General features: G+C 47.7%; 3 protein-coding genes across 4 annotated transcripts; 1 reads left to right on the top strand and 2 right to left on the bottom strand.

The window, feature by feature from the left end:
• Nucleotides 1-4,780: 4,780 nt before the first annotated feature.
• Nucleotides 4,781-15,969, bottom strand: PLK5 (polo like kinase 5 (inactive)). The gene is made up of 15 exons (XM_051972213.1): nt 15,799-15,969; nt 15,085-15,192; nt 14,275-14,415; nt 12,025-12,154; nt 11,638-11,725; nt 11,296-11,391; nt 10,985-11,183; nt 10,028-10,160; nt 9,639-9,715; nt 8,082-8,211; nt 7,518-7,595; nt 7,119-7,275; nt 6,830-6,959; nt 6,631-6,744; nt 4,781-6,337 (listed from the first exon to the last, which is right to left on the bottom strand). Exons 1-15 carry the CDS (start codon nt 15,904-15,906, stop codon nt 6,152-6,154), a joined length of 1,875 nt encoding a protein of 624 aa, XP_051828173.1. The 5' UTR covers nt 15,907-15,969; the 3' UTR covers nt 4,781-6,151.
• A 5,615-nt stretch (nt 15,970-21,584) lies between these two features.
• Nucleotides 21,585-38,069, top strand: ADAMTSL5 (ADAMTS like 5). Its single transcript, XM_051972210.1, has 12 exons — nt 21,585-21,792; nt 28,733-28,802; nt 30,038-30,138; nt 30,563-30,623; nt 31,568-31,676; nt 32,044-32,171; nt 32,404-32,527; nt 33,254-33,340; nt 33,636-33,799; nt 34,894-35,104; nt 35,210-35,281; nt 35,861-38,069. Exons 1-12 carry the CDS (start codon nt 21,734-21,736, stop codon nt 36,175-36,177), a joined length of 1,503 nt encoding a protein of 500 aa, XP_051828170.1. The 5' UTR covers nt 21,585-21,733; the 3' UTR covers nt 36,178-38,069.
• A 1,452-nt stretch (nt 38,070-39,521) lies between these two features.
• REEP6 (receptor accessory protein 6) lies at nt 39,522-57,955 on the bottom strand. 2 transcript variants are annotated; one of them, XM_051972211.1, is made up of 6 exons: nt 57,690-57,955; nt 42,039-42,132; nt 41,206-41,344; nt 40,815-40,983; nt 40,610-40,682; nt 39,522-39,955 (listed from the first exon to the last, which is right to left on the bottom strand). In XM_051972211.1, exons 1-6 carry the CDS (start codon nt 57,802-57,804, stop codon nt 39,919-39,921), a joined length of 627 nt encoding a protein of 208 aa, XP_051828171.1. In that variant the 5' UTR covers nt 57,805-57,955; the 3' UTR covers nt 39,522-39,918. The 2 variants fall into 2 exon arrangements, with proteins under 2 accessions (XP_051828171.1, XP_051828172.1); XM_051972212.1 differs by lacking the exon at nt 40,610-40,682 and having other exon boundaries at nt 57,690-57,950.
• Nucleotides 57,956-58,252: the final 297 nt, after the last annotated feature.

The following is a 58,252-nucleotide window of genomic DNA, read 5'->3' as shown; positions in this document are numbered from 1 at the left end:
GGGCAGTTATCCAAGAGGTATCCCTAAGGTGGAAGGAACAGACCCTGGTAGCCGGTTGGACACTGGCGGGGGGGAGAAGCCGGGACAGGGAGAGTGATCCCCCGGGGAGTTAGTGATTTCCAGAATATTTGCCCGGCTGCGCTCCAGCCCTGGTCCTCCCCAGAGCCCAGTATCTGTAGAAAAGCCCAGCCTAGTTCCTTAAAATGTCTCCTGCCTCTTTCTCATGGAGAACCGAGTGGAGCTGTTGGCCTTGGTCCGGGCCCTGCTGTGGAGCTGGGTCGGGTCCTAAGGGAGTTGGGGGAAGGAGCAGGAACCATGAATATAACCTGGAGACTGGGACACGCGGGCTGCCGTGAAGGGGCCAGTCACGCTGTTCTCCGTCCCATCCAAAACGAGAAGCTGATGGGCGCTCGGGCTCCTCCCAGCTCCAACGGGCCGGCTCTGAGGCTCTTTTACTGCCTTATGAGGGCTTTTTGAGGGTCTCCTTGGTAAGTTGGGATACGTGCTTTAGTGAAAAATTCTGGACGAGTCAGGGTTCTCCTTATTATCTGTGGGCCTTGATGACCTGAGCGGTGTCTTCTACTAAATAAAAGGGTTGGACTTCGGTGGTTTCCTACGGTTACTCTCGGCCCTAACTTCAGTACCGGCCATCCCCAATGTCAGTACCTCGCCTCGCCTCCAGGTGGCAGCCATCGGCCACTTTGGCTTCTGTCTGGCTTCTCCAATTACTGGGGTCTTGGGAAACTTTCGGGGACATTCGGCTCCAGGAGTCAGGCCCGTCTGGCAGGCCATCCCCTGCCTCTGCTTCCACAGGGGCCCCTCGGATGCCTTTTCTCAAGAACTGCGGCTGGCCGGGGCCCAGAAATAACTGGGAACATGATTCCTAAACCTCCCAGATTCCCTAGACGTCCCCAGACTCCGGGGGGCCATGTGTGCCCACGGTCCCATATTAATACTCTGGCTATTCTGAGCCAGCCAGGACACCACCGTCTGCTGTCTCCCCTCCATTCCTTCCCTCAGCCCTCAAACACTCCAGACATGTACTATCGCCTCAGAAGCCAGTGCAGCCACATTCTTGGCACGGGTCAGATGTATTGTGTTCAGCCCATTTGGGATTTATTGGTCTCCATGAAGTCATCCCCGTGGCCCAAGTGCAGTCTCCTTCCCCACCTTTTCACCCTTAGGGAACAAGAGGAGAACAGGGTCTACTATTACTGCCTCCTGACCCACCTCCTCAAGGGCCAGCCTGTAACAGGAGAACCTAGAACTTCCCTGGGATTGGGGAGGAGGGCGGGGAGGAGAGAGACTAACCGTAACCCTTCTGGGGCTGAACTTTTCAGCTGAGAAAAGAGACCAAGAGCCCCTCTCTGGGAACCAAATTAAGTCCATTTTAGAAGAGGATTTCCTCCTTAGGATTCAAACTTTCCATTGCCTTTTTAATGGTAGATTGGGATTTTAAGAGCATCCCAAGGCATTTGGACTCAAATTGGATGAATAAGGTAGGGAAATGGGTCAGAATTCTGACTTGGACACTCACTAATTTTGTATCTATTAACCTTCCAAAGCCTCTATTTCTTAGTCTGTAAAATGAGAAATAACATTAGTGTCATTCCCTCAGTGAATGAGAAACGTACTTTGTAAGCCTTAAAACTACATAAAGATGCTATGGGTGAGTTGGGAATTCTCTATGATAAACATTTATTGTATGGAAATGATCAGAAACAAAACGTTTCTAATAATATCTGTCTTTAGGCAGTTTATGATCCGCTGGGAAATAGCCTGCTTGATGGACAAACACACTTGGACGCATAATTTGTTATTTACTGGTGTCAACATGCATCTCATTACTTTGCAGCCCTAGCATGCTTTTTACCAAGACCTTTATAAACACAGTCCCTTAACAGGATCTTTACAGCAATCCCAAGAGGTGTCCCTTCCCTCTGTACCTTGGTTTCCTCATCTGTAAAACGAAGGCGGTTGCAGCCAGTGATTAGAATAGTATATATTTACTTAGCCACCTAGCTTACAAAAGCTTCAGTATCTCCCTTCTCCTTTGATCATCACAGTACTCCCAGGGTCTACATTGAAGAAATTATTATACCTTGCCAGAAAGAAACTCAATGACCTCTCCAAGATCACTTGGTAAGTAGAAGAGTGAGATTGAAGCCAGATCTTATTCCCACTCAAAGCTTTTTATATAACACAACAGGGCCCTGCAATTCTAAAACTGTCTGATGAGATGATGCAAAGAGAAAATTCAAGATAGGATTCCTCAGACCCCAAAACTAAAAGTATGGAGAACCTTGAAATGAAAAAAAAACCGACAAAAACAAACAAACCTTGAGACCTATCACGGTTGCCCTATGAGGAAGCATAATAGCAATCTGGTTCCTCGATAAAATGACATGGCCCAAGAATAAACACTCTAGAAGAGTTTGGAGAAAGCTCTGGATCACTGGACTGAAGCTTCAAGTATTCATAATTTCAACTGGGTAGGCCCTGGGGATACTTACTCCTCCCTTCACCAAGTCAGATCACAATCCTCTCTAGCCTTGGTTTCTTGCTGGGATTGAAGCAATGCATGTCCTGAGCCCTAGATTCTCCAGGAGAACAGATGCTTTGTACTTAAGGTGCAGTGAATGGTCTCCTAACTAGTCATAAACACAAAACCTACGTTTAAAGCATTTCAAATGGTAGGAGCTCCCAAATCTTGGGCTTTTCTCATAAAAGCTTCAAGCTTCTGGGCTTCCCTCCTTTAGTTTTCATAAGCAAAGCAAGTATTTTGAATACTAGCAGGAATACTGTTCCTGCCATTTAGGCAAAAAGGTAATCCCCTCTAACTCTAAAGCTGGATCAACCTTCCCAATTTGCTTTTGCCATCTGATCACATCTAGTTTGTCAATAGGATTTAGATTTAGGAGCAGTATGCAATGGTCTTGAGACTTTGTCCTCTGCTATTGCAAGAATATGATCACCCTCTTCTGCTTCTGGATCAGACCATTCATTCATCTTATACTGAATTCTGGCTTGGGAAAGCACTAGAAGACTCTAGAATCATACCAGGATATCCACAAACACAAGTGGGCAACAACTCTGGAATTTAGAACCATTTCAGGATATTTACAAACACAAGGAGAACAACAATTCTGGAATCTAGAACCACCCCAGGATGTCCACAAACAAATGGGCAACGACTCTGGAATTTGAACCATCCCAAGATATTTACAAAAACAAAAGGACAACAACTCTGGAATCTAGAACCACCCCAGGATGTCCACAAACACAAACAGACAATGGCTCTGGAATTTAGAACTATCCCAGGATATCCACTGACACAACAAGAAAAACAACTCTGGAATCTAGAATCATCTCAGGATGTCCTCAGGCACAAAGTAAAAATAACTCTAGAATCTAGAACCATTGTGTTAACAAACACAAACAGGCAATAATTCTGAAATTTAGAAACATCCTGGGTTGTCTACAAACACAAGGAGAAAAACAACTCTGGAATCTAGAATCACGATGTCAACAAACACAAATGGGCAACAGCTTTGGAATCTAGAACCATCCCAGGATGTTTACAAACACAAGCGGAAAACCAGCTCTGGAATCTAGAACCATCCCAGGATGTTTACAAACACAAGCGGAAAACCAGCTCTGGAATCTAGAACCATCCCAGGATGTTTACAAACACAAGAGGAAAACCAGCTCTGGAATCTAGAACCATCCCAGGATGTTTACAAACACAAGAGGAAAACCAGCTCTGGAATCTAGAACCATCCCAGGATGTTTACAAACACAAGTGGACAACAACTCCCACATGCCTTTTTCGCAGGGCCATGGAGAGTCCAGGCTCTTTGCTATCTGACCAGCTCCTGACCCAAATGGGTCACCTTTGAGACCAGCCCTACCCTACCCTTGTCTATGTCTCAGACAGCTCGGGGCTGCCCAGCTAAGTCAGGAATTCAGGCCCTGGCTGTTTGGCTATTTCCATCCCAGACAGATATTAAAAGCTCTGACTTGGCGCAGACGGGACCAGGGCGGGGGAAAGAAAACCATTGGAGAAATCCCTGCAGAGCTCGGAGGCTAAGCTCAGAAGCCCTGGTTTGGCCCTGGCTCCCCTTCTCATGGAATGAGGCTGAAAAATCCAGCGTGGTCTCATTAATATTTCACATCCCCTGCCCTCCACAGTAGTTCCTCGACTATTGGTCTTACTCCCTGGCCAGCTCCGATTTCTGTGGGGAAAAACTCAGGGGGTTATGTACAGGTTGGGCTGCCAAGTGGAATTTCCTATTGTTTATTTTTTTTCTTCTCCCACCCATATTCCTCTTCTTAGGACCTTAGGGCTGGAAAGGAATTTGAAGCCTACAGATAGGGAAACTGAGGTTCAGGGACGGAAAGGGGCTTTCCCCTTTCCACACACAGTCACAAACAGGCAGCTGCGAAGAACCATCTTTAAACTCCAAATCCATTTCTCCTTCCCCTGCCTCATCTTCTTGCCCAGGCTACCAAACACTGTAAACCTTGACGAGACTGGGCTGATCACAAAGGCTGGGGTGATCCTGCCAGGCTCTGGGTTCCTTTGAACTCTGATCAATGAAGTCCAAATATAACAGACCCAAGGGTTCAAAAAGATCCCCACAACTCTTCCTTGTCACTGCCCCTGGGCTGAGTAGTGTGAGACTCTCAGCTTTGTGGGTGAGGAAGCCTGGCCTTCCTGGCAGGCAGTAAGACCCTTTGCCATCTTGCCCCCTCCTCCCAAACAGATAACAGGATCCGATCCCAGCTTTGTTCTTTAATGAAAAAGATCATTTAGGAGACACTCAGTCCAGCGCCTTGAGCCCATTGCAGCTCCCACCTGGGCCTCCTGGCCTGTGCCTGCCTGCCCCAGGCCAGATCCAGCAGGGGCAGGGCCCATCACCCCCTCTCCCACATTACAACCATAAGATCACAGAGTTGGGGGAAACTTCGGAGGACCCCTTCCTGTAAGATGAATCTGTGACAATATCCCCAACAAGAAGCACCCCCCCCCACCTCTGGAGCAATCCATCGGACAGATTCCTCCTAAATTTCCTTCCCAAAACTTCCATTCAACGCTCTTAGGTCTGCCCTCCAAGGGCAGGCAGAACGATTCTGAAATAAGGCAATCGCCCCTGCTCCACATAACAAGCCTTCAGATACTGGGGGGAAAGCCCCAAATAACTGTCATGCGCCTCATCCTCCACTGACCAACATCCCCGAGTTCCTTCAGCTGATCTGGCATGACAAAACTTTCAGGCCTTTCACTGCTGTCCATCCTTCGGACGAGCTCCCACTTACCAATGCCCTTCCTAAATCTGAACACTGTCTTCTAGATATCTGACCAAGGCAGGAAGCCGCATGTCTCCTGCCTTCTTCCTTCTCGATGCCCTTTCTCTCTTGGACAGCCCAAGACTGTCAAGCTTTGGGGGCTGCAATGTCTGTGTTGCTTCATATGAACTGTGTAGTCCATTGAAACCCCCAGATCCTCTCCACGTGATCTTTCTGGCTGCATCTCCCCCATCTTATTCTTGTGTAGTTCCTTTTTGAACCCAAGAGCAGAGCTTTACATTCTGCCTTTGAATTTCATTTTGGTTTGGGGGTGTTTTTTCAGCCCGGGCTGAATACCAGCCTGGAACTCAGTGGGTCAATGGTGGCCAAAGGAAACTCCAGCTCTCCTTGTTCCACTTGCCTTCGCTTTTGCCCTCATTTTTGGCTCTCATCTCACTCCACCCTCATTAACGGCTGGTTTTCCTGGAAGGGGCAGCCTGGAGTGAGTGAGGAGCCTGGGTTCTAGTCCTGGGTCTAGTCCTTCCTCTTGACTCTAAACTTTAGAGTTCTCCTTACACCTGTCACCCCCCCCAGCTTTTTGCCTTCATCTTCCTTTTCACCATCCAAAGCATCTCTCCTATTTTCCATTTCTCCCCAGATCCCTCATCCCAGCTGCACCTGCTAATGCCCCTCTGTACCTCCTCTGCTCTTTGCCCCCTTAGTCCACGGGTCACCGACTCTTCCCTACTTGCAGTTTTTCCTCGGCAGCCTTTCTGACTTCTTCTCATCATTGGGGTGGAGACAGCTGCCCCGCAGACCCCTGCCTCCTCCCCTTGGCATCCCGGAGGGTCAAGGAAAGGTGCTAGAGGGTCTGGAGCAGGTGGAGGGTGTAGTAGAGGCGCTGGCGCAGGGGCTCGCTGCAGCCCTGGCCCTGCAGGATGCCCAGTGGGTGCGAGGTGGCCCGCCGCTCCTGATCAATGTAGGTTAGCAGGGGCTCTTCTCCGGCCCAGTTCAGGAGCAGCTTGGTATGGTCGTGGTAGAAGTTGACCTGTCCAGGAAGGGCAACAAAATCCGGTAACTCTCCCCTGCGTTTCTTGCCCCTGCTCACCTCCCCCTCCATTCCATGCTGCAGCGAGGATCCCCATCACCTCCCGCAGCCAGTTCCTGGCTCCTTGCCCGGGGGCCTTCTCCCACTCCCCACCACATCCCAGTGGTTTGTGTGACCTCGGGGACCCGAGTCTAGAAGCTCCTTCCCAGAGCTGGGGCTGGGGCATCAGAGAGGGCCCCAGCCCCTTCAATGCCACCTGGGACCCTCCGCCACCTCCTTTCTCCTCTCCCTACCTGCATAGTCTGATCGCTGAAGAGCAGGAGCAGGGCCTGGTCCGACTTGAGGAAGTGGAGCAGGGAGAAGCCCGGGCCAGGATTGAGGCTGGGCTGCGTAGGGAGACTCCCACCCTGGAGGGAGGGCAAGGGTGAGGGAGCTGGGGCCGGAGAGCGGGAGGGCCCCCGAGCCCACCTGTGCCCGCCAGCCCGGCCTCACCTCTAACAGCCAACGCTGCATGTAGCGGGTGAAGAGCTGCAGCACGGCCACCTTGGTGGCCAGGGAGTCGGGAATCTCCCTCCAGGTAAAGGTCACCGCCTCGCCCTGAACCGGACAGTAGCTTATGCACCTGAGGGAGGGGCCCGGAAGTAGTGGGGATGAGGGCGGTCTCAGGACATAGGACCCGGGGAAGGGGCGGCAGAGGGGGGAGCCAGAGACTCACCCACGGACTTTCTTTTAAGGGACCAGGGACCCAGCTCAGGGGGCCCCCCTGGACCAAAGCACTCACCCCAAGGCCGGCTGGAGCGCGACGTGGGTGCCATCCCGCAGGAGGACCCCGGTGCTGCCGTCGGAAAGCTCGTAGCCAAAGCCGTACTTGTTAGAATAGTCCACCCACTTGGTGGCCCAGAGCACCGGCCGCTGCTGCCCGGGGGGATCCCGCTGCCCTGAGCACAGGGAGGACAAAGTGAGCAAGCGTCCGGCAGCCAGAGCTTCAGCAGAGAAAGGAAGGGGAGGGAGGAGGGTCTAGGGCTAAGCAGGAAGGCGGAAATCATCTCCCTAGGCTCCCTCGTCCCACAGTGGGGAGAGAGAGCCGCCCCCCCGCAGGTCACCCTGAGCATCAGCTGCAAAGCCGGAACCGGACACCCCGTCTTTAAAAGGGGGGCGAGGAGGGGTTTGCCAGGCTCACCTGCGGGCATCGAGTCCAGGCAATTCCGCAGGAGCCTCGTGGCCACCTCCACCCCATCCCCCGGGCTCCCCGGGCTCTCTGGAGAAACAGCAAAGATAGATAATGAGCTCCCTGTCGCTACAAGTATTCAAGGGAGAACTTTGCAGAGAGAGTTCTTGTCAGGGCACTTATTCATGGCAGGCTGAGCCGGCTCGGCAACCCCATGAAGACCGGAACCCAGAAGTGCCCACGATGTTGCTCGCCGCTGGCTGCTCCAGCCAACCAGGAGGCAGAGGCAGCTGTGGCCCCGGCCCGTCACACAAGCGAGCTAGAGCCGGGGGGACTCTGAGCTCCAGGTCTTATAGATGGAAAAATGAGGCTTTCGACAGGAGAGGAGGAGCCCAGAGCCCGAGCCACGCCCGCGGCAGAACCGGTTAGTACCAAGGGTGCCTTTCTCCCATAAGCCACATGTCCCTCCCCGACCCTCCCGGCTGCTGCAGAAGGCTCCCTTCCGCCTCCCTGCCTTCCATCTCTTCCAGGCTCAGGCAGGAGGAACGTGCGAGGGGGGAGGAGGTGCCAGCTTACCCTCTGTGCCCGGAGGGCGACCCCTGAGGCTCCTCCGGAGCAGGACGTGGATGGGGGGCTCCAGGTAGGGTGCCTGGGGATGAGCTTCTTCCTCAGGGGCTTCAGCCTTATGGGGAGGGTGGGAAAGGCCCTAAATAACGAAGAGGAAGGCAACAAATGAGCAATTATTAAGTGCCCACTGTGTGCCAGGCACTGTATTAAGTGCCTTACAATTATCTCATTTAGTCAACAACCTTGAGAGGAGGGTGCTGTTGTTATCCCCATTTTATAGTTGTGGAAACTGAGGCAGAGAGGTAAGTGACTAATCCAGGGTCACACAGTAGGTGTCTGGGATTGGGTTTGAACTTAGTCTTCCTGACTGCAACCTCGGCACTTCATTCACTGGGCCACCCAGCTGCTTAAGGTCAGTCCTGACAATTTACAAGCTTCTTTTCTCAGGGCAAGTTGTGAGGGAAAAAAAGTGGATGACCTCTGGTCAGACGTCGAATGATAACAGAGGAAGGAGTAGAACCAGGTCTCCTAGCACCTAGGTCTGGGCTCTTGGTGGAGCCCCATCCAGTCCTACTGCCTGTGAAAGTCTGCCCCAAACTCTCTTCTCCTCCACCACCCTAGGTAGTGATGGACTCTTACATGGAATGTTAGGACACTAAATGTCAGAGCTGGGAGGGCCCATAGAACCCAGGAGGTCAGAGCTGGGAGGGCCCTTAGAACCCGGGAGGTCAGAGCTGGGAGGGCCCTTAGAACCCGGGAGGTCAGAGCTGGGAGGGCCCTTAGAACCCGGGAGGTCAGAGCTGGGAGGGCCCTTAGAACCCGGGAGGTCAGAGCTGGAAAGGCCCTTAGAACCCAGGAGATCAGAGCTGGGAGGGCCCTTAGAACCCAGGAGGTCGGGGCTGGGAGGGCCCTTAGAACCCAGGAGGTCAGAGCTGGGAGGGCCCATAGAACCCAGGAGGTCAGGGCTGGGAGGGCCCTTAGAACCCAGGAGGTCAGGGTTGGGAGGGCTCTTAGAACCCAGGAGGTCAGGGCTGGGAGGGCTCTTAGAACCCAGGAGGTCGGAGCTGGGAGGGCCCTAAGAACCCAGGAGGTCGGAGCTGGGAGGGCCCTTAGAGCCCAGGAGGTCAGAGCTGGGAGGGCCCATAGAACCCAGGAGGTCAGGGCTGGGAGGGCCCTTAGAACCCAGGAGGTCAGGGCTGGGAGGGCTCTTAGAACCCAGGAGGTCAGGGCTGGGAGGGCTCTTAGAACCCAGGAGGTCGGAGCTGGGAGGGCCCTTAGAACCCAGGAGGTCGGAGCTGGGAGGGCCCTTAGAGCCCAGGAGGTCAGAGATGAAAGATATCTCAGAACATAGACTGTTGGAGGGAACAGAGACTCTTAAGGCAGGAAGGAAACTTAGGGGTCATCATCTACCCCCTCATCTTGCAACTGAGAAACCTGCAGCCTATTAATGGGAAGAGTCAGAAGAAAAGATGGGGACAGGAGCCCCCTTGGACCCTCTGGGACCAACACTGCCCCAGCCCTCCCCAAGTGCCTTTCCTTCTCTCCCAGGACTCCCGGGCCTCTCACCTCATTGCCTGCCTCCCTGGGAGTCTTCTGGGGGTCCTCAGGGGCTGGGACTGTTGGCATCTTTGGGACAAATGATCCTGAAAGGGATGGGGGTGGGGGGAGAGCAGAGGTGACCCCGGGCGGAGTTTCCGGCCTGCTCTGAGCAGCTGGGTGGAGCCGTTTCTCTGCCAGGGGCCATTGGGTATTGATAACATCATTGGGAGCCCCACAGAATTATCACTGCAGGGAAGGCCAGCAATGGGGGGCGGCTCCCCCAGCTTTGAGCCCCCCACTGCCGCTCGCCTTAGCCAGTGGTTTCCCGGCCTTCTCCGGCTGGGATGTCCCCGCCCTGGCACAGAGACTGGCCTTGCCAGTGTGGACCCTGGTCTCCTCACTCCCACACAACTCACGCGGGGTCCGGCGCTGGGCCACGGCTAGGAACAGTTGGGTGGCCTTCTGGAAGAGTTTGTCCAAGGGCTGGGGGATGGTGAAAATGGGCGCTGTGTGGCAAGAGCGCGGAGGCAGCTGGTCTGGGGTGAAGCCCTGAAGGGGAAAGGAGGAGGAGGAGCTCCTCAGGGAAGTGGCAGTGGCGGGGAAAGCCCTGCAGGAGCCCGAGGTGGCCCCGGGGAGACAGCCCTGGGCCTGGAGGCAGCAGAAGCTGAGTTCAAATCCTGCCTTCCTACGTAGGTGATCCTAGGCGAGGGGCCACTCACTGGCCTGGGGCCTCTCTTTGCTCATCTGTAAACTAGAAGTCTTCTTCAAGCCTTTCCAGCTCGAGATCTGTGAAGCTATGGCCCTTCTCTGAACCTCAGTCTCCTCATCTGTGAAATAAAGGGATTCCAGCCAACAGTCTCTAAGGTCCCTTCCAGAGCTAATCCTAGGAAACCATTAACTAGCCTGGGGACTGGCCGAGTGACTTCCCTTCCATTTCCTTCTCCATAAAATTTGCACTTTAATCTCTCTCTTCCCTTTCCCCCAGACCCAGAGAAATAATAATAATAATAACCAGAATAACAGCTGCCATTTATACAGTCTCTTCAGGTGGACAAAGCACTGACCACTATCACAGCTCTGCACAACTATTGGTATTCCCATTTTACAGATGAGGAAACTGAGGCTGAAAGGACGTGGCTCAACCACAAACAAATGGAAAGCAGAATTTGAACTTGGAGCCCCCTTAACTCCAACTCTGGTCGTCCTTCTTGAGCTTCTGGCCCACTTGATAAATGACCGATTGATACAGCATCATGCTGCCACTCCCAAAGGGGAGAGAAAGGGTTGGGGTCCCTCCAGGCCTCCGCCCCTCTCGGGGAAGACTTGAGCCCCCACTGCGGGTTAGTCCAGGCCACCTGGGATGGGGGCCAAACCTGAGTGAAGAAGTCATCTTCCAGGACCTGGTCGAGGCTGGGCCGGTCCGTGGGGTTGGGGGCCAGCAAGCGGGCAATGAGCCTCCGTGCATTGGGCGACAGGTGAGTGGGCACGGGATAACGGGCGTCGCGGATGTTCTGATACATTTCAGGCAGTGGGCTAGCCTTGAAGGGGGCGGAGCCCGTCAGCGCCGTGTACCTGGGCAGGAAGAGGGGCTGGTGGGATGGGACCGCGGGGACCCTGCCCCCAGCCCCGTGCACACGTGCACTCAGGCACAGACACTAGTCCGCCCCCACTGTTCGGCACTCACATGATACAGCCCAGAGCCCAGATGTCCGACTGGACGGAGTGACCCTTGCGGGAGACAACTTCTGGGGCCAGGTAGTTGGGTGTCCCACAGAGCCCCCTGGGAGAAAGGCAGAGGCAGTGAGAGCCCCCAGCCCAGACCAAAGGAAGCCCCCCCCCCCAGCCTCCACTGGAACATCCCACAGAGGGTAATCCCCACATGGGCACACACAGACACACACCCTGGCACACGTCCCCGGGCACACACAGATTAGTTCACACACACTCACAAGGAAACAGTCCCACCCAAAGCCGCAGTGGCAGCCCACACAGGAGCCCGGACATGCAACTCCCCCGGCACACTTACCCATGGCAGCGCCCCCCAGGCCCCACTTTGGTCGCCAGCCCCAAGTCACCAATCTTCACCTCCATGTTCTTGGTAAGGAAGAAGTTGCCTGCAGAAGGAAGGGATCGTGGGTGATTTGTGATGGCGTGTGTTTATATGATGGGACGTGTGTGTGCACATATGTGATGGCGTGTGCACCGGGTAATAGCGTGGGCAGGGGCATGTGAACACATGTGGGGTGTATGGTGGGGTGTCTGATGGGTTCAGGGTGGGGAGCCACAAGTGGCTCAGAATGTACCTGGAGGCTCTGCTGGGGTCTCCTGCCTCCCAGGCTCCTGGTCTCTCCTCCCATCCCCCTCTCCCCTCTGCCTCAGCCATGCCTGTCCCTGCCCCTTTGCCTCCACATACTGAGCTTGAGGTCTCTGTGGATGATGCCCTGCTGGTGGAGGTAGCGGAGGCCAGCTGCAATGCCCCGTAGGTAATAGCGGACCTCAGGCTCAGTCAGCGTCTTCCGGGCCTTCAGGACATGGGCCAAGGACTGGAAGTAAGGAAGGAAGAAACAAAGAAAGGGAAGGAAGGAAGGAAGAAACAAAGAAAGAAAAGAAGGAAGGAAGGAAGAAACAAAGAAAGAAAGGGAAGAAAGGAAGAAACAAAGAAAGAAAAGAAGGAAGGAAGAAAGAAACAAAGAAAGAAAGGGAAGGAAAGAAGAAACAAAGAAAGAAAAGAAGGAAGGAAGAAAGAAACAAAGAAAGAAAGGGAAGGAAGGAAGAAACAAAGAAAGAAAAGAAGGAAGGAAGAAAGAAACAAAGAAAGAAAGGGAAGGAAGGAAGAAACAAAGAAAGAAAAGAAGGAAAGAAGGAAGAAACAAAGAAAGAAAAGAAGGAAGGAAGGAAGAAACAAAGAAAGAAAGGGAAGGAAGGAAGAAACAAAGAAAGGGAAGGAAGGACGAAACAAAGAAAGAAAAGAAGGAAGAAAGAAACAAAGAAAGAAAGGGAAGGAAGGAAGAAACAAAGAAAGAAAAGAAGGAAGGAAGAAAGAAACAAAGAAAGAAAGGGAAGGAAGGAAGAAACAAAGAAAGAAAAGAAGGAAGGAAGAAACAAAGAAAGAAAAGAAGGAAGGAAAAAACAAAGAAAGAAAAGAAAAGAAAAGAAAAGAAAAGAAAAGAAGGAAGGAAGAAAGAAACAAAGAAAGAAAGGGAAGGAAGGAAGAAACAAAGAAAGAAAAGAAGGAAGGAAGAAAGAAACAAAGAAAGAAAGGGAAGGAAGGAAGAAACAAAGAAAGAAAAGAAAGGAAGAAGGAAGAAACAAAGAAAGAAAAGAAGGAAGAAAAGAAAAAAGAAAGAAAGGGAAGGAAGGAAGAAACAAAGAAAGAAAAGAAGGAAGGAAGAAACAAAGAAAGAAAGGAAGGAAGGAAGAAACAAAGAAAGGGAAGGAAGGAAGAAACAAAGAAAGAAAAGAAGGAAGAAAAGAAACAAAGAAAGAAAGGGAAGGAAGGAAGAAACAAAGAAAGAAAAGAAGGAAGGAAGGAAGGAAGAAACAAAGAAAGAAAGGGAAGGAAGGAACAAAAGAAAGAAAAGAAGGAAGGAAAAAAGAAACAAAGACAGAAAGGGAAGGAAGGAAAAAACAAAGAAAGAAAAGAAGGAAGAAAGAAACAAAGAAAGAAAGGGAAGGAAGGAAGAAACAAAGAAAGAAAAGAAAGGAAGGAAGGAAGAAACAAAGACAGAAAGAGAAGGAAAGAAGAAACAAAGAAAGAAAAGAAGGAAGGAAGGAAGAAACAAAGAAAGAAAGGGAAGGAAGGAAGAAACAAAGAAAGAAAAGAAGAAAGGAAGAAAGAAACAAAGAAAGGGAAGGAAAGAAGGAAGGAGGGAAGAAGAAACAAAAAGAAAAAAGAAAGGAAGGAGGGAAAATAAGGAAGAACAAAAGAAAGAAATGGGGGAGGGAAAAAGGAAAAAAGGAAAGAAGGAAGATGAAAGAAAGGAAGAGGCTGGGTATGGTGGGGTACTCTTCTGAGCCTTCTTAGTTACCCCATCACTCCATCCTAAGGACCTTTCTATCCACTCTTTTCTTACAACAGTCCAGGGACAAAGGGTATTATTGCTGTTTTATAGATGGGGAAACAAACACAGGGAATCAGTGGCTGAGCTGGAGGAGCACCCACAGCTGACTTGGGGAGGTCCACCCTAGCTTGGCCCTTAGGGAGGACCAGTGCTGGAGGTCAAGAGGCAGGAAGGGAATAAGCATTTATAAAACACCTACTGTGCAAAGCTTAAGCACTTTATAACTGTCTCATTTGATCTTCACAAGGTAGGTGCTGTTACCATCCCCGTTTTCCAGTTAAAGAAACTGAAGCAGACTGAGATTAGGCAACTTGCCCAGCTAGTAAGCTTCTGAGTCTGGATTGGACGTCAGGCCTTCCTGATTCCATGCCCAGTGCTCCACCACTGTACCATCTAGCTTCTTCAGCAGAAAGGAATTCAACTTGGGAGCTCAGAGATGGGAGAGATTAATGTTGGGGAAGAGGACGGAGAGATGGGATGGGGGCCAGGGAGGTGGGAGACCAATGACAGGGGTGAAGCTGTCAGTGGCGAGGAGGCAGGGTCAGAGGGAGATGAGGTGGACACGACATAGCCTGGGAGGTCAGGGGTGAGGAGGCCCTCACCTTGCGGCTGCAGTACTCTAGCACCAAATAGACATTGTCCTGGTCAGCAAAGTGCCCGTGGAAGCCAACCACGTTCCGGTGCCTGAGCTGGCTATGGAGCTCAATCTCCCGTTCCACCTGCCGGCGAGAAGGTAGTCCCCTCTGCAGGGCAGAAAGGGAAGCATGATGACTGAGGAGGAACGGAGGAGTCTGGGAGCCCGGGGGTCAGGAACAAGGAAGCTTCTGGTGTTGGGGGTGGAAAGGGAGGAATCAGGGATAGCAGTGGAGATCTGGGATGATGCTGGCATTGGGCTTCATGGATGGGGAGATTCAGTGATGAGGATGAAAGGAAATTGGGGGTGGGAACAGGACCAGATGAAGATGGAATCAGGGGATCCATGAAGAAGAGATGGAAGAATTAAAGATGGGCAAATCAGATGAAGGAGATTAGAAGGTGGGATGAATGTAGTCAGTGATTAGGGAGAGTGATGAGGAGGAAAGGCAGTGATGGGGAACATCAGAAATGCAGATTAGTAATGGGGATGGGGTATCAGGAATAGGAGAGAGAAGCAATGGGAATGGGGAGTGAGCAATGGAAGGGATCAGTGATGGGAACATGGGAAGTCAGGGGTGATGGAAATCAGTAAAATGCAGAACCGGGATTGGGATCAGTATATTGTGGATGGAAGTATCTCCAGTAAAGATGGGGATCAGGGATAGCGAACTAAGCATTTAGGATTATGGGAGGATAGGATAGGAATGGAGGATCAGGGATAGGAATGGGAGGAACGAGCGAGATTAGGAGTCTCTGAAAGAGGCAGGGAGCTTTACCTTCCCCCACTGGTCCAGCCCACCGAGTCTTCCCCGGGGCACCACCTTGAGGGCAAAGACTCTATTGGTCGACATGTCGGTCAGTTTGTAGCATCTGCCAAAAGCACCCTGTGGTGGAGAGGGGCAGTCACAAGGGACACAAAACGCATTACAAGCATCCCAGACTCTTCCTGGGACCCAGCCTCAATTGCTCTCCAGTCTCTAACCTCAAACAAGTGCACACTCGGGGAGGCAAGGGGAGGAAGGGGGCGTTCACACACGCAGGAACACATTTGCACAAGCACCAACCCATAAACTCCCCCCCCACTGCCCATTTACACCTGTACTGGTCTTCCCAGGGTCCCCTACCTTGACAGTTAGGGGATTGGGCCTTTCAGCTGACCACTTACATGTGTATCACCCCCCCCCCACTACCACACACACACACAATCTGCAGCCTGGCTAGGGGTGAAGGCAGACCCAGAAGGCGAAACCAGAGGAGTTAAGTAAGTGGGAAAGTGGGCCAGTCGGAATGTGAGGATTTAGAGCTGAAAGTCTTTAGAGATCGTCCCAGACTAGCCCCTCTCTGCATACTGGCTCCCTTCCCCTCACCCGGCTCTCCCTCCCTCCCCTCTCTGCCCCATTTATGCCTCATTGCCCCCAGCCTTCCCTCTCTAAACCCGCAGAGACCCAGGCATCCGGTGCCCCCAGAACTCCCCTCCCCTCAGCCCTTACCGTGCCCAGCAGTCGCCCCCGCCTGTAGATGCGCCCTGTGCTCGGGTCCCGGAGGAAGGAAGCTACAGGCTCCTGGGCCCCCCGCCTCCTGGGGACTCTCAGCTCCATCCCTACCCTCCTACACTCCCCCCTATCCCCTCTCCAGGCCCGGCTGGGCTCTCCCACCCACCTTCCCTCCCTCTCCCTCCCTCCTTCCTTCTCTCCCTCGCCAGCTACTTCTCCCTCTCCCTCCCAGTCTGTAACGGTGCCTGGGGGAGTCCCCGGGAAGCTTCATATACCCCCCGGGGCCAGGCCTCCGGGCCTCCCTCCCTCGGTGATTGGCTGTCGAGAAGACAAGAGGGAGGGGGAACCGGAGGAGGGTGAGAGCCCTGGGGGGGCAGCGTGGGAGGGGGAAGGAGGCAGGCGAGCCGGGCACGCACACGGCTGATGCCAGGAGATCGCGTGTGGGAGTTTGTGTGTGTCTGAGGGTCTGTAGGTAAATCTGTGTGTGCGCGCGCAATTGTGCGCGTCAGCGTATGTCCGGGATTGTGGCCGTGTGTCCAGTGAATATGGAAATGTGGCGCCGTCTGTATTGTGCGCGGATGGGACAGCTCCCGGCTGGAGGACGCGTTTGGGGGAATGGGGAGATTGTGCGGCTGCGACTGTCCTGGGGCCGTGGGTGAACAAAGCGATATGTGTCTGGGGCTGCGCGCGGGAGCTCGCGCTCTGAGCTACATGTGAACCTCTCTGGGCTTGTGCATGTATGCATGGATTGTGTTCACTGGGCATACGAGGGTGTGTCCTGAATGTGACAGGGTTATGTTGGGCGTCTCTTACTGTGGGTGGTTTGTATCTGTCCCCTGTAGGTATACGTGCTTGTAAATCCTCCTCCCCATCAACTGCCGGGCCCCAGTTTCCTCATCTGAGAAATGGGTATAGTTATCGGGCAAAGAGTACAGATGCTTTAGTATATTTCACCTTTTTCTTTTGTTTGTAGTTTTTTCTTTCTTTCTCATGCTTTTTTTTCCCTTTTGGTCTGATTTTTTTCTTGCACGACATAACAAATATGGAAATATATCTAAAAGAACTGAACATATTCAAGACCAATATCAGATTGTTTGCTCTCTTGGGGAGTGAGGAGGGAAGGAGAAAAATTTGGAACACAAAATCTTACAAAAATATAAGTTGAAAACTATCTTTACATGCATTTGGAAAAATAAAATATTATTGAAAAAATGTTTAAATAGTAGGAATGCTTGAGATAGAGGGGGTCCCTTTCTCTATCTTTCTTCTAGGGCTTTGAGGAATGACCCCTCTCCCTGGATGGGGAGAGGCGGGTAAGCCCTGAGCTAGCTAAGGGGAATCCATACTTTCCTGGCAGATGAGGATATTGGGAGTAGCTACTCATTCAGTCTCCAGATGACACTTAGACATATGCAGGGTCCCCTCCCCCCAACAATGAAATGCATTCGGTGAATCAAAGCTAAGTTTCATGGAGGGCCAGCTTCAGAGGCAGACAGTGAGGGATGTAAGTAGACTGCTCAGAAAGGCTTCCCCAGGTCTCGTGTTTATTTCTACCAGGAAGGAAGATAAGTCATTTCTTGTCTTTCCTCAGCTTCTTTATCTGTCAAATGGGGCTGATAATTGCATTGTAAATGTCACTGGGCTATTTGTAAGGAAAATAGACCCTAGAGTTCTCTAGAAGCGAAAGCTCATTATATTTCTGGAGGAGGTGACATTGCAAAGACCCATATGTATTTAGACAAATAGGCAGTGTGCTGCCCTCAAAAAGGGCATTGGTGTCTGGATTCTGAAGGTCATAGATTTAGAACTGGAAAGGATTTTGGGGGCCATTGATTCCAATTCTCTCATTTAGCAGATGAGGAAACTGAGACACAGAAAGGTTAAATAAATCAATTTTCTAGGGTAATACAGTTTGCAAGTGTTCCACTCAAGATTTGAACTTGGGGCTTCTTGACTCCTTCTAGCTTTCTGTCCATAAGCCATTCAGCAACCTCTAAAATGACAACTCTTATGGCCTCCAGCCTCCTCCCTGAGACTCAATTATTCTTAACTATTAAAAGAAGGGATTGTACCAGATGATCTGGAAGGTGCCCCTTAGCTCTAAATGTAAAAACAAACCTATGTCTAAAACTACCAATGAAGTCACAGGGAATTGGGGACCAATCAATGCACAGGGGAGAACTGATACTGACCAAGATCTTCTTCCTTTGGGGTGGAAACTGTATGTGTGAGGCAACTAGGTGGTCAGTAGATAAGAGAGCAGCACACTGGTCTTGGAGTCCGGAGAACTGAGTTAAAATTCAGCTTCAAACATTTACTAGGCAAGTCACTTAACCCCAACTGCCTCCAAAACCCCCATAATTGTGTGTGTCTCATCCATGGCTCCTTGAGGACAGCTTTTTGTCTTTGTATGAATATGGTGCCTGGTACATAGCAGATGCTTTATATATATCTATTGACCGACACTCAGAACCTGCCTCATTCCATAGGCTATTGACCACAGACCTAGCTCTTAGCCCATTCTCATTTTAGAGCTAAAAGAGGCCTTTGGGCTCAACTAATCCAGTCCACTTGTTTTAAAGATGATACTTGGTCAAGGTTACAAAGCAAGTGAATGGTAGAATCAAAATTTTCAGAGAAATTAAGTAAAAGCATGAAGCAATTAGGGGCTGAGTGGCTTGTCCTTTCCAGCTCTGAAGTGGTTCTAAGATTTCAGGAAAAGACCAATTTCCAATTTTATGTAAGTGTCTAGCTCCCAGGATGATCTCAGTGGGTATGCAGTGCCCTCTAATGGCTCATAGCCTACAATAGTTGAGGACCATAGACAGGGTTTCTCCCAACACAGTTTTATAGAGTGGATTGATTGGGAAGAGAGAGGAAAGGAAAGGAAAGGAAAGGAAAGGAGAGGAAAGGAGAGGAAAGGAGAGGAAAGGAGAGGAAAGGAGAGGAAAGGAGAGGAAAGGAGAGGAAAGGAGAGGAAAGGAGAGGAAAGAGGAAAGGAAAGGGAAGGGAAGGAAAGGAAAGGAAAGGAAAGGAAAGGAAAGGAAAGGAAAGAGGAAAGGAAAGAGGAAAGGAAAAGAAAAGAAAGGAAAGGAAGGGAAGGGAAGGAATACATAAGAATCACAGAGTCTGGGGGACAAGGGGAGGGAAGAGAGGCCAAAGAATCTGGGATTAGGGTCAAGGGTACTATCTGAGAACTCACAGCTCAATCCTTTTATTTAAAAATTTTTTTTTTTTTTACCCTTTTATGCCTATTGTTCTCATCAGCAATCCCCAGCCCACTGGAACAGTAACTAGGAGAGAGGGGGGGAATCTAGAAATCTGGGTCTTCATTTTCTGCCATTTATTTATTCTATGACTGTGGTAATGACTTAATAGTTTGTAAGATTCCAACATATGACCTTGTATAAGTCTTGTTATCTCTCTCAACTGGGTCCCCATCTGTAAAATGTGAAAGCTGGATTAGATAAAGATCTTTGTCTCTTGTTAGAGTGATAAGATTTTGTAATGTAATGAATGGAATTAGGAAGACCCTGTTCTGCTATTTGATTATCATGACAAATGCGTAAATCACAATTTCCCTGAGTCTCAGTGTTCTCATCTGTAAAAGGCGGGCAATAATAGGACCCACCACAGGATTGTTTTGAGGACTGATGAGGAAATAATATATATAAGGCAGGTGGTGTTTCATAAATGTAAATTGTTATTATTCTAAAGTTCCTGAATCCTAAGGGCATTTTGCACTTTCAACCATCAATATTGTAATAAGGTTCTCTCCAGTTCTAGCATTCTGAAATTCCAAAAGGAGCACTAGAACCCACATGTCCTGAGAGAGGGAGACTACAGATCCTCTCTCCCTTCATCATGGAGCCTCTCCTCAATCTCTATTTCTAGGGGTTTCTGCTCAATTTCCGACTCAGTCCACCTTTTCTTCTTTGAAAGCCTTTTTCTTGCTTTATGACTCTCTCTCCTTGTATTCTCATCCTCCCTAGCTGATCCCCCTCCCTAAGGAGTAGGAGAATGAGGGGCAGGGTTCAGGGTGGGATTGGGGGTCCAGAGACAGAAAAGGGGTTTGGAATACAGAAAGGGACCATCTCCAAACAAGGGAGAGATCCCAGAAAGCTCAGGGAAAGGATAGGGATCTCGAGATGCAGGCCCATGAGTAGGAGAGGGAAGCTTAAGGGATGATACGGGTGATCTAGGATTAGGGGAGGACTCCCCAATCTCTGAGCCTCTTCCTCATGCCCCCCCCAACCCCATGACGACAGCGCCCTGGAACGCGCCTGCGACATCCGATCTCCTTGTTTACCCAGCCCCGGGGGAGGGCAGGGCGCTGGGGCGTCCCTGCGTGGCTCCAGCCCCGATCCCCAGCTCTCTAGCAGCTGCACATCCCCCTCCTCTTCTCCTCTCCCCCCACCCCGCATACGTCCCCGTTAGCTCAGTGACCAGGGCCATGCCCGGCAGGGGTCGCTGTGTAGTGTTTCCCCTCAATTAACCCCTTTGTCTGCTGCTGGAAGCGGCATCCTGAGCTCCCGGGTCCCGCAGGGACACCCCTGAGTCGGGGTGTTGGGGAATCCTACTTGCTATGGCCTACCCGGTCCCTATATTCAGACTGGGAACTCAAGTGTCCGAGGCTGGAACAGGGGAGGTCTAGTAAGTAGCTGGTTGGGAATCAGGGGCTCAGCTCTGTAGAACCAGGTGTGCGGGTCAATCCTGGGGATGAGCTAAATGTCCCAAGAGGAAGACTAGTAGGATGGGAGACCTCTCGATAGCGCCCATCTGGATCGGACCCAAGGCCACCTGAGCTTCTTGCTCTGGACCTCAGTTTCCCAATCTGTAAAACAAAGCAGCCGTTCCATTCGAGGCCATTCTTGCAGACCCTGAGTGTTCCGAGCTCCGAGAGAGGAGCGGGGGCGTTTAGCCCCACCCTTCCTTTTCTCCTTCCTTCTTTCCCTCCTTCCCTCCTTCCCTCCTCCCCCTAGGGAGCACCGCACCCGGCGCTCACATTTCCCGGCCTGAGCAGGAGTAGCAGAAATAGCAACGCCCGGGGCGGGGTGGGGGGCGGTGATGAGAGGAAGATGGAGGTAATAGTTGGCGGGGAGGGTGGGGGGGGAGGAAAAATGAGATTGGGAGAGGGGAGAGGGAGGAGAAGAGAGGGGAGGAACTATATGGCTCCCTCCCTCGCCCCGCCCCTCTCCCTTCCCTCCGGGACTGTGGGGATACCCAAGGTCACTTCACGGCCCGGCAGACTGATGTTCCAGGTCGCCTGGGGCCCTTATTATGGCTCCGGCCCCTGAGAGGCGGGACAGCCGACGAGAATAAGTTCTCACCCTGCCCCCATGCTCCTCCACGTCCCTCTGTGGTCCCCTTTCCCCCCCGCCCCCCACTCTCAGCTCCAGCTCTTGAGTTCCGGGAGCTCGGAGAGAGCGAACTCCGAAGGGCAATTCGGTCCCGCCCCTCCCCGCCCCCGCTGAGCCGCTGGGGGAGGGGGTGGTCCCCTGACTGAAGCTTCTCTCCCTTTGGGGGAGATCCCAGTGCCCACCGCTCCGCACCTGCCAGAGCAGTCCCCTACTGCAGAACCCAGGGAGACGCAATCCTTTCCCTCTCCATTTCCTTGACCCCCAATATTTTTAACCCCTGAGGTGCCTGGTAGCTCCACTTAGCAGAGCCAAGGAGCCCCATAGTCCCAGGATGAGCGTGGAGGGGTTAATGGGACCTGGGTGGGGTGGAAGGGGTGGGGGCCTAGGACGGCGCGGGGCCCCGAAGGCGCCCCCGCCTCCCTCCTCCCGCCGGCCCGGGGTGGGAGGGGCCGCTGCTCGGGCAGCACCCCACAGCCCGCCAGTCCCGGCCAGGAGAGCCGCTCAGACGCTCGACCCAGGTTAGGAAGAGGTGGCCCGCCCAGCTCCACGCGCGACCGCGCCTTCCCCCCCAGATGCCACCTCATTCAGGGACCCAAGAAACTCGGGTTGAACACCCGGCGGGGAAGCTCTGGTAAGTCCCTGGACCCTTCAAGGGTTCCCCCTTCCCTAGAGCAATGAATTTAGACACCATTCCCTTCCCTAACCGCGCATCGTGCTAAATCTCGGACCTCCCCACTCCCTCAAACTCTTTCCAAAGAAACTTTAGGGAACAGTATATGTCTCTGTCCTTTCCATGAAGAAATGGGTGTCTCAGAGAACTTTACAACTGGGGGTTGGGGGAAGACTTCCGAAGTTAGATCATGGAATGGCTGAGCTGGAAAGGACTTTAGAACAGAATGTCAGAGCTGAAAGGATCATTTAGCCCAACGGCCCCCTCTAAAAGGTGGAAGAATTGAGACCCAGAGCTCAGGGAAAAGTCACAGATATGGGACTAGACCTAGGTTACAGCCCTCCAAGTTCTCTTAACAATTAACGCTCTCATCTATAAATTTTGCTGGAAAACAGGAAGAGGGGGAGATTAGGGGTAGTTATAAAAGCAGCACCCTTTGACTTATTCCTTCAGCTGTTCCAGGCACCAAACCTACCTCCATCCTTCCCATTTCCCATCACCCACCTTTTCATTCCTTCCCTCTATGCCCTTCCTTCCTAAACTATTAAAACCTCCCCTGAAGGGTCAGCCTATCCCCTCTTCCCAGATTCCAGACCCCCCTCTCCATTCTAGGGTAAACTCCCTGCCTTCCTAGGGGATATCACCAGTATTTTCTTTCCTACAAGATTCTCAAAAGCACTTTTAAAGCAACTAGGTTCCTTCTTCACTTAGTCACCTAGAACTGGGAAGTTCTGAGAAATAGAATCTTGGACCTAGAGATGATAAGCAAGGAGAACCCAGGAGTTCCCAGGCCAGTGTCTCTTCTCACTGAAAGTCAGGCATTCAGCCAGGAGTAGATGGGTAATCTTCCTGCCCCTTCCCCCCACTCCTGTTTCCAGAATCTTCCCTCTCCTCCCCAGGAAGTCTCTGTGAGTGTTCAAAGCTTCATACAGCACCCAAGTTCATTCCTCTCTTGGCCTTCCTTACCCCTCCCCCAACAGGGCTTGGCCCAAGACTTGGTGGGTTATGCTCTAAATGATGCTCTTGAAGCCAAATTACCTTCTTGGTGTAGAATCTTCAGAGAATTCCAGAGTGTTAGCGCTGGACTAGCACCACCTAGTAGGAGGTGATCTAACCTTCCTATCACAGAAGGAGCAATGGAGGCCAGGAGAGTAGAAGGGACTTACTTAGTCCACAGGGAGGCCAGGTCTCCTGAGGACAAAAAAAAGTTTTCTTTCCATTACACAACACTGCCTCTCTTCTTCGAGATCCTTCCCACAATCAACAATTCCAATCCCTGAGTCAATAGAAAATGAGGAGAGAAAGGATGCCCCTGGGGACCTCTGTGTTCAGCCCAGTTGGTAGCTCCCTCTCACTGGAGAAACCAAACCCTGGGGCCCCTTGTTGATTGTGGGACCTTGGGTCAGTCACTTTCTGTAGATGGGAATCAGATTTCCCATCTGTCACATGACAGGACTAGATTCCGAGGTCCTTTTCAGTTCTGTCATTCCATGTTTCTTTGATTCTTGACAGTTCAATTTTTTCTGGTCACATAGGAGTGCTGTTGGCCACCCAACACTAAGGGAGTATCGGTGCTTACTGAGGAGGACAATTACTTAGGAGCTTGGATATTGCCCCTTGACTCAGTCCCAAATTGCCTAAAAGAGCCCAGTGTCAAGCTTGGGTGGGCACTAACCACTGACCTCCCCATCAGGGACATCCACCCTAATCCTGCCTCCTCCACCTAGTTTCCCTACCATCCAAACACTCCCTCCCTTCCCAAGAGATTTAGGCAGCTGCTTATTTTCCTGCCAACATCAGATCAGTGGCCAGGCCTGTACTTAGAGATAAGGAGTTAAGGGACACTGGTATATGGGAGCCAGGGAGGGGAGGGGAAGGGAGTTGTCAGAATCAGAATGAGGGTTTGGCTGATGAGAGTAAGGTGCTCTCCCCTTCCCCCAAGTGAGCTGTTTGACAGATGAGAAAACCAAAACTCAGACAGGAGAGACCTTCCTGAGTTTATTTAGTCATATTTATAGGGATGCTCATATGTATTGGATACCCAAGCCAGAGAACAACTAAACTACAAATCCATAGCAAAACTGTGTGTGTGTGTGTGTGTGTGTGTGTGTGTGTGTGTGTAAATATGGGGATTTCCTAAGGCTCAGGGACCTGTGTATCCTGCTCTGAATCCCAACCTTTCTTCTTTCTCAAAATCCTGAATTTAGTGATCTTCTTGTGTTAGATATACCTTAGTTGAATGATGATGAGGATGATAACAATAGCTTGCATTCATATATTCTTTTAAGGTTTTCAATGTGCTTTACATGCAGTATCTCACTTGATCCTTACCACAGCCATTATAGGAGCCTTGAGAAGTTGGTGTTATATACCCCAAAATGTATGAAATGGGATTCAAAACTCAGTGTTCGTGACTAAATCTAACAGCTTGGGGGCAGGGACTTTCTTTTTTTTCTTTTTTGGTTTTTATATTATGCAATCAGTAAACATTTACTTAGCACCTGCTGTGAGCCAGGTGTGGGGCTGAACTGCCTTCGATGACACAAAAAGAGGCAAAAGATAGTTCCTGACCTCAAGGAGTTTACACTCTAACCTGGGAGACGCCTTGCAAACAAAGCTATACAAAACAAGCTCTATACAAGAGAAATAGGAAATAATTAGTCAGGGAAGGCCCTGGAATAAAGAGGAATTGGAGAAGGTGGGAACGTGGGGGTTTAATTAAGGGTTAAAGAAAATCAGGGGGGTCAGCAATCAGAGTTGAGGGAGAGCATTGTAGACAGCCAGAGAAAATGTGTCTTGTTTGTGTAGCTCTTGTACAGTCCCAGCTTCCTTGTAGGTTCTTAATAAGTATTTGAGAAAATGAACCAATTCCTGGGTTCATAAGGATCTTTCCCCTCCAACCTCAGTTTAAAGGATTTATTTTTTTATGTACACATATTTTTATTTAATTTTTAAATAACAGCTTTTTCTTTTCAAAATATATGCATAGTTTTCGACATTTATCCTTGCAAAGCCTTGAGTTCCAAAATTTTTTCCCTCAGATCCCCTAGACAGCAAGTAATCCAATATAGGTTAAACATGTGCAAATCTTCTAAACATATTTCCACATTTATCATGCTGCACAAGAAAAATCAGATCAAAAAGAAAAAAAGCAAACAGCAATAAAAAAAAATTCCCCCATTTTGATGGGGAAACTGAGTCTAGGAAATATAAAATACCTGGGTTATGGTCTTTCAGGTGGTAAGCACTGGAGTCAGAGTTTGGAACTAGATCTCCTGACCAAGAGCAGCTAGGTGGTACAGTGGATAGTGGTGGTCCTGGAGTCAGGAAGACCTGAATTCAAATCCAGCCTCAGATACTAACTGTGTGACTCTGGGCAAGTCACTTATCCCTGTGTACCTCAGTTTCCTATGTAAAACGAGTTATAGAAGGAAATGGAAAATGACTCCAGTATCTTTACTTAGAAAACCCTAAATGGAGTCATGAAGAATCATACATGATTGAAAAGCAAATTTGGAGGATTGCCAGGGCACTGACAGTCAAGACCCATAAGTTGGGTTAGATGACTTCCTTAAATCTGTGATCTTGATTCAGGTGAAGATGCCCTCAATGCAGCCTCAAAGGCTGATCTTAATCTCCCAGAGTTGTCTCTTTCCACTTCAATCCTTCCTCTGCCCAGCTGCTTAAACTGATTTTCCAAAAGCACAGGTCTGATCATGTCACTCCTCTCTTCAATAAATATCAATGGCTCCCCCATTATCTTTTGAATTTTTTTTCAAAGTTTTCAAAGCTTCATCCTACCTGGCTCCAACTTAATTGTTTCAGCCTTGTTCTGTACTTCTACTTTGGCTGGCCAGTCAGAGAAACCTTCTTTACTATTTCTTTCATATTACAATCCATCTTCCATCTCTGTGCATTTGCACTGGCTATCCGCCATGCCTGGAATGACATCCTTCCTCATCTCTGCTTCTTAGAATTTTATTTCCTTTAGAATTTCAATTTATATATATGACCACCACCATGAAGCCCTTCCTAACCCCATCCTCCAGCTGCTGATTCTTTTCTTTCTTTTTTTTATCAACAGCATTTTATTTTTTCCAATTAAATTAAAGTGTTTTTTTTGCTACTATCATGTTATATTTAGTATGTACTTTAAAATTACATAACAGAAGTTCGCTTTCATATATAATCACCTCTTCTGTTCTTTATACACTGAATGTTCATGTTTAAATTCTTTAAAGTTACTTTTTAAAAAAGGAAGTAGCTCAGTTTATGGAGAAGAGAATCACTGGAAAAAGATAGGAACCAAGATAGGTAAAGATAGTTTCCAACATTCATTTTGGTAAGGTTTTGAGTTCCAATTTTTTTCTCTCTCCCTCCCTTACACTCCCTCTTTCCAAGACAGCAAGTAATCTGATAGATTTATAGTTATACATTTATAATCATGTTAAAAATATTTCCATATCAGTCATGTTGTGAAAGAAAAATCAAAACAAAAGGGAAAACCACAAGAAAGAAAAAGCAAAAACAAAAAAAAGAAAGAAAAGAAAAAGGTGACAATAATATATTTTGATCCACATTCAGTCTCCATAGTTCTCTCTCTGGATGCAGATGGCATTTTCCTTCTCAAGTCTATTGGAATTTTCTTGGATCACCAAATTGCTGAGAAGAGCTAAGTCTATCCTAGTTGATCATCACATAATCTTGTTTTTGTGCACAGTGTAATGGTTCTGCTCACTTCACTCAGCTGTTTCTTCTTTCAAAGCCAAATTACCTCATATTCATTTTATTTATACTTATATATCTATGTTACATATATTGTCTCCTCAAATAGAATGTAAACTTCTTAAGGCTAAGGATAAAATAAAACCTAAGGAGTGGCAGTAAAATAAGTCAGTCCTTACATGAACTGATGCTAAGTGAAATGAGCAGAACCAGGAGATCATTATATACCTCAACAATGATACTGTATGAGGATGTATTCTGATGGAAGTGGATTTCTTTGACAAAGAGATCTAACTCAGTTTCAATTGATCAAGGATGGACAGAAGCAGCTACACCCAAAGAAAGAACACTGGGAAATGAATGTAAACTGCTTGCATTTTTGTTTTTCTTCCCGAGTTATTTCTACCTTCTGTATCTAGGATATACTATGACATATTTAACATGTATAGGACCACTTGCTATCTGGGGGAGGGAGTGGAGGGAGGGAGGGGAAAATCGGAACAGAAGTGAGTGCAAGGGATAATGTTTTAAAAAATTACTCTGGCATGGGTTCTGTCAATAAAAAGTTATTTCAAAAAATTAAAGTAAAATAAAATGTCAGTCACTAAAATTTTATTAAGCACCCTCTATGTTGTGGATACTGTGTTAAGTGTAAGGGATACAAAGGAAGGCAAAAGACAGTCCCACTCTCAAGGAACTCATAGGCTAATGTGAAAGACAACATTCAGGTAACTATGTACCCACAAGATATTTACAGGATGAATTGGAAATAAATAAGAGAAAGGCATTAGATTTAAGGGGAATCTGGAATGCTGGAGATGGCAGAATGCTGGGAATGGAATGAAGAATTCAGAGAGGGATTAGTTTCTTCTCCTTTGATTAGAGATAATAGAGAAGTTTTAAGGAGTAAATACCTTTTGTATGTACTTAGCATTCTTAGAGATATAGGAGGTCTATAGTCAAATTAAGTATAGGACATATAGATGGTAGTGGGGCAGAAGGAGAAAAAGTTTGAATTATTTATTATGGAAGATGAAAAAAAAAGAATAATGTTAGAAGGATAGGAGTATAGGAGCAAAGGCCTGACTGAGATGTTTTATATATATATATGACATAGATTGTCCACTAGGAAAAACCTTAGATCACAAAAGGAAAAAAATCAAATTTATCAAGTATCTCCAAGAACTGTGTGGAGTACAGTCCAAGGATAGAATCTTTGACATGGAGGACCAGCCTGGCAAAGCTCAGAGCAGTTTATCACTGTCATGGCCATGTGATGAATTTTCCTGACGTGGCAGTTCTCAAAAATCATCTGCTGTCTTAAAGAGGGGTTTTGGCGCATGCTGGCAGAGGGCATGATACCCAGCCAAGGAAAGGCAAATAGTGTGAGTAGTTAGGAGGCATCCAGAGCTAACTGGAAGAGAACTTTGAGGTCATTTAGTTGCAGAATCACAAATCCAACACACAACTGAATAGGTTACTCATCCTCAGCAAGTGATCATCTGGACTCCCATGGGAGACTCATGTTCCTGAATTCAAATCTTGCCTTATTACTTACTTTGGGATAATTCAATTTAAATTATTTTCATTTAAATTGGGCACCTACCTACCTGGGCTATTGTGAGGATGAGACAATATAAGCAAAGTGCTTTGTCAACTTTAAAGTACTATATAAATGCTAGCAATTATGATTAAGCCAGATAAGAGATTCTTCTCTCTCTCTTTTTCATTTGTTATTAAAGATTTTTATTTATAAAACACATGCATGGGTAATTTTTCAACACTGACCCTTGCAAAACCTTCTGTTCCAAATTATCCCTTTCTTCTCCCCACTCCCTCCCCTAGATAGCAGGTAATCTAATACATGTTAAAATACATGTTAAATCCTATATATGTATACATGTTTGTACAGTTATCTTGCTGCACAAGAAAAATCAGATCAAGAAGGAAATAAAACTGAGAAAGAAAACAAAATGTAAGCAAATAACAGTAGAGAGAGTAAGAATGCCATTCTGTAGTCCACGCTCCGTTCCCACAGTCCTCTCTCTGGGGTAGAGGGCTTTCCGTCACTAGATTATTGGAACTAACCTGAAATATCTCATTGTTGGAAAGAGTCATTGAGGACCCTTCTCTCGGCCCCCTGCAGCCCCTAACCTCTGCTCTTTGGTACCCTTAGGCCCAGGCCTGGACCAGTCCTGCTCCTGCTCTGGATATACCTATCCTGTGCTTTGGAGGGGAGGACTCAGGTAAAGGAAATGCGCCTGGATTTGACATCCTAGTTGTCCCAGAAGCCCCAGCTCCTTCCTTGTCCTCTTCTGGCCTAGTTCTCACCCCTTCCCGGAACTGCTGCCCACTCCCCATCTCCTGGGGGGAAGATGCCCCAGCCCTTTTTGTGGGAGCCATCTTGGAAAGTCGGAGCTCCCGGTCCCAGAGGCACGTGCACTGACCTAAAGTCCACAAGGGCCCTTTCCTGTAATCCTCTCTGTGACTCACTGGGATGGATGGAGCTCCTTGCTAGTGACCTTTGGGTGCTGTTTGAGGGGGAGGGGGAAAAGCAGCCTCGAAGTTCAGGGAGCAGGATGTGTGTATGTTACTAAGGGCCCCCTTAGTCCCCGATCCCTGAACCCAAGCCTGGTCCTAAAGGGACAGGAGCTAGGGGTGGGAGGGGTTTGTGGAGAGGATCAGCTGCACTTGGGGGAGGAGCAGCCCACTCTGTATGAGCCTTGTTAATGTTGGGGGATTCCTGCCAGAGGTTACAAGCTGGCCTGACTCTGTGTTTATGGGCCCTTTCCAGTCCTTAGAAACCCAGCCCCCGCATCTCTGGACACTAGCCTCCATGGAATTCCGCCCAGGCAGTGGCCCAGGGGAAACAAGTAGGAGGTAGACAAGGGCCTTTGCTAGGCTTGGCATTCTGAGGGTTTTCTGAGGAGTGAGCCAGGTGGGGGTGGGGGCACCTTTCCTTTTTGCAGCCCTCCCCTCACTCAGCCCCAGTTTTACCAGGTCCTGAGGAGCCTCCCTCCCACCTACTAATGTCTCTTCCTCTGGACCCCACATCCTCACATCCCACCAGCCTTTAGGGCCCCTGTCTTAACTTATTTTTCCTCCTTATCCCTCCTCTTATGGAAATTACACACATATCCTTATCCTTTTTAGGGCTGAGCCAGTGTTCTTGGGGGTTGGGGCTAAAGCTGGTTGAACAGGCTGAGGCTAGAAAGCACCCAGCACCCCGAAGCTGCTTTCTAGTAGCTCTGGAAGCTCCCCATTTGCTGCCTGTCTCCTCATAGGGCAGGGGAAGGATTGGGGCTGGGCCATGTTGACAGAGGGAGGGGTCTCCTCTAGGGAGACAGGGCCCCTGAGGGCCTTCGTACTTCCCTTCCTGGCTCCACCTCATAAAGGGGCCCAGAGGAAACTCATTGAGGGGGGGGGTGCCTTTAGGCTGGGAGCTCCCTGGGTCCCTCTAACTTCATCTTCCTCCAAGTAGGGAAGATCTGGGTCCAGTGAGTGGACGTCCTGGGGGGCCTGGAGTGGCTGCTCCACCACTTGCGGGCAGGGGGCTTCAGTGCGCAGCCGGAGATGTATGCGGTGAGACCCTGAGGATGATGGGAAAGGGAGAGCTGAGGAGGAGTGCTTCTTCCCATGGGAAGCCTGGGAAAGGATGGGAGCTAGGGGATTTGGGGAAGCTGGAAGAGTCGGGTCTCTCTAAGTAGCTTTGCATCTTCTCCAGTGGGGTGGGGAGTACCTGGGGCATTTGCCCTCCCCTTCCACTCCACCCTCCCCTAGGGCTCAGGATGAGAAGGTGGGGGTTGATGGGAAGTGGGGGTCAGGGCAGGCCTGGGCACTGAGCACCCCCACGCCCCATCCCAAGTGTACAGCCCTTTAATCCTGTCGGAATGTGGGGCTAGGCTGGGAGGGTGTATGCAGGAAGTGGGGGGAGGGTGTTGTAAGCCAGCCACTACTGCTTCTTTCCTGACAGCCTCTGACCCTCCTACCCCCCATCTGCCTGCAGGATTTCCCGAGAACATGCTTGCGGGGGAGACTCTCACCAGTACCGCCTATGCAGGCTCCCTGTGAGTCCCCCAAAGCCTCCAGAGACCCCCAATTCCCAGATGACACCTTATGTCCTTCAACTAACCCCCCACTCCCAGATACAGTTCCTCAAAAAACATTCAGCTAGACATTGGAAAGAACATTGGATTCCAAAAACCTAGGATGAGTCCCAGCTCTGTTTCTGGTCTGCTTTATGACTTTGAGCAATTGTAAATTCCCAGCTCTGATGCTGTTTTTTAAAAAAGGCTCTCCTAGTCTGTGATTCTGACTCTTACCCCCCACTTTGTCCTCTGTAGCCCCATATTCCCTCCCACTCCCACAGACTCAAGGGACATCATCTATTCTCCATAGGCAATATTCTATCCAGATGTTCTTCCTACCCAATTACAGCTTCAATCTCTCACTAAATACTCTTTCATTTTCTGAAGCCATCCCCTTCGTCATTTTTTCTATTAAAATTATACTTTGTTTAGCATTCACTTTTTAAAATTTTGAGTTCCAAATTCTTGCCTTCCAGCCCTTCCCCCACTTATGGAGAAGGCAATATGATATCAATTATACATGTGAAGTCATGCAAAACATAGTCCTCCTTCGTTCTTACAGCACAATAGCATTCCATCACATTCACATAACCTAACTTGCTCAGCTACTCTCTAATTGACGGGCATCCCATCAATTTCCAATTCTTGAAAGGATACTCGTTTTCTCAAGATTTCTTTCAGCGTTGCCCACAATCCCTCTTTTTCCTCCCTCCCAAAAACTTCCCAAAGTTCTCTTGAGTCTCTCAGGTGCTATTGGTGAAATTCTTGCCCATATACATCCCTGATGCTCTCACCCTCCTTTTCCCCTAGTCTCACAGTTCCAACTCTTCCCCCTTTTCCCTAGCAGCCTCTGATCTTCCAGCCCAAGAGCACTGCCCTTTCTTCCCCTTGACAGAAAGTTCCCTCCCTGCTTTGCTTGTCAGGAATGCCCCTCTGGTGCCATGCCCTTCAGGGAGCTACAGTGTGCCCTCTACAACAGCAGGCCTGTTCTGAGTGACCAGGCCACCTACCAGTGGGTACCCTTCTATGGAGGTGAGTGATTGTGCCCAAGGCTAGTTAACTCTGGTAAATTCTCACTCCCAAGCCTTACTGCACAGACAGCTTAGGGATATCCAAGTCTGGGAATGGGTAACTGAATAATCAGCCAGAATTTTAGATTAGAAGCAGGAGAAATTGGGCCTTCAGGAATGAGGATGTATTCCACCCTCCTAAGAATTGAAAAGGGAATTTGTGAATTTGTGAAACTGATTCATAACTGGCTTAAGCCTGTGATCTCAGACTTATTGGCAAGGGGACCTGCAATAATGGGATAGAGTAATTAGGGGAACTTCCCAGGAAGAACATTCGGGAGGTTACAGTTAGGGACCTTTTTCCCACCTCTCATGCTCTCCTCTTGCAGCTCCCAACCTATGTGACCTGAACTGCTTGGCGGAGGGCCACACTTTCTACTACACCTTTGGACGAGTGCTGGATGGGACCCCCTGCAGCCCGGACTTGGAGGGGCTTTGTATCAATGGCAGATGCCTTGTGAGAGCTTTTTCCCTAGCTCAACCCAGCCTCTGCCATAAATGCCCAGGGACCTTTGGCTTTCCATACCATTCCTGAAGAGGGAAGTGGAGGGGGAAACTGAGGACAGCCCAAGGCTGTTCCTGGGATGGGCTTGAGGGAGGATATCTCTGAAGTCCTTAGCTCTATGGAAGCAGAAGGGGAAATGGAAGCACACCCAAGCCAAGTGTGTCTCATTACCTATGTCTCCCAGACTGCAGGCTGTGATGGGATCCTAGGCTCCGGCATCCAGGAGGACCACTGTGGGCAATGTGGTGGCAGGAACAACTCTTGTCTCTTCATCCAGCAAGTCTTCAGTGAGGCTGTCCCACCATCCGGTGACTGCTCCCCTGCAGAGCTGAACCCTTCCTTTCTGGGCCCCTCTTCTTGTCCTTACCTAGTCCATATTACTCTAGGTTTTACATGGCTCGGCTTCACCTGTCCCACTTGGCCCTTTTAGCTTCTGGAACATAGAATATCAAAGCTGGAAAAAGACCCTTAGACAGAATATCAGATCCAGAATGATCAGAGATTTAGGATTAAAAGGAACTTAATCTAATCTAACTCTTTATTTGATAGATGAGGAAATAGGCCCAGAGAAGTGGTCTTAGAACGTAATAGGGTCAGAGCAAGGGGAGACCCTCAGACAGACTGGAAAATTTTAGAGCTAAAGACTTAAAAGGCAGAGAGACCTTGGAGCAGAGAAAGTCAAAAGCCTTAGAATACAGAATATCAGAAAGGGGTGGAGGGGACATTAGAATATAGCCCCATTAGAGCTGAAAGGGGCTTTAGAAATGGGATGTCAGCTGAGACAAATGGTCCATTTGATAGAAGTGAAAGCCCAGCAGGAGGACAGTGAGCTGAAGTAGAATTAGTAAGAGTTACAACTTGATGCTCTTTTCAGTGTTACCCACATGCGTGCTCCCCCAAGCACCCCTAGGCTTACATGACCCATGCACTCATGGGATCCTGAATACTAGTATACTCATGACTCTTGAGGGAGGGCAACAAGTCAAAGCTTTGAGGCTCATTTGCCTCCCCTACTCTACCGCATTTCCTTCCAGGTCAATCACATGGCTACTGGAATGTGACTCTTATTCCCATTGGTGCCCGGAATATCAGAGTCACTGACCGGAGCAGAAATTATCTGGGTAAGAGCCCGGAGGGCATCCCATTTCCTGGCCCTGCTGGGGTGGAGGGTAAAGAGAAAGTCTGGGGATATTCCCTCCTTATCTAGAGGGGGGCTATCCTTAAGGCATGGGGACTCTGAGGAAGCCGATCTGAGTTTAGGGCTAGGTGAATCCCACTCCCTCCCTCTGGCCTGAAGGCTCTCCTAGTACCTTACTGCATGTGGGAAACTGAGGTCTGGGAACCCAAGACTGGCAAAAAGCTCTAACTTGGCTTCTAGCAAATCCCCTGAACTCTTTTCCCTCCCCTGACACCCAGCACTAATGGGCAGTGATGGGCGCTATGTCTTCAATGGGGACTGGGCCATTGACTGGCCAGGGACCTTCCAGGTGGCCGAGACCCAGGTCTACTATAGCCGCACCAATGACCGTGATGAGAGTCTGTGGGCAGCTGGACCCACAGGTGAAGATCTTCACTTGCAGGTAATTGTAATCCAGGGTGAGGGGCAGAGACCAATCCTGAGAATATTTGTGAGTTATTGTAGACTTAGGTATAGGAGACATATTGCCACAGGAGCTAACGAAAATACTATTATTGTGGGTCAGCTGAAATATTGTAGGAGGCAGTGAGTAATCAAAGAAACAACTTTAGGCTTAAAATCAGGAAACCTGTGTTTAATCCTTGCCTCCTTCACTTACTAGCTGTGTGGTCTTTGGAAAATTACTTAAACCCTGTTTCAGTTCCCTCATCTGTAAAATGGGGAAAATAATACCTCCATTCTTTGTTTCCCAGCATTTTCTATGAGATAAATACATATTGTCCTGGATTTGAAACTATTGTTAACTCTAGTGCTTGTGTGGGAGCTAAGGGTATTGTTACCTGCAATTGCCAGAAATCTAGCAGGCAGTCAACTAATATTTATTAAGCACCTATTATATTCTAGCCACTGTTTTGAACTGAGGCTACAAAGAAAGAAGGCAGCCTCTTTTTTTCCCCCAAGGAGCATACAATCTAATGGTATCTAATGTATTCAAAGACTTAGTAACATTGTAGCCAAAGAGAATATGACTGTTTAGGGAGATGCTCTGCAAGACTGTTTGAGAGCCTAAATTATGAGTTAGTCTCGGATTAGGGCTTAAACGGGAACGATCCTTCCATGTTCCTTTTGAAATCTTCAAGTTTTGCAGAAATTTGCTATTTGCCAGAGCCACTCTGGAAGGCAGGCAGGGCAGGGAGGAGATCCTATATCTGAGCTCGGAGAATTCTTTAGGTTTCGGCAGCCAGCAAATGGGGAGTCTGGATTCAAGCCCAGACTTTGTATTTATTTCTCAAAATTAGAATGAGATTTACAAAGCATTTAGACTCAGCCCTCACTGAACAGATGGGAAAATGAAAGCCTAGAAAGCCCAAGATGACTCAGTGAATTAATGAAAGAGTCTGAACTTGAACCCAGGATTAAATTCTCACACTTAGGCTAGGGGTTCTCTCCATGGTACTGACTCTGAATCAACTACAATGTGGGATCTTTGGAAACTGAGACTTTAGTATAAATGGGAATCTGTCTTTCCTCTCCTAGGTTCTCTTCCAAGAGCCCAACCCAGGCATTGAGTTTGAGTTCTGGCTGCCAAGGGATGCCTATTATGCCCTGCAGAATCACAGGAGTCCTCTGAGACAGCCACAGACTCGGGAGGTGGAGGTGGGGCCCCAGGAGACTGCCCCAGCCTGGACTCGGCCATCCCCCTCCTCTCCAGGATTCTCCCCACTTCGGGAGCGGCCCATTGAAACAGGTGGGTTTCCTTTTCTCCTGAGTAGAACAGGGAAGTCCTTTTCTTTAATCCCCTGTCCACAAGCTGGAATCAGAATCCATTTGTCCACTTCATTGCCATCTGTAGAGACTTGCCAGCCATGCCCAGGTGCCAAGGGCCGGAGCCAGCGTCTGCTTCATTACTGCAGGAGTGACTTTGGTAAGATCCCCTCTATTTACCTCCATGAAGTCCCTGGGCTCCTAATTTCCTATTCCTACCTCAACTGTCATCTTCTCTCACCTTCAGATTGGAGCACTCTGATTTATAGATTTCCACAGGCTCTATATTTAAAAGGAACCTTAGACATCATCTAGCTTGACTTCCTTTATTATTCAGAGGTAGAAAATAAGGTTGAGTTAACTTGCCCTGCAAGGAATAAGCAAGGCTGAGATTTGAACCCCCAAACTCCAATTAAAAAGCTAGTTCTCCCTCCTTGCACCAAACTGCCTCTTCTCCCACTCTTTTGCTGCCTATAGGCTGTCTTAGACTAAGAGGCAGGGGAATTGGGTTCTGATTCTAGTCACACACCTCCCCAAGTATCAGTTTCCCCCTCTGTAAGATGAATAGCTTGGGCCAGGACATTTAGAAAATATTCTAAAGGAGTGGGGGGAACTTGCTCTGCGATTGACTTGTGGGTTATCCTGAAACCTTTCCAGAGGGCTCTCTACACAAATAAGGGGGCTCTGTAAGCTGTTCTCCAAATTCCTGAGTCTGCTTGCTCATTGCTGATACCCACAGTATTCCGGGCCCGGGTCCTGGCACGGCTCCGTGTGGGTGAGGAGACCCGGTATGACATTCAGGTGCAACACTCTTACAAGAATTGGACCCCACTAGAGCGAAGGGAGTTCCTCTGGGCCCCAGGGGCCTGCCCCTGCCCCTTGCTGGTCCCTCGAGCAGAGTACCTGATAGCAGCCCAGCGACACATCAACTATGAGGGCACCCTGGACCGGCTGCTGCTGCCCCGTGCTGGCTATGCTCGGCCCTGGACTCCCAGAGAAGACAGCCGCATCCAGGAGGTGGCCAAGCATTGTCCCCAGACCCCACCACCAGGCTGAGGCTGACTGCCCAAGCCCTGGAGAGGGCCACATCTAGCCCAGTGGACTGCCCTCAAGAGGACCAGGCTGGGACTAGAATCCCCGAAATGGGCAGACCCATTCCACAATGCTGCTGCCCGGGACGGTAGCGCCAGGGGGATTCTTCTGAGATATGGGCACAGGGGAGCCAGACTGGCTTCCTCATTCTGCCCCGTGCCCATGGCGGAAGCAGGAACCCTAGGACCAGTCTCCGCTTTGCCCCATGGCCTCCCTCTGGACCCTGAATTCTTCACCCTTCCAGCCTGCAGGGTACCAGAAGGGAACACACACACACATTCTCACTCACTTCAAGGAGCACATATACATATAGCACAGTACAGTGATCACCTACTATGTATAAGGAAGGGCCTCTAATGGGCCAAGATCCTGCTTGTTAGGCGTCTACAGTCTAATAGGGAAAGACATTTACACCATTTTGATGAGGAAGAATGAGATCATGAGACGGTAAACCGGGCCAAGTGCCAAGAGAAATTTGAGGGAGAGGTCATCTTGACCTGGGGAATTAAGGAAGGATTCTGGGAAGACACATCACCTGGGCTGGGCCTTCAACGTTTTAACAGAAACTGAGGGGAGGAAAGGAAGTCCTCTGGAAATGGGGAACAGGGTGAAGAGGCGCAGCTGGGAGAGGGTAAGATAAACAGGGCATCGTGTCCAAGAATGGGCTGGAACACAGTCTAAGGCAACTGGAAAAGTAGCTGGAGCCAGGCTGTGAAAGACCATGAATGGGGGGCCCTTTTGGGCAGAGTGATATCACTCGAGACTGGAGCCAAAGAAGATTGCCTATTCAAGAATAGGGTGAGAGATTAAGTCAGGATAATTTGAAAGGGAATAGGAGGTGGAGGTCGTAAAGGCTTTAGGAGACAGACTCAGATCTAATAATGCAGGATATAAGGGAAACATGGCTTGGCAATGCAAATATTAGTGGGCTGTATAGCATACAAGTTGTTTATTTTAGGTCCCAAGTTCTCTCTGCAGCTCCTCCCCCACCCATTGAGAAGGCAAACCATGATACATGTGAAATCACATAGTGTCTAAGTCTTAAGACCTGTTGAAATCCTGCCCAGCCTTTAAAACCCAGTTCAAGTGCCAAGTTCTCTGGGAAACCTTAATTCTCCCACCTCTCTGACTTCGCATTGTCTCATACCTCTGAGGCCCTTCTCAGAGGGTGTGATCCACTTTTGTGATGATGTCCCATCTTTGTCATTCTGTGCACTCAGTGATGTTGGAGAACTCAGTATATGTATGTAAACTCCTTCAATGCCAGTATTTGGGAAAAGGGAGAAATAGGACTCTATATCACTCTGTTAGCTGTCATCTGTAAGAGGGTTCTCCTTTTCTGGGGGTGTATGAGAACAGAACTGGGAGCAAGGGGTATAAGTTGGAGTGGACCAAGGACAGGACAATCTGAATTCAGCTCCTCCCTTTGACGCTAGATGATGTGACATAGCTTCTGAGCTTCAGGCAACTCCCTGGCATGTAACTATTAAATTAAAATCATAAATGGGTAGCCCACCTGTTTGGATGAAGGAAATCCCCTGTAGAATATTTCTCTAACAATTAGAAATATCCCCAGGGAACTAGGTGATGCAATGGATACAGCACTGACTCTGGAGTCAGAGGGAACCAAGTTCAAACGACCCTGGAAAAATCACTTAATCTTGATACCCTATATAAAAAAAAACCCAAAGTGGAATGGTGAATGTGAGCTTTCTGCCACTGAATTTACACAAGGCTGAGAGACTTGGTTATAGAGGAATTCTTAAGTGCAGCTTGCATGCGCTAGCCCTTCCTCCACGGAGATTCTGATTTTTCCTCCATGAAGATTCTGATTTATAAAGATGCAATGACTGAAACCCATGTGCCAACATAGCCCTGCAAAGGGGGCTCTTATGGGGAAAGGGAAGGGAAAAGCATTTGTATTCTATACGATCCATTGGGCAGACAATGTGCTCATTTGATCTGAATTCACAACTGCGGCCCTGGGAGGTAGGTGATGTTATCAGTTTTATATGAGCAAACAGGTTGAGGGGCGAGTAGCTAGTTGGGTTGGGTCTTCCCGATTTCAGCCACCCACTACCCCCCCAGATGCTTCCATGGGGTGGGAGGTCGAGCAGTGCACTTAGGTTTCTTACTAAGGCCGTTTTGCACCTGGCCTTTAGCCTGTGTTGATTTTTCCACAATATGCTACTTTTCTCTCTAAGTTCCCAGCCTGCCTCTTTCCACCATGTCATGCTCATTCGTATGCAGCTATCCCTGGGGAGAAGCCCATTCTCCAGCTAGATACCGAGCCATTTGGACGCCTTGTTGACAGGGGAAGAAGGATCTGGGGAACATTTTACTGTAGGAGGAGGATTAGATAACTTTACAGACTTCCTTCTCTCCACTTGGTATTAACCATTTAGGAAACATTCTGAAATAGGGGGTTATTTATGTTTGGATTACCCAAGCTCCCCTCCCTTAGCACGGAACAACCGGGTCATCCTCTTCCCATCGATGGTCTCTAGGGAGTGGATGAGAAACTGCCTCGGCCTGCAAGCAGGCAGCTGGGGCCATCTCTAGCTCAAACCCACCTCCTGCTCCAGAGCAGGCCCCGGATAGCCAGTCTCCCTTCCCCGGCCTAGCCTGGAAGCCAAAGGCAGAATGTGTGCCTGGCGGATGCACCCCATGTGCCCAGTTTGGGGGCTCTGGCCCCCACAGAGTCACTCCTTGGAGCAAAGACCCATTCTTCAGACATCACCAGCCTCAGTGAGTGGAGAAGCTGGGCCTGGGCCCGCTCGGAAGCCTCTGAAGTATCCCGGTCTCCCTCCCCTCTCCCAAGCTGGCTCTGCGACAAAAACATTTCCTCTGCAGCTATCCCAACTAAAAGAAAGATGGACCCGAGTGCAAATCCATCCACTGCCACTTAGCTGCGCGGTGACCCTGGGCAGATCATTTAACTCCTCCCCCCAAAAACCTACAGCAGTGGAGAAGTCTAAGGCTCCCCTTAGCTTTGAGGTTCGAGTTTCTGGCTCAGAGCAGGGCAGAAGGCAGGATGAGAAAATTCCTAGGCCGAGGGCTGGATGGGGCCGTGGCACCCTCTGGTGGCTCAATGTGGCCAACCTTTTCCCAGCCCAGATTCCATCCACGCGGCATTGGGAGCTTCAGGGCTGAACATGGGCTGCAAAACACAGCCAGGACCCGGGGGTGCCTTAGAATATGGATCCCATGGGTCGCCAAGGTGTGGAAGGCCCCAGAGCCCACCAAAGTCAGCTGAGAGCCTTCCCTCGACGCTCCCCTCACCCCAACAACAAACACACCAAAAAGTCTTGAGGTCTAACAAGTTTGGCCTGTGTAGGACTTTTTTTTTTTTTTTTTAAATACATGGGCAGCTGGAATAGCCAGAACACATCAAGAGTCCTGTGGGGAGGCCAGTGGCGGATGGAAGGGACCAGAGGCAGAGGTCAGTGGTCTAGTAGAGCAGTCCGAGCACCGGCAGGCCCTTAGTGGGTGCCGGCAGAACCTAGATGGGCAGAGGCCCCCCATGTCCACCCTATCATCTCCCACCTGGGGAGACTTTTCTGATGCCCTAAGGCCCAAGAGGGTGAAGTTGATTGGGGAGGTGCAGCTGGGAGGGGTCAGCTTCTCAGACCCAGGCCAGGATTAGGGGCTGGAAGGAGGGTGTCCAGTCATTCGAAGCCTCTGGCTCAGGGGTGATCTCTTCACTTATTCTTCTGTAGGTGAGTCATGCCTGCCTTGGTTGCTGGGAGAGGGGGGACATAGTGAGACTTTGGTGGGGGGAGATGAGCTGTAATGGGGATGCTAAAATAGAGACTGGGGAAGAGGGTGAAAGAAGGAGACACAAAAGGGAAACTGCAGTGGGAAAGAGGGGTGTGGGGGTATGGGGGCAGGAGGCAAAAGCTCAGGGGAATGGGGAGGCAGTAGCTCAGAGAAGCCCAACTCAAAAGCAGGACCCGCCACCCCCAGCACCAAAACTGGAGAACCGATCCCAAGCCGAGGGGCTCGGTCCCTGGGTAACTGACACCCCGGGCTCCCCCTAAGCCTGGGAGCTGCCAGAGCTCCTAACCCGAGGGGTTGCCCATCCTGACTCCCCAACACACACAACAGTGCTTGGGAAGGGATAGAGACACCCCTCCCCCCCAATTCCAGCTTTGGCCAGAGCAGTAACAGGAGAGGGGGAGAGGGACGGGCCCTCCATGTCACCGCCACCACTTAAACACCCAGAGCAGGAAAGAAGCAACAAGCGATGTGCCCCAGGACACAAAGAGAGTTAGTTGTGATGTTGAGACAAGCAGTTCTGAATCCAGGCCATGCTCCTTCCTTCCTTCACTGCAAGGACCCCCTCCTGGATCTCCCTCCCAGGACACCCTTGGCGTGGGGAAGGGGAGTTACGTACGGAGCCTCCTGAGAGAGCTGAGGAGCCACCTGGGAGGTCAGCAGTGTCCGGCTGTGAGACAAGGCCTGGAGGACTGGATCCGAGAGCATGGCAGAAACAGGAACAGGCAAAGACAGAGACAGTAAGGAGGAGAGAGCAGCAAGCACAGGCCGAAATGTGCAAAGCGGCAGGCCAAAGGCGGAGCTGGGCAAGGCAACGGGCTCACCTTCCCGGGTCAGATTGGCTGCTGTGTCCAGGGCTCGTCCACTCAGGTCAGTCACCAGGCTGTCCATGGAAGCCTGATGCCTCAGGAAGATGGGGCGGATCAGGCGATGATACAGAATCTGGGAGCCATTACAGGTCACTGGAAGCATGCACCATAGCAAGAAGGCACACTGGACAAGGCAGGGAGAGAGGTTGGGGCAGCCCATAAGAAACCCCCTTTTTAAAAAACAAAACTGTCACCCCCTTCCAATGATTCCCCCTTGCCTTCCCTCCCTCCTTCTCTGCCCACATATTAAAGCTGACTTCAGATCCTACCAGCCCAACCTTCTACTCAGAACAGGAAAAACCCCATCCTCCACCACCCAGACTCCCCCGTCGGTCCCACCAGTTACCTTCCCTGCATAGTAGAAGGGGAACCAGAAAAGAAAGATGTCAGAGAAAAACTCAGCCAGGCCAAATATGCTATATACCACCCAGTAGGTGAGCCAGATGGTATCATCATCCTTGTTGGGGCTTTCAATGGCCTTGATGCTGTGGCAAAGAGAAACAAGCAATGAGTGTCGAGGAGAAAGGGTATGGGGATTGGGGGGCCCAGAGCAAGCAGCCGGGGGTCTAAAGGCTCTGGGCTTCTGTTTCCCATCTACCATCCACCCCTTCCCCTAGAAGTCTAATTCCCTCAGCACTTCTCCCTTACAGACACTCCCAGGATTACCAGGTACTCAGCCCGCCTTACCTAGAGCACTTAGTTGGGCTTTAAGAAATAAGTAATAGGTGGATAAGATCCCCCAGAGAGGTTGTTCTCTAGGGAGAGAGACCCAAAGAGCCAGCTGGCCAGCAAAGCTCCTCTTCACAGAACGGTCTAGCCTTTTTCCACTCATGACTCTTTTTTGCCTTTTTACATGACCCCAAGCATATAGAATAAGTATACAAGTCAATCAATTACTTATCACAAATCATAATTTCACGACCCCCCCACCTTCAATTACAAGAACCTCACATGGGATTACAAGCTACAGTTTAAGAAGTTGGGGTCTAGAAGACCAGCCAGCCTGATGTCTCCCTTCCAAGATCCTGGGCTCCTTGAGAGCAAAGATCCCTGTTCTTGGTCCTAATCTTTCTCAGAGCATCCATGCTAGGACTTTGCTCAGAGGCATCTCTGCTACAGGAACACCAGTCTTCTGGCTTGAGGGGTTCACCCTTTGGGTGGCCAAGGGGTTCCACTCACGAGGCATATGCTGGGTACATGAATCCGATGAGATTGCAGAGCAGGGAGGCACCATAGCCAAATATGAGATAGAGGGCCACGAAGGCAATGGAACCTGCAGGGGAATAAGAAGAGGGGGAATAAGGTTAGCAAGGAAGTGCCCTAGGGAGGGGCCAGCTCCCCTGCCTTCCCATCAAACAAAGTAAGACAGAAACAATACTGGATCAGAAGACCCCAGTTCTGTGACTCACTCACTTGGGCAAGGCTCTCCCTAGCCTCCACAATACCTCCTCTGACCCTTATTGCCTTAGCTCCAAAATGAGAGAATAAGAATCTGTGACCTTGAAAGACCTACCCAGAGTTCTAAAGGTCCTTCCAGCTCCGATATTGTGTTATAATATAATAACACATATACATATCTGCAAACATATATTGTATCTAGGATATACTGCAACATATCCAACATATAAAGGACTGCTTGCCATCTAGAGGAGGGGGTGGAGGGAGGGAGGGGAAAAAAAAAATCGGAAAAGAAACGAGTGCAAGGGATAATGTTGTCAATATAAAGTAATCATTAAATAAAAATAAAAAAAAACAAAAACAAAAACAAAAACACACATATACATAATAGGAAAAGCCCTCCCAGCCCTGACACTATCAGTCTGTTGGCTAGTGCCTGAGCTCCGTTAATAGAGGCACAGTTCCAAACACATTAAATGCTCCAGTGATGCTCTACATGAGGGTGCAGGTGACCCTAAGTCTCTGGAAGGCCAGGCCAGCTGAGCATATCTGGCAGGTTCTTTCAAACTGGAGACATTCCAGGGACAATCCTGATGACAAATTAAATCTGCTCAAGGACCAAGAAATACATTATCAGGAGATGATCACCAATTGTTTGGCAGTCTATGAAATAAAGCAAAATTACAAAACGGCCCTCAACCCCTGCCCATGACAGAATAAGGAAGTCCCTGCTTCTGAGAATCATTTTTTAGATTGTTTATAAATATTAACATAACAATCAGTGGCCTATACAAGAAATCCTTGTTCAATGACTAACAATGCTTCCACGGAACTGAAAGCACTGAAGCTTATCAGTATCAACATTCCATTTACATCTTATTTTTACAATTTTTTGAACATAATCTCTCCCGTTAGACTGTAAGCTCCTCAAAGGCAGGGATTGCTTTTGTTCATTATATCTCCAGCTCTTTGCACAGTGCCTGTTACACAGTAGGCTCTTAATATATGCCTGTTGACTGACTAGAAGATGCAAGATCGCTGCTGCTAGATAGAAAAAAGGCTCACAAAAGTGAAATGTTTTTGGTGAAAAAAATTTTTTGACACCCAAATGATGTCAAAATGCACATACACAGCTATTTGGTGATTTCAATTAGAAGGCAGGCATAAGGGAGGAGACCAAAAACTGTCAGAAAATATGGTTTAGGATTAAAGTAAAGGACTTGTGGGCTACTCAATACTCATGCCTCTTGAGTCTTTTTTTCAAAAATGGAGCCAATAGGCTCTTGATATGGTGAGTGCCAAATGACATCTCACACAAAGAAATGAAACGGAACTAGAAAAGGACTGGTTTCCAATGGAGGATCTTATCTCTGGGACAGCTAACTAGTAATCTGCGTGCATTCATATATGAGAACCAAAGGTTAAAAGGAATGCCAAATGAGAAAAAAAGGGATCAAGAAGGATATTGTACCCAATGCAGTCATAACAATGGAGAACTAGAGAAAGGGTAAGACATCATTTATTCTGATTAGTTCCCCTTCTTGCAGAAGCTTAAATGGGATAAGGCCAGAAGAGTTCAGAAATTTCTTCTGCTCAGATCTCCTGACCAAAAGGAAAGATATAGTCACCAAGGACAACTTTGGTTCAAATCCATTTGCAAAATACCCTGGAGAAAGATGATAAGCAACGAGATAGGGAAGAACAGAGAGAAGAAAATACTTTTGAAGAGACTTTGGTGGGGGAACTAATTCAGATCACCCCAAAAGGATTTTTAGATGAAACTGGAAGGAAAAACAAATGGAGGAAAATGGTACAAATCTCCCAGCATTTTTCAGTGACCTATAATTGATACTGTTCAGTCATTTTCAATTAAGTCCTATTCTTTATGATCTTATTTGGAATTTTCTTGAAGATAATGGAAAGATTTGCCATTTTCTTCTCTTGCTCATTTTACAGATGAGGAAACTGATGCAAACAAGGTTAGGTGACTTGCTTAGGGTTACACAGCCAACAAATTTTGAACTCGGGTGTTCCTAATTCCAGGCCCAGAGCTTTCTCCCTGTGCTACCTAGTCCTAAGGTTACTTTCCACTTACTAGGTATTTATCTGATTTATAGATATTTTCTCATTATGATCCTCACAACAGCCATAAGAATAGATATTATTATGCCCATTTGAAGAGAACAAAGCTCAATCTATTCCTTGCTACCACATTTGGAGGGAAGTACTCTTTTCCCTAATGGAATGTAAAAGATCCCCGAGTGTAGGAATTACATCCTGCTTTCCAACCTCCAGTGCCTAAAATGCACTTGATAAATAATAAATAGCTAATATCTGCAAAGCACTTTAAATCTACTTCTCTGATCTTCCTAGCAAACTCTACGGAAGATGTTCCCAGTGTCCACTTTTTGCAGAAAAGGGAACCGAAGCCATCTAGTGTCTGAGTCTTCATACTCAATGGAAATACCACGCCGTCTGGATTGGGGCTGCAGGGCTGGTGCTCAGTGCACGGAGCTGTTTACTAAACAGGCTGTACTAAGAGAAAGAAATCAATCAACAAGCCTTTATAAGACCTTTCATATGCCAGGCATTATTACCCAATCGGCTCACTCCTTTTCTCCAGCAGGGTGACCATCCAACTTCCGGATGGGGAAGAAGGAAAAGAAAAAAACTCAGCAGGATCCCCTTTCTACCCACCCCCAACCTTTAAGATTAAGATTCTCTTAGCCCCAAGGAGGGAAAAGTAAATCTCCATAAATGCTAATACCAGAGCCAGGCAGACAGACGGAGGAGGGGAGATTGATTGTGACTAAACCTTCCCTAAATGGAGCAGGCTTGCAGGGTGTAAATCCCCAAATCCCATTAATTCCAGGTCACCTTGGTGAGTAAGCACTTGGTGAAGGGGGAAGGTCCACAGATACTAGAGGAGTGCATTAGGGATACACTCAAGCCAGATGTTCAGTCACAAAAGGATTCCCTCACAGCCAGTTTGATGAAGGACCCAGTCTTCTGGCTTCCACATAGGAAGTCAGAATGGCAGACTTGAGCCTTTGCCCAGTGAAATGGGGTCAGCACATAAGGGGAAAAGGGACTCTTAAGATGCCTGATGTCTCATATGATTTACATTAAAGTTATAAAAGATATCAGAGAATATTAAAGTTGGGAGACTCCTTAGAACACAAAGTTAGAGGTAAGAGAATCTTTAGATCAATCAATCAATCAATGATTATTATCAAGCATCTACTTTGTAACCCCTGGGGATACAAAAAAAGATATTCCCTGCCTTAAAGAAGCTTACAAACTAATGGGAGAGACAACATGCAAACATACATATAAAGAAAGCCATAAAGAAGGTACAAACTAAATAGAGGAAGTTGTTAACAGAGGAATTAATCAGATAGAATTATGAAAGGCTGAGGAAGTCTTCCTATAGAAAGTAGGATTTAAAAGAAGCCAGGGAGGTCAGATAGGAAAACATTCCAGGCATGGGGCACAGCCAGAGAAAATGTCCCAGGTCACAGAGACCTTCAGGGAAAGGAGCAAGAGTCACTGATCAAAGAATACATGGAAAGATAGAAGGAGGCTGGATTAGGAAGGGCTTTGAATGCTGAACAATACCAATCTATATTTGCTCTTGGAAAAAAAGATAGGGAGTTTTACCATGAGGGGAGGAAAGGAGTAGAAGAAGAAAGCTACTGTTACAGGATTAAATCTTTGCTTAAGAAAATCACCTTAATTACTTGCCATCAAGGAGAGGGGATGGGGGGGGGGGGGGAAGGAGGGAAAATTCAAGGGTTGTTGAAAAATTACCCATGCATGTTTTGTATATAAAAAAGCTTTAATAAAAAAAAAAAAAAGGAGGGAAAAAAAAAAGGAAAATCACCTTAATGGCTGAAAAAGGATAGATGGGAATGGGGAGAGACTTGAAACAAGCAAACTTACCAGCAAGTTATTTTATTAATTAGGGTAAGAGATGATGAGGACCTGAGCCAGGATGGCAGGATCAGAGGAGAGAAGTGGCAAATTCAAGGGATGCTACAAAGGTGAAATCAACAGTCTTTAACAACAGATTAGAGATCTGGAGGGCAGGGTGGTGAGAGGCAGTAAGGAATCCAGGAAGGTAGGAGAGAGGAGGGTTTTAGGGGAAAAGATATTTCATTTTGGCCAAACTGTTGGAGACGTATGATTGGAGATTAGCAAAGAGATTGGGGCAGGTAAACTTAGAATTTATCAGCATAGAGATGGCAATTAAATCCAGGGTTCCTAATGAGATCACCAATAGGTAGCATAGAAAGAAAAGAGATAGGGACACCTATGATTAGAGGATGATCTGGAAGAGGATCTAGCAAAAACAGCAGTGGTTAGAGGTGTAAGAAGAGAACCAGGAGAAAGTGGTGTCTGGAAAATCTAGAGAGATTAACAAAGGAGAAGAGGGCAATGTAAACAGTGTTTAAGGTTGTAGAAAGGTCAAGGAGAATGAAGATTGAGAAAAGATTACTGGAATTGGTGGCCACGGGTCACTTTGGATATAACAGTTTAGATGGTAGGAAAAGGCTGGAAACTAGATTGTTCAAACTTAACAAGAATGAGGAGAGAAAGTGGAGGTACCTGTTGTGGTGGAGAAGGGCTACAAAGGGCAGAAAAGATAGAGGACAATAGTTAGCAGGGATGGAAGGATCAGGTGAGGGTTTTTTCAGGACAGGAGAGATGTGGCACATTTGCAGGCAGTAAGAAATAAGCCAATAGATGGGGAAAAAATTAACTGGGAAGTGGCAAGAAGAATGAGGAATATTCCAAATCCCTTGCCTTGACTAGTGAACCAAAGAGAAAGTGAAGGTGCAGTCAGTATGGGAAAGGGTGGCCCCTTAGACTGTGTCATCTGGGGGGAGCCAGGTTTCAGTAAGAGATAATAGGTAGAAGGCAAAGATTTAAGATGAAGTTTGTTGCCTATGGAACAGGCATTCCTGAGGGCTCAGTGGAGGAGGTGGGTAGAATTAGATTGAAACTTTAAGGTGAGAAGGTAGATGGGACAGAAATCAGGGTATATGGGGAATACAGTTCGGATGATTATCTACAGGAGTTCAGAGCCACTGGGATTAAGGGTAGAGCAGGTATGAAAAAGCCGATTCTTCATAGAGTGGAGAGCACCACTCCTCACCAGCTAGATATAAAATTGAAGGGAATTGTTCTTTATACTGTATTTTATCCATATCCCAATGGGAAGAATGGGCTAACAGGAAGTAGCGTTGCCTTCTTCTGGAATAGATATAATGTCCAAGTGGGAAAGCCCTTAGGAAACACAAAATGTCAGAAATGGGATGGGGAGGGGGAGAGGGAAGAGCTCAAACATGTTTCCCATGAAATGTAAGCTCCTTAAGGGCAGGGCCATTTCATTTTCTTTCATCTTTGTACCCCTAGAGCATTGTCTAGCAAGGTAGGTAGTCAGGTCAACAATATTGTCAACAAAGCACTTAAATCTGTGGCTGGATTCCAGATCACTCTACCTAACTGTGGGTGTCCCCCACAAGACTCTATCCTGGATTCTTTTCACCTTTGTACTACCACTTGGTATCACCTTCAACACTAAATTTAAAATCCTCTTTGGGGTTCAAAGCCCTTCATAACCTAATTCTTTCTTGCCCCATCCCCCAACTCCTACCTAGTCATTTTACACCTTACACCTCTGCCCACATTCTAATCCAAAGATCCTGCGCCTCCTTGCTGTCCCCAGAACAGAACCTCCATCTTTCTGCTGTAGGCATTCTTCCTGGCTGTCCCAAGTCTGGAATCCTCTCTCTCCCTCATGGTCACTTCCTGGTTTCATTCAAATTTCAGCTAAAATCTCACTTTCTATAAGCAACTTTCCTAATCCTCTTTCTTTCTAGGGCCTTTCCTCCTGAGACAACCCCCAAGTTATCCTGCCCATATCTTTTTCGTACACAGCTGGTTGCACCCCCACTAGCCTGAGCCAAGGACTGTTTTTGCCTTTCTTTGAATCTGTTCTGCACCTCGAAGGTGCTTAATATATTTATGGATGGATGATATTGATTGAAATAAAATAAATGGGAAGGACCTTAGAACAGAAAACATGATTATTGATAACAGCTCCAGCATTTACATAATGCTTTAAGATCTGCAAATTTGATCTCATTTAATCCTCCCAAGAACTTTGGGAGATTGGTGCTGTTATTCCCATTTAACAGATGAGGAAAAGACAAGTTGAACAATTTACCCAAGGCCACACAATTAAAAAAAAAAAAAAGTCTGGTTAGATTTGAATTCAGGTCTCCTGGACTCGGGTCCAGTACTCTATCCACTGAGCAACCTGGCTAGATATTATTATTAGCAATAACAATAAGTGACATCCCAGTGTCATGGGATAAGCAGCCATGGATGGACTGGCACCTGCATGGTTGCAGGGAGCAATGCAACAAGGTCTGATTGATGTGAGGCTTCTATTTTGAACCCTGGGCAAGCCACAACTTCCAATGTTCCTTCCAGCTCTTAAATCCATGATCCGTTTGAGGACACGAGATCAAGGAACTGTCCACAACCACACAGTGAATAGAGTACTGGGCCTGGAGGCAGGAGACCCAACTTCAAATCCAGTCCCAGATACTTAATAGCTGAGCAAAGTCATTTAATCTATTTGCCTCCATTTCTTTATCTGTAAAATGGGTCTAATAATAGTACCAACTATTCCAGAGTTTGTGAAGCTTAAATGAGATAGTATTTATAAACAAACAAACAAACAAAAAGACTATGTATCAGATAGACAGACACTGTAATTATTTATGGCAGTGATCTGTGTCAGAGGCAGGGGCATGAACCCAGATTTTTCCCAACTTTGAGTGCGGCACTGCACCTACCAGATTCAACATTCCCATGAGAAGAATATAAAACTCAAAGATTAGAGCCCATAAGAGATTTAGGGAACTCACAAAGCAGAGGTGGAAGGTACTATAAACAAAGCACAAAAGGAGACAAACACCCAGAGGGCGTTAACCGCTCCGAGCTCTTGGATCTGCCACAGGAGCTAGTCAAACCTCTTTCCAATCCCAGTTCCTCTTCTTCCTCCTCACCAACCCCCATTTCCCTCAGTACCCCTCCCCACAAGCTCCAGTCCTTCCTTCCAAGACTGGTTCTTTCTTTCAAATTCAAAATTAAAGTTCCCAGTGCCAATAAGAACAGTTTGCCCAAGTGGGCAAGTCAGGCAGGGCCAGATGGCCCTGTGGGCCCCAGGCCAGGACCAGCTGGTTCACTAGTTTTGTGGGAAATGAAGGAAAGAATGGCACAGAGATACATTATCAGTAAGGGAGGTGGCCCTAATATCACTTAACTCAAACACACCAGAGACAGTCAAGTGACCTTGCCCTGGAGAGATAAGAAGGCCTTGCTCAAGGGCTTAATAAACATTAGTAAACTAAACAGACACTGGCATTTCTAACCCGGAATGGTCCCTTAAGGGCCAAGTGGAACCAGTTTATCCCAAAGCCAGAAAGCTACATTACCAGCAAAGAGAATTCTAGCGCTCCTAGGACAACAGAATGGAAGCTCCTTGAGGGCAGGAACTGGTTAAGTTTTCTGTTATGTCTTTGTATTCCCAGCACAGCATGAGACACAGTATGACTAACTCTTCCTTGATCTTACAGATACTGTCCTTGGGGCTTTCCTGGCAAAGCCACTGGAGTAGTTTTCTTTTTTCCTTCTCCAGCAGGTTAAGTGACTTGCCTAGCTAGTAACTATCTGAGGCTGGATTTGAACTTGTCTTCCTGACTCCAGGCTCAGAGCTTAATTTATTGAGCCAACTAGTTGCTTGCTTAATGAATATTAGTTGAACTTAATTTGAATGTCCAAGTGCAGAGGTAATTAGAATAGTAGAATAATGTCAGGAGGGTCCTTAGAACACAGTCAGCAAAGTCCTTAGAATCCATCCTTGTATATAAAGTCCCTTATAAATATTACCTTATTTTATTCTCATAACCATCCTGAAAGGTAGGTGCTATTATCCTCATTTTACAAAAGCGGAAACTAAGGTAGACAAGGTTTAACCAAATTGCCTGGGATCACCCAACTAGTTAAGCATGGGATCCTGGGTGTTCCTCTATCCAGTCTCAGTACTTAGTCCATCGAACTACCTAGCTATTTATTATTCGGTTTCGGCCAACCCTTTGTAACCCCATTTGGGGGTGTTTGGGGGCTGAAATACTAGAGTAATTTGCCATTTCCTTCTTCACCTCATTTTCCAGATGAGAAAACTGAGGCAGAATTAAGTGACTTACCCAGGGATGTCACAGCTACTAAGTGTCTGAGGCCAAATTTGAACTCGGGAGTCTTCCTGACTTCAGGCCCAGTAGTCTATCTACTGCCACATGGTTGCTAAAGGGATTCTTTGAAGTTAAGTAAACTTTAATTTTTTTCATTTAAATTTTAAATTAAACTGTCAACATAACTGCTTTCCTTGGTAATCCTACAGTTTTTACTATACATTTAAAAACATTTTGAGAAAGGATCCATCAGTTTTGCTAGACTGTCAAAAAGATTCCTGCTTAAGATGTCTACTAGACATTCTATTCAATAGGCAATTGGAGATACTAGCCAAGAGGTCAGTAGAGAATGAGGGCTAGCTAAGATGTGAGAATTTATAAGCAGAGATAATAATTGAATCCATGGCGGATTATGAAATCCCCAAATTAAAAAATTAGTGTAAAAGGGAGAAGAATACTCAGGACCCTGAGAAATCACTATAGTTATCAAATGTGGCCTAAATGAAAATCCAAAAAGGAAACAGAGAAATAGTCTTGAAAAGTGGGAGAAGGGTCAAGAGAAACTTATGTCCCCAAAACTGGAAAAAAGGGTAACTACCATTAATAAAGGCTGCAGAAAGGTCAAGTATGAGAATTGAGAAAAGGCCACTGAAGCTGGCAATTACGAGTCACTTTGGAGAAGTTTGTCGGGGGAAAGAAAAACCAAAGGCCAGTTGGAAGGGATTAAGGGAGTGAGAGAAGGGAAATGGAGGCAACTGTTATAGACAGCCTTTTCAAGGAGTTTAGCTGCAAAAGGGAGGAAAGAGATGGAAGCTGGTCAATGGAGACTGATGATCAAGTGAGGATTCCTTTCTTTTTCTTTTAAGGTTAACTGACTTGCCTTTTAAGTTAAGTGTCTGAGGCTGGATTTGAACTCGGGTTCTCCTGACTTTAGAGTTGGTGCTCTATCCACTGAGCCATCTAACTGTCCTTCAAGTGAGAATTTCTTGAGGATGGGGTACACATGGGCATGTAGGTAGGGGTATGGAAGGAGTCAGCAGACAGGAAGAGACCGAAAATAAGTAAGCACAGGGATGATAGAGGGAGAGGTGGATCATTTGTACAGGTAGAAAGTTGGTGCTCATAAGGAGTAAAACCATTTCTTCATGCGAGATGGGGATGAAGAAAAGAGGAACAGGAAATAATTGAATTGTAGAAGGAAGGGAGGAGAGGAAACTCTGGGGGAATGGTCTCAAATTTCCCAGTAAAATATTAGGCAAAGAAAGTTCCCTGTTGGGGAAAGGGGAGCTGTGGGAGGTTTAGGAGAGAAGAGGAGGCAGCATATCAGCTGTGTCTTGAAGGACATGTAGGATTGCAACAGATAGAAATGACCTTCCTCCTGCTAAAATTTCCCAGGATCAAATATTAAAGGCTCTATTTGATTTCCAAAGCCCTTTATCATCTCATCTCCTCACTTATTTCCTTAGATATATTTGTTCCGTATTTCTCTTACACTTTGCCCTCTTCTACATATTTCATGATTAGCAATACCAACCTAAAGGCAGCTAAGTGGCTCAGTGGATGGAATACCAGGTTTAGTCAGAAAAACTCACTTCTGAGCTCAAATCTGATCTCAGAAACTTGCAAACTGTGACCCTAGCCAAGTCAGTCCACTCTGTCTGCCTCAGTTTCCTGGTCTGTAAAATGAGCTGGAGAAGGAAATGGCAAACTATTCCAACATCTTTGCAAAGAAAACCCCAAATGGGGTCACAGAAGAATTATACAAGACTGGAATGCCTGAACAACAGCCGTAATACTACTTGCTGCTCCACCTCTTGATGCTTGCTACTGGCTGACCCCCATGCTTAGAATACTCCCTCTACCTCGCCTTTGCCTACAGGCTGCCCTGGCTTCCACCTTCTCCCCACTGCTGGTATCGTTTCCTTTGAGATTACCTCGCATTCGTCCTGGATACCATTGATTTTATATACATTATTGTTTGTTTGCATGTTGATTCTCCTCAGAGGGGATTATTTTTGCCTTTCCTTGAATCACCAGCTACTTTCCAGACTCTCAAACCAAGGTTTAACAAATACTTCTTGACTGAATGCCTCCAGTCTCAGAACAGAGGCCCCAACTTCTGAAAGACTGGAGCACAAGCTATGGCAGCCTTGTATCAAAGCTGAAAAGTTTGATAGCTGACCTAGCAACGTACTGTCAACTCTCAAAGGCATCAGTGGAGGGAACACTCCCAACAACAAACGATTTCCATACAAATAGGAGAATGAAGAGGGCAATCTAGGAAGGCACAGAAGGAACACAGGGCTAACTAGGCTTTAGGAGATCTGGGATGGAGTCTACTCTATGACTCATGATTCAACAAACTCAGACTAACATTGGCCAAGCACTGTGCTAGGCACTCAGTACCAGTACCCAGTAGACTGGGTTCAAATGCCAGTTCTGTTCTTAGTTACCTGTTTAATTAATTCTGTTACAAGCCATTTCATCTTTCTGCACCTCATTTCTGCCTCTGTAAACTGAGGAAGGATCCTTTCTAATTCTGTCTAGGAGTCTGTGAAAATACGTGCAGAATGATAATTGTAGAAATACATATAGGAGAATTGCACATATTTAACATATACTGGATTACTTGCTATCTAGGGGAAGGGGTGGGGGAAAGGGAAGGAAAAAATTTGGAACACAAGGGTTTGCAAGGGTCAATGTTGAAAAATTATCAATGCTTATGTTTTGAAAATAAAAAGCCTTAATAAAAAAAAAAACAAAAAGTTTACTTTTGGTTAACCTGAAAAAAAAAATGCAGAATACAAGATAGTTATGGAAATAAAGGAAATAACAGGTGTGGGAAGTGGGGCTGATGAAAAGGGGTAATGGGGAAGCTAGGTGATGCAGAGGATAAAACACTCATCTTAGAGTCAAGCCTTAAGTTCAAATCTGGTCTCAGACACTGTGTGACTCTAGGCAAGTCACTTAACTAATTGCCTCAGAAAGAGAGAGCAGGGAGGTTGTGGTCATGAAATATTTAGGGTAGAAAGTGGTCTTGAGCTGCATCTTGAAAGAAGATTCTATGAAGCCTAGTTAATAGTGAATGCCAAACACAGGAGCTAGAAAAGAAACAAGACAAAGAAAGGGAGTAGAATGCCATAGAAGGCTAGTTTGGCTGGATTGTAGCATTCAGGAGGGGAATTAATATATAATGGGGTTGCAGCCAGGTTTTGAAAAGCTTTAAAAGCTAGAGTGGAATAGATCTGTCACTTTGGAGGCAAAAGAGAGCCTGTGGAGTTTATTAAATAGGTCAGATCTGGGCTAAGGAAAACCATTTTGGCAGTCGTGTGGAATGAGGGGAGACAGATTTGAAATAGGGAGACTAATCAGTAGGCTTTGCAATGGTTTTTATGCAAAGAATTTGAGCTATATGGTAAAGAGAGGGCTAGCTTCAAATGTTGTGGGAATAGGAGTGGCAAGATTTGGAATTGGATATGTGGGAAAGGTGGGAAGTCAAAAGATGACAACCAAGGTCATGATGAATCTGGGAGATTGGAGAATGGTGGTGCCTTTGACAGAAAATGGGGGAAAGAGATAGGTTTGGGAGGAAAAACAGTAAATTCTGTCTTAGATGGGTTGGATTTGGGTCATTCAGTTTAAAATGAACCAATAGCTCATGGGAGTCATTTGAGATCTCAGAAAGAATGTATCAAAAGAAAGGAGTTCAGAACAGAATCCACAATTAGTGGACAGGACATGAATGATGCTAGAGTAAAAAAAAATGAAGAGTTTTGATCAGACTGGTGGAAGAATCAGGACAGGGAGTAGTATCATAAAAACCCTGAAAGTTGAGACCAACCAGGAGGAGAGGTGGGTGACAATTTCAAATGCAGCAAAGGGGTTCACAAGGATGAGAACTGAAAAAAGATCACCAGATTTGGCAATTAGGAAATTGTTGCTAACTTTGCACTGAGTAGTTTTGAGTTGATGGAGCAGAAATCAAATTGAAAAGGGTTATGGATAGACAAGAAAGACATAAGGCAATAAAAATAGTTTATTCTAGAAGTCTAGCTGGAAAAGATGAGATCTAACCTGTCATAGGCTTGAGGAGATGAGGTCTAGGGAAGTTTTGTTTGTTTTTTTAAGGATGAGGAGACAGATATGCTTAAAGACAGCAGGGAAAGAACAAAATAAGGAGAGGCACAAGATTAAGCTTGGGAAAATTGAAGGAATAATCTGCTGGAGAAGATGAGAGAACGGCATCAAATATGCATGTCGAAGGACTGGCCTAAACATGAAGGCCATTTCTTTGGCAGAGAAAGGAGAAGTGGGGGTTGATGTCAGAGGAGGTTTAAACAAAGAGAACAGGAAAATCATGGCAAATGTAAGAAGTACCGTCTTCAGCTAAGAGATTGGGGAAGAGTGTTTAGAAGAAAGATTTTGTTTCAGATAGCTTCTGTAGATAGTGCTAATGACTTGTCTGGCCAGACCACCTATGGACAATCACCTGATTCTGTGGATCAATCTTCTCATCTCTAAAGGGAACAGGTGGATTTCATTATCTTGGGATACTGGAAAGAGTGGCTAATCTTGGAATAAATAAGACCGGGGTTCAAATGGCCCCTCTGCCCCTTGCTAGCTGCATGACCACAGGCAAGGCATGCTTTCAATTGCTTCATCTGTACAAGAGGAATGATAATAATAGCACATATCTTACTGCCGATTAAGATTCAAATATGAAACAAATATAATAAATCACTTTAAAAACCTTGCTATATTGAGCAAGATTCCCAAGTGTCTTTATATATTTGTAACATCTCATTTAAGCTCTACAACAATTCAATAAAGTGAGTTCAGCTTACTCATTTTATAGAAAAAGATGCTCAGAGATGAGCACAGCTAACAATTACTAATAAGTATCAGAGGTGGCCCCTGAAGCCAGGTCTTCCCAATTACAAATCTAGCACTCTTGCCTCTGTACTTCCATCAGTAATTACTATTATCACCACCTTCATCAAGGGAACTGGGCAATCATGAATAAGGTATTTTTCTTTCTTGGGTCTCAATTTTCTCCTCTGAAAACTGGGGAGATGAGGGAGGAAGGCATTGGACTGACTAATTTAACAATCTGCCTTCAAGGAGCTTACCAGCTTGCCTCCTACTAGAGAAAGAAATATGTACCGAGATAAGTCTATGCAAGATAAATTCATGCTAAACTCCAATGGCCTCTTCCAGAGAAGTTAGGTGATATGGAGGATAGAATACTGGGCCTGTAGTCCTAAATTCAAAAAGGACACTTATCAGCTGTATGACCCTGGGCAAGTCATTTAAGCCTGTTTACCTCAGTTTACCCATCTGGAAAATGAACTGGAGAAAGAAATGGCAAACCAGACCAGTAATTTTGCTAAGAAAACTCCAAATGGGGGTCTCTTCTGGCTTCAACAACGTATGAATTGACATAACAAATAGCTAGCATTTTTACAGAGCTTTAAAGTTTATGAAGTGTTTCACAACTTACTAACTTTGATTCTAGAAATAATCCTAGCAGAGAGGTGCTATTAAGATTCCTAATCTACAGATGAGAGAATTGAGACAGTTTAAATGACTTGCCCAAATTCACACAATTAGTAAGTGTCTGAGGTCAGATTCAAATTCAGGTCTTATGGAATTTAGGCCCCATGCTCTTTCCACTGGGCCATCTATAGAGAAGCTCATTTATAAATTTCATTTTTTAATGAAAAAATTAAGCAGGGTCAGTCAGGAGTACATTATATCTGAAGGCACCTGGAGGGAAAGGGGAAGGAATACTGCAACTGCTCCCCAAAGCTGATTGGCATTGGAGTTACCCTTAGCTTTGACCCACTTGATGGGGTTTCAGAAATCAACCTTAAACTTCCTGGCCCTGCCTCCTGGGCTGGGCTTTGGCCCCAAGGGCCGTCTGCCAGCTCTTTCTTGCACAAGGGCAGCAGAACCATTCTGTACTCAGTCCCACGCAGTCAGCCACCTCCTCCCCCTTGCCCCAGAGCAGACCAAACAACTGGAAGGACCAGAAACATAATCGGGGGATCTCCCTGGAGGAAGGCTTGGTCCCCAGGCTTTGTAGACATATGGGTGCCGAGCCACTTTCAACATGGCCTCTTTCAGAATGTGCCCTGCACAGCACTCTCAAAGTCCAAGAGCTGGGGGATAGATATCAAAGGGCAAAGTGATGTAATACTCCTGCCCCATCAAGCAGGGCTCCCCGAAACGGGCCCAGGAAACTCCTAGAAGACTCCAGGGACCGAAGAATTACATCCGATTGCCAGAAGTCCTGGAATGAAGGTGTCCCTAGGAGGTTAATGTGCTGCATTAAGGGCTAGAGGATAGGGATTGATAGCCGCGGAAGTACCAGCCCCACCTTTTAGGTTTTTCTTTTCCCAGCCTAAACTGCTTTAGCCCACAATGCCTTTCCCTCCCCTAATCTGGCCTTTGTGTGACTTGTGGGGCAGGGATTGGCTTCCCCGTTCATTACAGAGAGGGAGCCGGACTGAATGGCCCCAGATCATTACCCAGTTCTGTGGTTCTACGTTCTATGGAACTAATATTCTACAGTTGTGTGACTCTGAACATCAGAGTAGGTCACTTCAAGCTCCAATTCCTACAGATACAAGGGGATCCTACTTATCTTCTTCTTGCTCCCTAGAGTGGGACTGAATTCTGGGGATGATACAAGGAATTTTTTCAGCTAATGCGGTGGGACATCTGCAGATCAACCCTTCCACTCCTCCTTCCTTCCCCCTCCCCCCCAACTCAAGACTTTCCAAGTCAGTTAATTGAAAGTGGTGGAAAGGTTAGGGTTGTGAGATGGTGACGGCCAAGGCATAAAAATTACCAAGAACAGCAAGAAATACAATTGTTTCCATAGAAAGCGCTGCCACGAGCTAAGAGGTTTGGGTTCTACTCTATTCTGGATAACCTGCAGTGGTTCCTATATCTCACTGAACATTCGTTTCTTCATCTGAAATATGGAGAATGAGATGCAGGTTTACGATTTTTGAACGCTAAAGTTCTACCTGGAGGAGAGATACTGGAGGACCTCTAAGCGGTAAAGTTCTAACTGGAGGAGGGGAACCGGCAGATCTCTGAGCCTTAAAGTTCTATCTGGAAAAAGGGGAGGAAGAGAATGGGGACTGGAGGGCCTTACCTGTAGCCAAGTAGTACTTTCTGACCCCCGTGATCTCCTCCAGCTTCCCCAGGGCATCGGTGACAATGTTTTTCTGCTCCAGGAACCTCTGGAAGCGTTGCCTCAAGCTAGCCATGGCTCCCGAGACGGGGCGGGGAGGGTCGGGTACGGAGGATGACTGGACCCGGGTCCGAGGGGTGACCTCCAGGGCTCCTCCGCTGCTCTGCAGCGGTGCTACTGGCGTCTCCCTCTCCAGGCTCCCAGGACCTCCACTCCTCCGGTCCCGAGGTCCCTCCCCTTCCCTCCCTCCCACCTCGTGGTCCTGCAACTGCGGGGGACGACCTGAATCCTTCCCCTGAGTATAGGATTGGACAGGAAATCGAGGCGGGGCCTCATTCGGCCCAACCTGCCCACACTGACCAATGAGAGAGCGTAACGGACAAAGGAGGCGGGACTTTTCTCCCAACCCTCGTTCTGCCCCTCCTCACACCTAGAGCTCGGAGCCACCCACCTGGGAGCTAGGCGGGAGAGAGAAGAGAGGGCGGGGCCTGGGGGAGAACTGGGACACCGAGGAGACTCGAACT

Source organism: Antechinus flavipes, chromosome 1 (assembly GCF_016432865.1).
Source record: "Antechinus flavipes isolate AdamAnt ecotype Samford, QLD, Australia chromosome 1, AdamAnt_v2, whole genome shotgun sequence".
Lineage (NCBI taxonomy): Eukaryota > Metazoa > Chordata > Mammalia > Dasyuromorphia > Dasyuridae > Antechinus > Antechinus flavipes.
This window is presented reverse-complemented; position numbering and strand designations above follow the sequence as displayed.

Coding starts and splice junctions, on each gene's coding strand:
- PLK5 (XM_051972213.1), bottom strand. CDS start 15,906: ATGGAGCTGAGAGTCCCCAGGAGGCGGGGGGCCCAGGAGCCTGTAGCT. Junction 12,155..14,274: donor TAGAGTACTGCAGCCGCAAG/GTGAGGGCCTCC, acceptor CCTTACTTCCAG/TCCTTGGCCCATGTCCTGAA. Junction 11,184..11,295: donor TGGGCTCTGGGCTGTATCAT/GTGAGTGCCGAA, acceptor CTTCCTGCCCAG/GTACACGGCGCTGACGGGCT.
- ADAMTSL5 (XM_051972210.1), top strand. CDS start 21,734: ATGCCACCTCATTCAGGGACCCAAGAAACTCGGGTTGAACACCCGGCG. Junction 21,793..28,732: donor CACCCGGCGGGGAAGCTCTG/GTAAGTCCCTGG, acceptor TGGTACCCTTAG/GCCCAGGCCTGGACCAGTCC. Junction 33,341..33,635: donor CCGGAGCAGAAATTATCTGG/GTAAGAGCCCGG, acceptor CCTGACACCCAG/CACTAATGGGCAGTGATGGG.
- REEP6 (XM_051972211.1), bottom strand. CDS start 57,804: ATGGCTAGCTTGAGGCAACGCTTCCAGAGGTTCCTGGAGCAGAAAAAC. Junction 42,133..57,689: donor AAAGTACTACTTGGCTACAG/GTAAGGCCCTCC, acceptor ATTCCCCTGCAG/GTTCCATTGCCTTCGTGGCC. Junction 40,683..40,814: donor AGCCAATCTGACCCGGGAAG/GTGAGCCCGTTG, acceptor TCTCGGATCCAG/TCCTCCAGGCCTTGTCTCAC.